Source organism: Zalophus californianus, chromosome 4 (assembly GCF_009762305.2).
Source record: "Zalophus californianus isolate mZalCal1 chromosome 4, mZalCal1.pri.v2, whole genome shotgun sequence".
Lineage (NCBI taxonomy): Eukaryota > Metazoa > Chordata > Mammalia > Carnivora > Otariidae > Zalophus > Zalophus californianus.
In genome coordinates, this window is record NC_045598.1 from 65,786,662 (window position 1) to 65,858,750 (window position 72,089).

Here is a 72,089-nt window from a genome sequence, read left to right on the forward strand (position 1 = left end):
TGTGTGTGTGTGTGTGTGAGAGAGAGAGAGAGAGAGAGAGAGAAAGAGAGAGAGAGGGAGTGAGGGAGGGAGAGAGAGGGAAAGAGAGAAGAGAGAGAGTTTTGATTCCTTTGTATCTCTTGATAGGTGGATAATGTTTGCCTAGGACAACTATCGTGGTATTACAAAACTGTCTCCTCAACCATGTCATATATTGCTAACTACTTGGTTCATTTTGTTTAGACAGAGTAATAATTAGTTTAAACACAAATCTGAGCCCCTGTGTTGTTTTTTTCTCCTCTGTTTCATGATAGTATGAGCATGACTGTAAGAATGACAGCTCATTATTTCATGTGAAATAAAGCCTTCTCATATCTTTAAACACCAACCATCATCACCATAAAAATGAAAACTAACTACACTAAAAGCAACTCAGTGAACAAAGGGCAGACATCTCTGATGCACAGTTTAGAAAAAGAAACCAATTTGGAATCCGAAAAACCTGAAGTTGGCTCGATGTTTCCCCATTTATTGAATGGCGGAAGCTCTTCAATTCTAAGAAGGGAGAAAAGGAACCGTGGGTATTCAATGAGGCAAAGTTATTAAAACCCATGGCTCATACCATATACATGCAAAAATATGAGTTCTTTACAATTTCATTTGAAAAGACTTTTGAAAGTCTCCTACGTGCCAGACACAAAGCCTAGCAGTGTGGGTAGGACAGGTGAGGATGTGGTCCACTAGGAGCGACTGGTCCCTGCAGAGCCTGGCCCCGGAGGGCACCACCAGCTGCTAGGCAATAGTAGCAACTGTGCCTACTTTTGGTCAGAGGCCTCTTTCTCTTTAAGTGAAGACTTTTCTCAAGGCTCTGTTCTCTACCCTCTTCTCTCTCACATTTCTTCCTTCTGTGGCAAAATTGTTTATTCTCATCTCAATTCTCTGGAGCTCATTTCCAAACAAAAATTGGAGTTTTCTCCAACTCTCAAAACCAACTCCATGAGATTATGGATCTTGTAATTGGAGATACAGAAATAGGAACTTCTTCTCTGCCCAGAGTGTTTCCTTCTGACATCGAGGTTTTTGTTAAGGACTGTAGCATTCATGCCACTCTCCCAGTTAGACAGTTATAAGAAGGGAGAGAAGTACGGTGCAGGGTTTAAGAGTAAGCTTTATGGGGGAAGTCTGCTCAGGTCTAACCCAGCTGTCATTGGAATAATAAAGTAACTTAATACCTTAATCCCATGTTGCTGTGGTACAGATGAAATTTTACAGTTAATGATACTGTATTGTATATCTGAAAGTTGCTGAGAGAGTGGACCTTGAAAGTTCTCATCGCACACAAAAAATTATGACTATTTATGGTGATGGATGTTATTGTGATGATCGTTTTGTAATACCTACAAATATTGAATCATTATGCTCTATGCATGTAATTATATGATGGTACCGGCCAGTTATATCTCAATAAAAATAAATACATTTTATAATATATGTATAGTTCTTTGGATTGTGCATGGCATGTAGTTAACACTGTAAAGATAGTTTATGTTGCAGTAAACACTTTTATTTGCTGTTCTAGAAGTATACACTCAGTATTTGCACCAGGATGGAATTAGGTTTCTGTCTCCTATATTTCTGCTTGTCTGATCACCTAATAATCATGAAACTCTAATCATCATTCTCAAAAATCCAACAATCTGCTGCAACTATATCTAACAGATAAGGATTTTTCTTCTTTACCCTCAACATATTTAATAATTCCTGTGTTTTTGGGACATCCAGGTGGTTCAGTCAGTTAAGCATCTGCCTTGGCTCAGGTCATGATCTCAGGTTCCTGGGATCGAGTCCCGCATTGGGCTCCTTCTCAGTGGGGAGCTTGCTTCTCCCTCTCCCTGCCTGTCACCCTGCTTGTGCTCTCTCTCTCTCTGATAGATAGATAGATAAATAAATAAATAAATAAATAAATAAATAAATAATCTTAAAAAAATAATTCCTGTGTTTTCTGCTTCATGGTAATACTGTTTGTATACTAATCTTATCCCTTTTAATTAGTAATATCTTAAGGTCAAGAAACTGTTTCTTACCCGTTTTTGAACCATCAAATTATTTTTTTTGAATCCTCAAAACAAAAGCTTATTCATTGCAGGGACTGGATTGTAAAACTACTTTGAATTGAGTGAAAAATATTCCTCTACAAGACATTAGAATTGAATCATATGTTACTAAATTTTAAATTGGATGTCCTGCAATTTCCTTTAGTTGTAGCTGCATAATTTATATGAGAAAAAACACTATTTGGGATTTTACTATGTTATTTTGATTGAATACCACTTACTTGAGAATGTGTAGTAAATGGACACAATAAGTTATGGAGTAAGGTTCTGGGGCACCCATGTGGAGTAGTTGATGAATTACTTAACCCATCAATTTTACAGCCCTTTTCCCCCCTGAATAAAAGTACTAATGACACTGGTTACTTGAATTTATTGATTAAGGAATTTAAGTGCATGTTTAGGAGAGAGATCCTAAGATGACTGATGTTCTTTGCTTGGTGTGACCTTTATAATGTTAAGTTTTTTTTTTTTTTAAAGTTAATACAGGATTGTTAGGATAGGGGAACATTGCAATGTATGCTCTGCACTCAGTGTAATATTAGGAAGGATGACAGAGTAACCCAGAGAAGAAGATGGAGAAATGAACCAAAATCTGGCAGAGATACAATTTCTCTGGGGTTGTGACATGGGGAATGAGCACCAACAAAGCTTTTGCTAACACTTCCACTTGGGTTTGTATATCATAAGAGATACCTGACGTTCCTTCTCAGCTTCCAAACACAGTTTCTTATCCTATGGTGGAATCATGTAGTGTTCTCTGCCTGGAGCCACTATCAAGTTATCCATTTATTATTTCACTAATTCCTTTCCCCAATATATTTTAAGCACCCACATCTTTCATACATAACAGCAGGTACTGGGGGTAGAATGATTAATGAGATAGGGTCCCTGCCCTCACAGATTCAGAAACAGGATTAATTTTAATTAATTAATTAATTAAAGACAAGATTAATTTCAATACTCTGAGATAGTCTCCCTCCTAGTTCCAAAGTAATTATACTTTCCATTCAGCCCAAAATGTGAAAAGTGGTGAGTCTTGCTTTATGAGTAAGCTTCCTGGTTCTGTAGATGTTATGTTGGCCTTTAGCTCTAAACTTCACAACAATTGTGTTTTGTTAGATTTGGGGAACTGTCCTATATCATCTCATTTTCCATTAACAGTTTTTAAACCCAATAGTTTTTGAAAACCAATAATATCTTGTCAGCATTCAAGAATCATCTCAAAAACTCAACTTAGTAACAAGAGCACTGAGTAGTATGTTTTTCTTCTATTTGAGTGTATCTCAGGATCTGCCCGTAGAAATGAGATCTTGGTGTGAGCACTGGCAAATTTTGAAAGCATGTTTAGCCTCAACTTTTGTGGAGATGTTCCTCCTCTGACAAGAGGTAGCTGTTTGGGCACAGGAACTGATTATTCTTGAAGTGGCTCTTAATAGCTTCCTAGCTATTTTGCTAAATTTTTTCAAAAGCTATACAAATTTAGCTTTCTTGGAATAGGGGTGGAAGAAACATTCCAATAGTAGGATTTCCTGAAAGCACAGTGGAAGGTATCCTGATACTCTAATGAACACTTGGTAGCCACAGATCTGGTCCCGCAAATCTTTTGTACTAATGATTCAATCTGCATCTTCACTTCCTCAATAACATCCACTAATGCAGAAGATGAAACAGAGAAATGACACTTCAACAGAATGGAAGAAACAGAAAAAAAAGTATAGTTGCTGAGCTGTTTAAAGGGAAGTCAAAAAAACACCTTGTCTTATTTACCACACTGCTAAAACAGTTGGAAAAAAACCATAATTTATCCCAAATAGTCATGTCTGGTAACTGAGCAGTGTAGTGTAAATAGCATCAAATTTAAAGTGGAACAGAATTAAGCTCAAATTCCTGCCCCCACCCCCCCGCCCACAGCACTACTTTTGTGGGACATAACTTACAGACCTTCACTTTCCTCAGCAGTAAAGTTGGAAAATATAATACTTACTTGTTAGAAGTCTTAAATAAGTACGTACTATACTTAGTACATAAGTACTAAATAAGTATGTACTATACTGATCATAACATCAGATGCACTTGATAAACAATGTAGTCCTCACTCTCCCGATAAAGGAAAAAGAAAAAAATATAAACCAACTATAAAGAAAATTTTGCAAAATACTTTTTTTCCTATTAAGATAAATAAAACTGTTGTTTGTGGAGAAATAGCTTTTAAAAACCATGCCAAATAATTAAATAGGGAAAACAGTCTTATTCATTTCTAACTGTTCAAGAGTGGATTTCTGAGCAGCAAAGTGGCTTTTATTCTATTTTTGTCCCTACTGGGATAAGCATGCTTTCAAATGTATCCTATTGATCAGGAATTGTCTTGACTCCCATGAGTAATCTTTTCCCAGCTATGTCTATATAAGTAAACAACACAAAGACTTACGAAATTCCTTCAGTTATTAGACCATATCCAAGAGTTCCCTGGCTTCTATTTTGAACTAATATGCATCAGTGGTGGATACAGAAGGAACATCCAGGTTAAATATAGCTGTCTCTTAAAGAGCTGACCTGAAGAATTGAACACATTGTGGTTAATGGTGACCCTCCCTGCACTTTGCTATTGGGTGTGGATTTCAGTGAAACTTCATATCCAGTAAGACCTCCCTGGGGAAATCAGTTCTGGACACTGGAACTCTGCCTTCAGCTAGATGGGGCCATCTTTACAGATACACTCCATCAAGAGTCTCCCAACGGTAACCCCCATTTGATAAAGTTGAAGAGATATGTCCTCAGATCACCCCGTCTAGAGAGCAAAATAAGAAAATAATAGTAGATATTTGTTATATTGGGAAAAAGTACACGTGTGCCTCATGTCATGAATTCTTGACAAGAAGTCTTTTAAAAAGGCTTCACTAGATATATAGAAATATATGTCTATTCACATTTGTCATGTTAGAATTGTTTCTGAAATTGCATCATTTATTTCTGGGTTCAAGAATCACTATCGGCATCTTCATGACAGTAAATGTTTATATGGCCCTTACTATATGACAGACACTGAATATACAAAGGCCTTTACATCTATTAACTCATTTTAATTCTCTCTCCAACCCTAATGAAGGGAGTATGATCAGTTTCATCATTTATGAAGGAAGAGTTGGCTGAGACCCAGAAGAGGAGCCAACTGAGGTCATTCAACTGGTGTGGTGTCACCCAGATCTTTAATTGTTCTTCTACCTCAAACAATCTTTTCAAAAAGTTACTTGATTCTAAGAAGATGAAAACAAAAAGGCTAAGTAAAGCATTCTTCCAATTTAGCAGGAAAATATTTTACCTGGGAAGTTCCTTCTGTAGTCATTCAACCATTTTGTGTGTGTGTGTGTGTCTCTCTCTCTCTCTCTCTCTATATATATATATATATATATATATATATACACATATATATATATATATATACACATATATATATATATATATACACATATATATATATATATATATATACACATATATATATATAAACCAGGTAGCTGAGTTTTTTTTGGGGGGTGGGGGTAGAATTTAGGAAAAGGGTATAATTGTCACCTTCCTGGTTAGAGGCAGTTGGCAGATTGGTTGCCAACATTTTAAATCCTCCCCAAATTACTTAAAAATAAAGAAAGCATCACCCAGTTATCCCACTCCCCCACCCACCTTCCTTTCCACAAGTCTCAGTTTGTTTTGTGGAGTCTCATCTGGTTTGAATTTAGATAAAAAAAATAAAGAAACCACTGTTTTGAATATTAGGACATGGCAGCATCTGTAGACACGGTGGCTTCTTTCTATTCCGCACACAACGATTGAGTTCATTTTCCATAGGTATATGAAAGAATTGATCACAGAGATGGGAACTGACTAACCCAGAAGTGCTGTAAGAAAATACACTGTCCACTAATAGAAAGTATGTCTGCAGTCCTTGAAGGATGTGATGACAGACTGCAAGTATTTCTGTGGACAAAGCAGCACCTGTCTATTCTATGTTAATAATAAAGGGGGTTATGGACAGGGTATTTTGGCTTCGAGTACACTTTAAGAGGTAAGGAGAGAATATACATTGGAAGGAGAATAGATGCAAATGTTCTCAGAGAATACTGATTAAGGGAAAATGACTCCCAGTGTGACAAAGCAGGTATGGGAGAATTTTATTTTATTTTATTTTTTATTTTTATTTTTTAAAGATTTTATTTATTTATTTGAGAGAGAGACAGAGGGACAGAGAGCGGGGGAGGGTGGGATAGAGGGAGAGGGAGAAGCAGACTCCCTGCCAAGCTTGGAGCCCATGACTCTGAGCTCAGTCCCAGGACCCTGAGATCATGCCATGAACCAAAGTCAGCCGCTTAACCAACTGAGCCACCCAGGCCTCCTCTAGAGAATTTTAGACTGTATCAACAAAAGGTTAACATTCTCTCCAACTCTTCCTACCAGGACACAGATCCAAATACATGTTTTATGTTGTAATTTTGAATTAGACGAAGGTGACAGCTATGTTCTAGCCATGGTCTACAATACTAAAATGACTTGTCTCTATTATTGTCATTCTCATGTTACCTTTTAAAAATATTCTTGCAAATATCTAAAAATTATACATATCATTTAATTTTTTTTTCATTTTTAAATACTTATTTCTCCTGAAGATTTTAGGCATTCTGATCTCCTGCTCCATATGCCATTCTGAGACTCCCTATACCAGAGCCAATTTTTGGTTTTACTTTATTTCATTTGATAGGAATATTTTTATGCATTTTTATGTTGGAAATTGTAGTTCATATTCACTTCCATTAACTATTTTCAGAGAATTAATTTAGGGTTTGTTCCTAGGTGGGACTTTCAATTGGTCTTTGCAGTTAATTTGAGTTATTTTTTTTTTCTTGCAGAATTTGGATTTCCCTTTAAAAAGATAAAATGCAGTAACAATCAAAATGGTGCGGGGGGGAGAGAATGAAGAGTTTCACTAAAAGGTCTGCTCCAATTTGTTCATATACTTCAGGACAGTATTTAAAATGTTGTGTTTCCAGGCTTATTTCATATTTTTGAGGAATTGTTTTTTTACAATAGTTAAAAGATTAATTCACTTTATTTTCCTATTGTATGTGCATATTTTATAACCAATTTTTTTTGTCACTTTACATCTTTATGCTCTCCGACAAAATGCATGCTGTGGAGGACAATCTCTGTTGGGGCTGCATGCCACACCATCCCACATTAAATATCACTGCAATGAAAGGTGAATGTTTACAAATGCATGCCAATTTAATGATGCAAGGCATGTTTTATAGACTCTAAGTGTTTTCTGTTCTGGTTTTCATATAAAAATTATATAAATGAAAGAAATAATTTTTGAACACTTGGCTTACAATTTTGACCTTTATATATATAAATGTTCCTTTTTTTTTTCTTTCAGTGGTTGGAGAATAATTTCTCCAAATGCAGAGCCTTACTGTAGTAAAAAAAATATGCTTAGAATACAGCATGATTATTATATAGTTTGATTTCCATGATAAATATGCAGCCAACAGTAATTCTGTATAATGAAAACAATCTTGGAGATTTTTTAAAGGGTGATTTCCATACAAACTCAATGCAGTATTTAATTCAAGGAGCTGTGGGCCAGGGTAAGTTGGATCACGTATGATAGAGAATCATAGAATGTTGACCAGTTAGAATGGTAATAATGGTAAAAGGTGAAAGAATTGGATCTAGAAGAGAGAGTGGCCATAACAATAGTATCAGGATAAGTAAATTCAAACTTGGTTTGAATTTATATACAATTCTTATATACAATTCATTTTTTTTAAGTTTATTTATTTAAGTAATCTCTACACCCAACATGGGGCTCGAACTCACGACTCTGAGATCCAGAGCCTCACATTCTACTGACTGAGCCAGCCAGGCACCCCTACAATTCATTTTTTAATTCATTTATTTAACAATCATTATTGAACCCCTGCTTGGTTTTAAGCACCATGCTAGGAGACAAAGTGCTAACTAGAACAAACCCATTATCTGCCCTCATAGAACTTATAACCTGGACTACTATAATTTCTGAGCCATGATATTTCTGGACTAGCTAAATACCTATAAATTTACTGTGCTAGAGTGCATCAGGGAAATAAAAATGTTCCTTAGACAATTTAATTAAAGCTGGAAAAGTGGAGAGCCAAGATTTATGAGCAGAAACACAATGTGCCAGTGCATATTCTGGAAGTCTCCATAAGTCTAAAATCAGTCATCCCCAGGACCAGCAAGCTCAGACTTAACTTCCAGGGACCTATGCTTTAGGGGCTTCTGGTATTATCTTAGATCAACAGTCGTAATTTTTTTTTTAAGATTTTATTTATTTATTCATGAGAGACAGAGAGAGAGAGAGAGGCAGAGGGAGAAGCAGGCTCCCAAGGAGCAGGGAGCCCGAAGCAGGACTCGATCCCAGGACCCTGGGATCATGACCTGAGCTGAAGGCAGACGCTTAACCATCTGAGTCACCCAGGCGCCCAACAGTCGTAATTTGAGGAGGCAGCTGAAACAGAAGAAGGGAGTAATTACATCATCGGACATTAAAAAAAAAAAAAAGAAAAGAAAATAACAATAAAACTCTAAAACTTGTAGACAAACAACTAGTTCATAACTACTCATTTCACTCCTTTCCCCATGTGCAACAGAAAGAGGACAACACAAGTAGTGAAGCACGTGGGCTCTACCACCAGACTGCCAGGTTTTCAGCCCTGCTCTACCACTTTCCAGCCGTGTGATTTTAGGCTATGCCTCAGTTTCTTCATTTATAAAATGGTGCCGGCCGCACCTTCCTCATAGGGTTGTGAGAATAAAACGCATGAGTATCTATACCCCTGCTTAGAACAGTGCCTGGCACAGTGGTCCATAGCTTTTGTTATTGAAGTCACACAGTTAATGGGGGTAAGTTTATCTCTAGGTTCATATTTTCTGATTATCCATAAACCCCTCCTGTGGCTAGCTGCTCTCTGAAAAAAATGGAAAAAACAGAGGAACCGTGATTGTCCTAGGCAAGACGTTTGGGTCCAGTGATAGCAAGCACTCACCTCTCTGAAGTCAAAGGAAGTAGAATGTGAGTTTAGATGCGCTTCTCTCCACCGTACTTGAGGCTCTTGGACTAAGAGCAAGAGAAAAACGGGGAGGTTCGGAGATTCTCTTTTACAGTGATTTCACTTTGTTGTTCCCGTTGTTTAGAACGATGCTTTGGTCTTAGTAGCAAACAGAAATATAGTGTGATTTACTTAGAGTAGTGGTTCTTAACCGGACGTACCATCCCTTGGAGGTCGTACGGGACATGCGGTAGGGCATTTTGCTCTTATGGCAAGTGGAAGGATACCTCTTATCATTTAGTAGGCAATTGCCAGGGATGCCGGAAGCTCTGGAGGTGTACAGAAAAGTCCTGCACAAGGACTGGTCGAATGGTCCTGTCTGACTTTCTTTAATGCTCCACTGAGTCTTCAAGGAAGGGAAAGACCTGTTCATTAATAAGCAAGCCTAAGAAAATCAAGTATTTTTGTGAATCGTTTTGGTACACGCAGATTTTTTTTCATCTTGCAACTACTGTTTAAATTGAGGAAAGATGGTACTTGGTTATGTTAAAAACTTTACCAAGAATGGTTCGCCATTTCTCACAATCACATCACCAATGGCGTTGTGTTTCTCTGGTTTTTGAAGCAACGGTACAACAAAAATGAATCAATTTGCATTTTTTAAAAGATCTTATTTATTTGAGAGAGAGAGAAACAGCATGAGAGGGGAGAGGGTCAGAGGGAGAAGCAGGCTCCCCGCTGAGCTGGGAGCCCGATGTGGGGCTTGATCCCAGCACTCCAGGATCATGACCTGAGCCGAAGGCAGTTGCTTAACCAACTGAGACACCCAGGCGCTTTTTTGCATTTTTATCGGTAGCATTCACAGTGATACCTATAGGAGTGAGCATTTACGTATTTCATTATGACTGCTTGCACAGTCATGTCTAAAATGTACAGATTGAATGTATGATATTTTGTTATAAATTAATTTACTTTTCTCCATTAATGATTTATGTTTTTGAATTGTGTATTGATAGATGATAATAACTCTGAATTTCATATTGGGAGAGTAAAAGTGGCACTATAAAAATATTTGTTATGTAAGAGAGGTATTGAATTGGTTGGGTCAAGAACCAATGGCCTGTAATCTTGTACCCAAAAGGATAGTTCGGGATACTGAAAGTTTCTAAGAATAGTTCTTTCTGTAACATATTTTTTTTTCTGCAACATTGTATGTTCCAGACTTTTCTTGTCTCTAATTTTCATTTGTGTGTGTGTGTGTGTGTGTGTGTGTGCATTTCTAATTATAGAAAATCAGCGAGGAAGTTAAAGATTTCACTAATTTAATTTATTGTATTCACAACTTGTTTTGTTTTTTCTCTTTAAAAATAAACTGATAAAAATACCAAAATACTAGAATATTTCATTGATTGATATCTTCTTACTTTTTTAGATAATTTGAGAATACTATTAGACACTTACATTTGTGACTAGCTCCAGCAGGCAATGATGATGCCGGGAAAACCAGAAACCTGATTATTAACCAGAAATATGATCACTCAGGTCATCCAGTATCCATTTATAAGTTTGCTTTACAAAAACAATACTCCATCAGAAAACCACCATCCTTTAACTCTCTGATTATATTGTCATGTTTTTATAAACTACTCAGCAAAAATTCCAAATTTAAATCTTTGCAGTGATTCAAAAAACTCTACACGTGAATTTCTATTTTCAATTCCTATAATAGTTTTATAGACGAAAACAAAGGCAATAAAGCCAGCCATAGGATGTTGTGAAGCAATCATTACAGAACTATGGAAAATTGATTATATAGAACACCAAAACTTTTTAGAATTGACTTTATAAGAAAAATCTTATTAAAAAAAACACTATTGACAGAAAGGGAAATATGAAAACAATAGAAATATACATGACAACTAGTGAAATAGAAAATGGAATATAAATGTCATATTAAAATGTGAACTAATAAAACGCAATATTACTTGTTTATATTACTATGAGTATCTTAATGGAGAGAAAAATCTTGAAATGGCAAGGAGATGAACTGGATGCCTCAGATTCGTTTTCTGTGATTATTAGTGAATAATTATATTCCATCTCAGAACCATATCTTTCCCTGTACTTGCATGTGTGCTGTGCCCTTTCTCTGGTAAGGTATTACCCAGCAACACCATGTGTTCATCCAGACTCAAGAATAACAGACTTCAAAGCCATAGACCTTAGGCTGGCAAACCACAAAATCTAGCAAAAACCCAAACTGCTTGAAGAACCGGTCCTGAAGTCAAGAGAGAGCTCCTTTCTGTTCAGACACCTTCGATCTATGCCCCCAGAGTATTTTATTTGTCCTTCTGTCAATCTTTGTGTAATGTTCCTGACCATTTCTTAATCAATAATTGTTACCTTTACTGTCTCTCCATCATCATTCAAACCTCTGTCTAGAACTCAGCCCCAAGAAAAAAAAATCCTGCAAGAGGGCAACCACATGGATGGATCTGGAGGACATGATGCTAAGTGAAACAATCCGGTCACAAAAGGACAAACACAGAATGATTCCACATCTATGCAGTATCTGAAATAGTCAAACTCATAGAAGCAACAAATTGAAAGTGCTTGCCAGGTGCTGGGGTAAGGGCAAAGTATGGAGTTACTAATCTACAGGTATACAATTTCAGTTATGCAACATAAGTAAATTCTAAAGATTTGCTATTCAACATGTTTTTATAGACAACAATACTGTATCATACACTGAAAAATCTGTTAAAAGGGTAAATAGCATGTTAAGTGCTGTTACTACAATAAAAAATAGAATTCCATAAACCCCTTACATTTCAACAGAAGCTCATTAAATACAGAAATTCAAGCCTGTTCTTTTAGTCAACCTTAGAGAAAAATATCCACAGAAAATCCTGCTGATAAATAACTTCTGTAATGCAAAGTGAATAAAGTATCATCATCAACAATAATATAATATATATTAAATATATTAAAGAGAAATATATATGTATATGTTATATATTAAAGAGAAAGCAAGCTTTCACTCTTGGAATACTTTATAATCTAGTTGCTCCTGATGGTGTTTTTACATGACTAAAGTAAAATGATTCAAGCCATAATTCAAATATTACATTTGAAACTGTTTCTGGTAAATATTTTTGTTCTATAATAGCATATATGATAGAGAAAATTCCAAGTCAGGTAGGCTTAGTTTGTTTACTTGGAAAATATTTAAAAATGCTTTGGAGATTAAACCCATAATTTACTAGATTATGTTGTTGTAGTATCTCTATTGTATTGATTGTGGTAATAATGGATCCTAGGACAAGATATTCATGGGAAAGTTTTTTCCATCTCCCCATGTAAATGCTCACCACCCCCTCTGCCCCCTGCCTGCTTTCCATCAACTCTAGCCATCCTGAGTGCCATCTTCATCTACCCAGCGAATGTATCTAAATTTCATCCTCATGATAGAATCAGAAGAATTTGTGAGAAATTAAAAATTAAACATAAAAAAAAAAAGTGGATGCAGAAATACTGAAGTAAAGAGGATGTGGAATATTTCCAAAGCAGGTCTCTCTTCCGGATGCTCTCTGCAGCCTGAATTTAAGGTCAGCTTCCCAGGGGGACTCAAATGCTCCTAACCATGTTTGAGCAATCGATGGTGACCAAATAGCTGCTGTGTTTGCCCACATTTTCTCCTGCACTGGGACCCAACTGCTCTCTCCTTAGGTCAGAAGGAAAGCTCTGATTGATCTCATTGGGAGCTTTGCCAGGGAAAGGATAATAGTATTGGGTTCCCGACATCAAACTAATTTTTTACAGAATAGCCAAGAGTCAGATTACCATCTTCAGCAGCATCGTGGAGACTAGAGAGAGAATAAAAACAAAGTGGGTACATATTTGAGAAGAATGATATTCTGGGCAATTAATAAATTGCTGTAAAAAGGTAATCCTACTGTGCATTGCCCAAAAATAAATGTGTTAAGAAAATGAAAAGTTATGAGAATCAAATAATACCTGAACTATTTTATATTTTAAAAATCATGAAGTTTTTTGAGACCATTTTATCTAGAAAAGCAAGGATGCGGATGTGTGGATGTGTGTGTGTGTCCAGGACATGGTTAGAAACTTCTATTTTTCATGTTTGAAGTGTGGATCCATGAACATCTCCATCCTTCATCTCTACCAGGAAAGTGTCCCCCATTCCCACTGCTGGTACACATTATTTGATAGGGTTGGGTCTACCGTGATGTTTTTCCCCCATGATGCCGCATACTATTCTCTTGCTTTCATGATGTGGTGAGAGAAGTAATGGGGAAGGAGGCTGCTGGGCCTCATGATTTCAATGACATTTATTTGGCCCCCGATAAATGTAACTATTACTGGCTGTTCAGATTTTCACTTGTTCAGAAATTAATATGAAAGAGTCTAGAAATAACTTTTCATTCTTCTAAGAATCAATGTTCCAGACTACATGAGGTTCTTTACATTTTGTCCTTGCAGATACATGCTCATATGATTTTATGTAAATACGACACTTAGAGCAAATTATATACATGCTTGGAACTTTGAAAAAGGAGTGTTTTGTTTTGTTTTCTGTTTCACCTCTTTTTTTCTTCTCTCCTTTTTTGTATCACCTCTGACCCACTACCACAACTCATGTTCACAAGTTCATGTTCCTCCAGGCTTATAAAATAACAACAAAAAATAAAGGTCTATCTAACATCTCTATCATCTATCACTATCTATCTGTCTATCTATCTATCATCTATCTATCTATCTATCTATCATCTATCTATCTAATATCTATCTTTGTAGTAATCATCTATGTGCAGTCATGTAGAGAATTTATCTTTGTCATTATTTTACAGACTTAGGATCTCATAAAGACTCTTCAGAATCTTACTCTCTTCACTCAGTGCCAGTGTGAAAACTGCCATTTCAGACAACACCACGGGGTGAGGAGGAGTATAAAGGCACAGTAGCCCCGCAGAGGAAAGCACTCATCTACTCTTTTCCACTGGTGTCCTTGGCAGGAGACGCGGGGTCATCTGAGACTACTCTAATTAGGAAATTTGGCTCCAAGGTATCTACTACTCACAGTGCTGTTTTGGGGATAGAGCTCACTGTCTCATTTAAAAGTACAGAAACCTGTTCATCTTGTTTTGAGTATACGTTCCTGCAAATGCCCAGGTCCTGGTGGTTGGGCTGGACCTCATCTCTTGGCAGAGCCCCCATCCTCTCTTCCTGGGCTTGCACACTAAACTGGACACCGGCAGACCTCTTTTGTAATAACCACTTTGGAGGAAGAGGTTTAATTAACATAATGCAGCCTGGCAGTAGTCGATAGCATATGGAAAGCTGAAAATTCCCGCGAAGCCCGGCCTGTTCCATGTCCTCAGCCTCACTCATGCTCAGCGCAAGGGCAGGGAAGGATCCTTCTGTCTGCAGCTGCGGGGGGCCCTGTCTCACGACCGCTTTCAGTGCTGTGAGCACCATACTTCTGGCAATCTGGCCTCTCCCTGGGTTCTTCGCCCCCATCAGGTAATGGGTTTTCTTCTCTTTGATGCACTCTCAGCAGAATAATCCAATCCCTCAATTACCCTGAAGTTGGAAACACACATCACTGCTCTCCTTTCCTCTTTCATGTGTCTTTCTCAAGTGGAAAAACTGCAGTAACAACAAAAAGCTTATTGGAAGACACCAGGAAACCTTCTGCAGCTTTCAGTTACTAAACTTTTTGACTCCCTCCTAGGAATAGGGCCAACAAGGTCTCTACAGTGATTGCGTTTTACAACCAAATATATCATGTCCATTTCCTTTCCATTAAACGAATGTTTCGATCTCATACAAATAAGACGAAGACGGCATTATACGGGCTAAAAACAACCACCCTCCCAAATGTTTTCAGGCATCGGTAAAGGAAGACAATGCAAATTTAGTACGAGACACAGAGATGCTATAATAGAATGTCACTGAAAGATCAGAATTGATGGAGAAATTCGACCCATTTCCTTCAAAGAGAAGGCTGCATTTCAAGAGAAGTTAATAAAATCAGAAGACACTATTAAGATAACGAAAACACCCAAGCGTTGGTGGGAAAATGAATTGAATCTCTCAAGATTATAAAGCAGACTTTTATTGCTAATCCTAGCCCAGTGACTTTAGCACTGCTGCTCCAAGGACATGGGTGGCCCACAGTGAAAATGACAGTGCCCTGGTCCCCTTTCTTCCTTAGATTTAAAGGTCTTGGCTTATGAAGTCTTTCTTTGTTATCTTTAAAGCAAACTAGTTCCTTTTCACTACAGGTCAGAAATGCGCGTTCACAGCCTGATCTATTTTGCGCAAATGGAGGATAATTCTCATTTGAGCTATAGAGTACTCCAGTGCTTTCCAGGGGCTTACACTGGACCTGGGGATTACATGGTTCTGTTTTGTTGAAATGTGATAGCGCCATACCCACCCACCCAGGTGCGTTTGTACATAGTACACTATCTGGCAGACATCTCTATAAAGTCTAACAATAATCCCTGATGATTCCTTAAAATTCCTCTTTTTCCTTCCAAATATATTTTTTCTTTTCAATCTATAGATGTTTTTAATAATTGTATTTCCTTATTTATTTTCAACCTTACCTCCTAGTTAATCAAATTCTGAAAATTAAGTAAACAGGGTTGGAAATAGCAGACTGCATCTGACTTTATTAAATAATTTAATTAAAATTTTTAAAGATTGAGTATCTTTGTTGAAATGGACAAAAATGCTGAGAAAGACTAGATGATTTAAGAAGGGGGAGAATTAAAACCGCTCTCATGGTAGACTGCAAAATATAATCACACATTCTCCCCATTCCTGTCCACCCCTTTGAGTATGGGCTGGTGTTGGGCTTCTCCTCGGCGCATAGAATCCGGCCCGTGTGAGTCACGTGACCTAACATCCGGGCCCCAGGTCATTTCGTAGCTCCCACCGTTGCCGTTTCCAGGGCCGGCTTCTGGGCATGCAGCCTGTGCTGTCTCACAGCGGCCCCTACTCAGAGGGGCCCGCCCTTGGTTTAATGCTCTGCTGCTGTCATCTTTAAACTCTTAAAAATGTTTAAACCACAGGCCCCAAATTTTCACTTTCACTGGACCCCGCCAGTTCCGTAGCCAGCCTAGCCTTTTTGAAGCTCTGAGATGACTGTGATCTGAAGAAATCAATGGAGCCTCCTTGAAAGACCACCTGGGAAGAAAGACTCACCTGTTTCAGCGATCCCAGCGGAGCTCAGCTGCTGGTTGACTCAGAGTTGAATGCAGCTGCATGAGTGAGTCCAGGTTGGACCACAGAAATATTGTTCCGCCAACTCAGGCGGTTGTGAGCAATAAGAAATTAAGGTTGTATTAAGCCAGTAAATTTGGGGTGGTTTGTTGCATAACCGAATCTCAAATAGTCACTGTAGGAACATCTATAACTTTAGAAGAATAGATTTGAATTAAAATACGAAGACAGTTTTTCACCACATTAAACCGTTAGATTCTGTTTTGCTAACCAATATTAATGTATTACTTGTGAAATCAAACTAAACAATAAGTGGTTGCTTTAAGCTTTGTTTTTGAATGGAGAATACATAGACACTTAAAATCCATAGACTTCAACTTGTGGTCTGACTTAATGCTCGATTATTGGCAATGAGATTCAGACACATTATTATACTGAAATTTGCAGGTAACGCCTACTTGTAGTGGTGTTTACATAGATTTTTTTAAAAAAATATAAAGTTTATAGAAATAGGAGTTCAAATAGCACTAGGAAAAAATCTTTATACAATATTATTTAATAGCCAAATGAATGAGAGAAAATGGCATTGCTTTAAAATTGTCATAATTTAAAAAGAACAAAAAGCAAAAGTGAAATAGATGGGACATAGCTCTAAAACTGAGTTGAGACAGAATGTAGCAAGTTGACACAATTAAGCATGATTCAAGTAGTGTAAAATCTAAATATTTTTAAACCCTTTTTATCAAAAAGTGAACACATCCTCATTGTTTTTTACATGTTTTCTAAAGAAATTCTTGATAATTAATGTAAACTCTTTCCTCAGTTCTTCTGAGCCCTCAAGTCTTAAAAATGATACTACGATGATGGAAATAAGAACTGTTGCTACAATTAAAAATAAGGACAGTTAAATTAGGTCAGTCTTTGGTCTGTTAAAAAATAATTACGAGTCTGAATCCTTTCTAATAGTATTATCTTGAGACAAAGGAGGTAATCTATATGATTCATTAGTATAGGGCTGTCTAGACATTTTAGATTTTCTCATGTTTGAAAATCAAACTCAGTAGTGAATGAAATGGAGTGCAAATATTTTCAACATAAGTATTTTGGTATTAAGATAAGTCAACAATCTGCAACACAGGCATCGTCAGGAGCATGGGTCACAAAATTTTGTTTGAATATATTGCCTTTAATGTTCCTGAGCTTATTGAAATAATAGCTTCCTTCAGTACACATGAATCGCTTTGTAAAAATAACATATTTGTATCCACTTAGGAGAAGCAAGCCCCATGTAGAATTACTGAGATATTCTGAATAATAAAATAAATGTTTAATTTAATTTTATTTATAGGTCTTTATGATTATCCATCTAAGAGGCTTCTGTTGTGCACTTGAAATCTCAATAATGCCTTCTTAGTCCAGCACGTTAGCCAATCTCACATAGATACTTCTCTGTATTCTAATTCACACCTAAAGCAATGATCCCAGGCCAAGATGAAAAAGTGAAATGCTAAGGAGTCTGTTTTGATTCTTCTAAATTGTGAGCAAATAATGCAAATTATTTTTCAGGATTGATAGCACATTGAGTAAGTCTATACAAAATAGTTATATATTATTTAAAAATGTTTCTTAATGTTCCTGGTGGTTGAAGCCAATCTATGTTTATAAGAACTTTGCTAGTTTTGCAGAGTTGTGAAGTATGGAATATGTCAACATAAATAGTATTACATTTGGTGTTTGTTAGCTGAATACATGAGACAAATTCTGAAGCGTGAATAAAATATATGCTGGTGTAAGGACTTTTCATTGCTTTAGTAACTCAGAACAGTAGGATATAAAATTTGAAACCAAATTCCTATATCCAGCCAGTATTCAAAATGGTGTCCAATGGCCTAAAATAACATAATATTCGTATAGAGGAAAATGCTTTAATAAATTGTAGCATAGCCATAATGCAATACAACAGTGAAAATGTTTGAACTGGAGCAATAATGTTGAGTCTAAAGAGCCACTGCAGGTGATAAAGAATGTTACCATCACATAATATTTTTAAAAAATGAAAAACAATGCTATGTTTTGTTTACAGAAAAATACTTTCATAGTAGAATTATGAGAATGTTTAAGGATAATAAAAAATGAGGTTGTTATCTCTGGAGTCTAGAAAAGAAAAGGAATTTGATAGTAAGTTATACACAGAAGCTTCAAATGTATTTGGAATATTTATTTCTTATGTTGGTTGGTTAGATATTACAGCTCTTCATTTTATAATTGCTAGTACTTTTATGTTTGCCTGAAATATTTTGTAAAAGGTTTTAAAGGTAATGTATCAAACATCTACTGCCATAAAACACTAAAGAACAACCTTAAATCTCAATGTCTTAAAACAATAAGCATTTACTAAGTGTACAAACTCAGGGTATTATTCCTATTTGGCTCATCTAGGCAATTTTCAGGTCCTAGCTGGGCTCATTCAGGTGTTTGGGGATGAACTTGACGTTACTGGTATAGGCTGGTCTCAGTTTGTAAGACTAGGGGGACTCAGCTATCCTCCATGTATCTCTGGTCTTACTGAGCATGTCTTCAGGGTGATGGTAGCAGTTCAAGAGAGAAAACAGAAACCTGTAAGGCCTCTTGAGTTTTGGTCTCACAGTTCTGTTGGTCAAAATAGGTTATGTGGGTGAGCCAAGAGTCAGAGAGAAAGATCACCACATATTCATATGTCAAAGAGTGTAAGTCCAGAGAGATGAAGGATTTGAGCCATTATTCAAGGCCCCGGTCTGCTCTTAATGCCACAGTTATTCATATCTGTCCCTTATGCAAAATATACTTACCCCTCATCCGATCACACATAAGCTCCAACTCCAGGATCTTGTGACCTACATCAATTTGAATGTAGCTACTTTTAATCTGGTGTCTTATGAAACAAAGAAGACAAGTTTTCTGTTTCACACACACCCAGCATACAGGTGGTGAAGCAGCAGCAGGGTGATAACAATAAATGCTGCTCTTTGAAAAGACAAAGAATCTGAGGCTCTTTAGGGGTCACTCATCTCAAAATTCTGAAAGTGCACTGTGCAATGAGAGCCAGGCCCTCTATTTTGGGCTTGGAGAATGTTCTTAGGTCCAGTTCTGATACCTAAGAAAAGCTTTTCATTCTGTTATTCTCTACAGCCTTTAGCTCTACTCTCTGGGATATTTTTTTTTATTTTCCATGAGCTCCTTTGGTACATCTAAAGACAGTTGGGAAGTTTACTCTATGAAGATCATCCAAAGCTTGTTTTTGGTCATATACAATTAGGGTTCTAAAGATGTATCTGCATTTTGCAAAATCTCAGTCCAGTTTCTATCAGCTGGATTGTCCTTTTACCAATTCATCTCTCTGAAAAATGTTGAGTGGATTTTAAATAGTTAATCCAGTACACTTCATGATCCAAAGCCACATTCCCTATTCTTTCTGAGACGTGCATCTCTCTCTAGACCTGTTTATAGTGCTTGGGTTGTACAGGCTGTTATGGAACTAGGACATTCATTTCTTAGAAGCCCTTTTGCCAGGTGAAAGTGTTATTAACTGCTTAATCCTTTCTGAGGTCATAATAAAGGGACCCATGGCATTGATTTGGCTTAATCGCTTAGGCCATGTCTAGCATGAAAGGCTAGAGATGAGAAACAGTTTTATCTTCCAATTTAGCAAGTTCTGGCCCTTCTACCTTCCTTCTATTTGCATACTTCCAGTATCACTTTGAGCTCATCTCTTGGAGTACATTTTCATATATAGTTAATAAGAAACAACTACTGTTTTCAACTTTTTGACTGGAAATCTTTGTGTTCAAGATTAAATACTTATTAGTTACATTTTTAATATTGTAAGTTAAAGCAGCTAAGAAGTTTACTGCATGTTTTTGCAACTACATAACACACCACCATATTTTAGCTTTCCTTGGCAGCTCTCTTAGCATTTTTCCAACTCCCTTTTAAAGTCTCTTCATTGTACTTACAGGCTTCATCTGCCACTCTATCCCTAAACCGATGTCACATATTAAGATTTTTGCTGCAGCATCACCCTACTCCTAGTACAAATTCCTACATCAGTTTTTCTTACTACAATAATACTCAGTGGGCAACTGTTCCAAAAGTAAGTGACAGTAACAATCTTACTATTTAGCTGATGAGTCTGTGTGCTGGTGATTTAGATTTGACTCTGCTTGGAGTTCTTTAGGTTTCAGACTCACTCCCATGGCTGAGGGTGTGCTGACTGTTGGTTAATCTAGGTTGGCTATGGCTGGAGTGACTCAGGCAATTCAGCTATATTCCACATGTCACTTATCCTCTGACAAGCTAATCTGAGCATGTTCTCAAGGCAGTGACAGAAATACAAGTGTGCAAAGACTCATGAGACCCAGAAAGAACTGACACACTGTCATTTCTAATTGTATTGGCCAAGACCAAGTAACTATGAAGTAACTATGAAGTTACTTGGCAAGAGCAGGGAGTTGGCAAAGGTAAAATTCAGGGCTGTTTCCACATTCTATCACATATAACATAGTCTTATCATCAAAACTAATTTATGGATTTACCTTGACAGTACTTATATGAATTACTTTTGTAGTGGGGAAAGCTTTCCCAAATTTAATTTTAAACAAAACCATTACACTTACTCCTACATAACAGTTTATCTTTCCAAAGAATTATCTGTATTTCAGAACAGAATCATAGCTGAACACACTTGAAACATTTAGACAGGATTTTAAAAATGCATTTGTAGACTAGTTACTTTACAACTCAAAAAATTTCCCCATGAAAAGTAATGATATGAATCTTAAACACAACAGAATTATTTCTGCGAGAATTAACTGCCAGTTTCAAAACAACCTTCATGTAAAAGACACCCAAAAGTCCATATCAAAATGTACTTTTTCTGAAAATGGTTCTGTGTTGTAGAAATGTGTAGTACATTAAAAATGTCTGCAAGCTATTTACTACTCCTTTCATGAAGAGGTGGAGTGTAATTTTCATCACCTTAAATCTAGTTTGTAGTGACTTCTTGGACCAATTGAGTGAAATAAAAGTGACATTCTGGGATTTTTAGGGCTATGCCATTAGAAGCCTTTAATTTCTATCCAGATATATTTTTTAAAGATTTATTTATTTATTTCAGTGAGAGAGAGAGAAAAAAAAGAGCCTGTGTGCATCTGTGCTGCCTGCAAGCGAGGGGTGGGGGCAGAGGGAGAGGGAGAGAGGCAGACTCCCCACTGAGCATGGAGCCTGAGCTGGGGCTCAATCCAGGGCTTGATCAGGGGCTTCATCCCAAAACCCTGAGATCATAGCCTGAGCTGAAAGCAAGAGTCAGATGTTTAATCAACTGAGCCACCCTGGTGCCCCTCCATCCAGATCTTCTATAATGTACTCTCTCTGGAGCCCTAAGACACTATGTAAGAAGTCCTTCTATCCTAAGATTGCTAAGCTAGATAGACCACTTGTAGGCACTTTAGTAGACAGTTCCACAAGAAGCCAGACTTCCAAACATCCCTGTGAAGACCTCCGGTCATGTGGGTAACCGTATTTGACCATCTATACCACCTTTTGCCAGCTGAAGAGCACCAAGTAACTTCAGGCAATGTAAATGAAGAATTTTCTGAGTCCTGATCTAATTCCTGACCATGAAACCATGTGATATGATAGAATGACTATTGTTTTAATCTAATTTTTTTTTGGGGGGGGTGCAGTAATAGATAACCAGAACAGAATTTAGCAGCAGGAAGTAGGAAACTTTGAGCACAGGTGACAGTTAGAAGCTGGAAAAAAAATTGAAGAAATTTTTTGAAAGTTGGAAGAGCCTTGAAAAGACTATTAGTGAGGGATTGAAGGACCATAAGTAAAACATTTAGAGGTCAGAGCAAAAAACACACTTTTTATGTAGCAGAAAGAAATTTGGCAGCTCTGTTATCGACAGTAAGATGGAAAATAGAAAGGTCACCAAATGAACTCATTGATCTCGCTGGAGAGATTTCCAGGCAGAATATAGAAAGTGCCAACTGACTTCTTATAGGTCCTTAAGATAAAATATGAAAAGAGGAGCAAGCTATAGATAAAATATTTCAGTCTTCTAGCAGAATTTAGAGGAAACATAAAGGAGCTGGGACACGCTAGATCTGAAATTAAAACTGTCTCTCATTCTCTATTTCTCTTAGTAAAATATTCTCAAAGTAAAATGTGATCTTTGGATAAAGAAAAAAATTAAGAGTGAGGATGAAAACCTCTTTATAAATCATCACAAGATTTAAGGGTATGATTTGTAGACCCTTTTTTTTTTTTAGACAAAAGGATTTCTAGTAAACTTAAAGATGTGATTTCACAATGGTCTCCCAGGGCGGCCAGTGATGGAGAGCAGCGTGTCTCAAGGCAATGTGTGGGTATATTTTTTGAGTGAATTCCAATAAAGCTTGTAGAAAACCCACAGAATCTTTAAGAGAATTATACCACCAGCTTGGACTGAAAGAGACACTGATAGTACAATAAGAAAAGTGGCTTTAGGATTCCAAACTTCTACAAAAACAAAGCAGGATGAAAAGGCTACATAGTGTAAAATACTGGCCATTTTTTTTTAATGGAAAAGGAAGGGTGAATTCAAGGACATTATAAAGAACCCAGAGAGCAGAACCAAAGAATCACTTTCGAGTTCCATTAGGAGGTTCCTAATAGATGCATTGTCAACATGTGCCCAGTTGTATTTCAGAATTTCTATGAACCATGACTGCTGGTGGTTCTTGTTCTCTCTCTGCTCCCAAGAAATGGAGTGTTTATTGTAGTTATCCTATGCTACCTCATCAATGTTTGTTGGATGTATGTGTGAGAGGGTCAGATAACTTATCTCATTAGTTCACTAGGCTTTAGATTGAGTGGAGTCTATGAGGGGATGTACTAGGGAAAGCACACCCAGGGAGCCTCATCCACACCTGAAGCCATTTAGATGATAAGATCCTTGAGCCCTGAGCATTATACTATAATTTGGTAAGACTTTAGGATGTCTTCGGAGGACATGAGCATATTTTGGTATTTAAAGAAATGTACATAATTTGTAACCAGAGCTGGGACTGTGACAGATTAGACATGGCTACAAATTATTTGACACTTCTCTTGTGGGTGTGGTATGTATTTCCTTTGCATTGAATCTGGGCAGCTTCTGAGCAATAGATTATGGTGGAAGTGACACTGCATTGGTTTCAGTTCTGAGTCTTAAAGGACTGGCGTCTTCTACTCTCTGGCTCTTGGAATGCTCTCTCTGTGGAATGTCAAGTATTACATAAGAAGTCCAACTATTCTGCCATGAGAACACCCAAGTAAGCCATTGTAAGAGACCACATGAAAAAATATAGGTGACCATTTCCCAGTTTTTCAAAGCCTTCCAGCCAAGCACCAAATTGTGAATAAAGTTGTTTTAGGTAACTCTCTTCTCAGGTCCTGTCTGAATGTTATAGCATGATAGATATTGAATGAGAAACACACAACTGGGCCCAGGAAATCTATAGAATCATGAGAACTAATAATTATATTTTTAAGTCATTTTGTTTTGGAATAGATTTTATTTTATTTTATATTTTAAAAGATTTTATTTTTTTGTGAGAGAGAGAGAGAGCACATAAGCAGGAGGGAGGGGCAGAGGGAGAGGGAGAAGGAGAAGCAGATTCCCTGCTGGGCAGGGAGCCCAACGTCGGGCTTAATTCCAGAACCCTGAGATCATGATCTGAGCTGAAGGCAGATGCTTAACCAACTAAGTCACCCACGCACCCCTGTTTTGGGATAGATTTTAAGCAGAAGTATATGGCTGGAACAGAATTTAGATACATTCTAAGCTGGACTTGATTTAGATAATCAAAATCCTGGAATTTGAACTTGAGCTCAGTATTATAATGAGATGATAGTTTTGGGGGTTTTGAAAGGGCACTGAGTATATTTTGAAAATGGTAGAAATATAAATAATTGTAATGCCAGTCATCAGACTGTGGTAGACTAGACATGGTTGCAAATTCTTTGCTACTCTTCCTATTGAGAGATAGAGTCTAATTCCCTAGTAGAATGTAGCAAAAGTGACAATCTGCAATTTTCAAGGTTAGATTGTAAGAAGAATTTATCCTCCACCCATCTCTCATGGAATAGTTCCTTTAGCAGTCCAGAGCGATATGGGAAGTTTGACGATCCTGAGAATATATATGCGAGTGAGGTCATGGGTAGATGCTTTGGTGGACAGTCCCAGGTATGCCCAGTCTTCCAGTCATCTCTACAAAGGCTCCAGACAAGTGAGTGAAGCTATTGTGAACCCTCAAGATCAGCCCATCTGCCAGATGAATAGCATCCTGTAACTATATTCAACACTATGTGGAGAAGAAAAATCTTGCAATTGAGCCTTGTTCAGATTGTTGAATGATCAAAAATATAACAAAATTTGTTATATTTGTCAACCTTTAAATGTTGGAGTGATTTTTTAAGTAAGTAATAGGTGACTGATGCAGAATGTAAATCATACAGAAGAGTAAGTCAATTCAAACCAGAATTTATGTTTAAAGATGAAATAAGAAAGTGAAACTACCTCAGGGACATTCTAAATTTTCTTCAACAGATCTTTATAGATATCGCTGTGTTATTGAAGGAATAGAGGAAGATAGAATCACATCTTATTTAGTGAAGTTTCTCCTCTTTCGAAGAAAAGAAATATTGCATTATATTTCACAGCCATTTTGGCCTGAAGCTCTCAACTCTACAAGTTGTCTTTAACACAAATCAGCTGTACTTAATTCCCTAGGTATAGGCTCTCCATAGGCCCATGAATTACAATATTAGCACATTCAAAACTCTAATACACATTCTATTACATTAAATCTTCATGTCCAGTATAACCAAGAAAAGGAATATCCTACCCAAAGTCCTTCAGAATTAAACCATTTATACCTCTCTGAAATTAAAATCACCCTCTAAGTGATTTTGAACTCTTTGGGTTCTTTACTTTCTAACTCCTATATTTAGGAGTTACAAAATCCTACACAGAAAAGTAAACAGGAATATTACCTGCTTTCAGGATGGTATCACTTGTAAATTTCCCTAGAAGTCATTACTTGCTCCCTCTTCTGTGCTCTCTTTGGAGATGGCAACGCTTCAAATCTCTACCATCTTAGTACTTATTACATAGGACCACAATTGCTGGCTTCTGTGCTCTTCCTAAAATATATGTTACAGAAATGCATGAAACAATGCTTGCAACAAAAGGGGAGATCATTTTACATAAACTGTGTGAAACATATTTTTTTTCCTAATATCAACAAATCTTTAAAATTAGGAGAGAGCATCTTATTCATTTATATGTAGATTAGAATGCTACAATTTGGGCACATAGAAAGTCAGGGAAATGAGTTGAAAGCAGGAATTACTTAATCGGCGTTAAGAAGAAACAGAGAAGAGTAATGAGAAAAATAATAAGTAAAGAATTTTGAGTTTCTTGAGTTATTGAAAATGGAAGAAAGGGGACTAAGCAGGTGGTTGGAGAGAAGAGGAAGCTTCTTTGAGTTCCTGAATAGAATTGGTTGTTGATACCTCTGAGAGTGCTCCAGGGATCATAATAAGTTTTATTTGCAAGTAAGTCCTGCAGACATTCATTTTCCATCTTAAATCACCAAGCAACATGAGAATAGACAAATACATCTTTTCTGAATTGCTATTTTCAAGTCGACATTTGTGGCTGCCCTCATCCCCCCGCACCTTTTGAGGAAAATTCATTCTATTGCTAAACAAACTAAAACCAACTTCTAGACTCTACCCTGAAGAGAAGCGATGAATGGGTCATCCCCAGTCAGAATAGGGATATATCAAGTACTCAATGACATTATGGTTGAAACTCCTAATGGTGATTCAGAATGATGTTTCCTCTAATAGAATGTGCAAGAATAAATACATAATCAACTCGAGGCATTAAATATTCAAAGAAGAATCAAAACAATTCTTAATATAATTTCAGTCGTCAAGACTGGATTATGAAGAACAACTTCTGGAATATATATGAAGTTAAATTCGGGTCTCTGCCATCTGATTGCAGCTGTGCAGCTGGAATACTGCTGAGTTTAGTTAAATCATTTGTGTTAATTATTATTTCTTTGTAAGGCCTTCTGAATTTCAGCCCTATGTAGAAGCAATGTGATATTGTACAGTTCTACATTTTTATTTTGTTTGAAAACTAAGGCATGTGGATTCAGCTACTATATCTTCAAAGTCTGTGGCCCATGATATTTCATGCTAGAAAGGCTAACAGTGACTTCAAATTCAAAGTAGTTCTGCTCTGCATTCTGTATTAATCCTGGTTTTGAATGGAAAGCTAGTACAACCCCTTGGCTACAGTGTCCTGGGGAAGCTAACTGAATAATCAGTAGACATTAAGAGATGACCCATTAAGATCATGCTCACAGGTACTTTAGTGAACTCGGGAGAAATAGCTGTCCCTTTGAAGCAATCTGATTGCAAAATCAAAAAGAGCCATTTGGGAAACCCTCTATAAAACTGAAATTTCAAAACCACTATCTGGACATTGTTAGCTGCCATTTGGTGTTCCTAAATTCTGAGCGCAGACAAAGTTTTCTTCAATCTTTATCCAGATGTAAACTTATTCATGAAATCAATGTATCAGTGTGTTTATGGACTGAATACATCCGATCGCCATAGTAATATGTTCAGTTTCTGTTATGAAAATAAGAATGAATTGCATAGAAAACAAGTTATTCAACAGAATTTGATAGTTTAACATGTTAATTTCTTCTGGCAGCGGAAGTGTTGGGGGGAGTGTTATTCTACCTAATAACAGATTCTGGCATTTAGAAATTGTGGCGATTACCTAAAAGATCATGTTTCTTCTGCAGTGACTAGCTTTTACCACCCTTCATTATCTTTTACTCTTTCAGGGATCTTTTTTAGACGAGATCTAATTTAGGATTTTTATAAGTTAAAGCATCATATTAATGGTAGCTAAGGTGACAGAGTATCTTGATTTTTGCCAGTAGGAATATATATTTGCAGTAAAAATATTCTTGGGAAAGAAGGGACTATTATATGCTATAGAAAGAAAATTTGTTCTTACTTGGTTTCCTGGGTACTTGAAAGGAAAGGTAACTTGAAAAAGAGCCAAGATATCTTAATGAGTGAAGTATTCATTTAAAAGAACTGATTATTTTACAAATTTACTGAAATTGAGTTGAACTAGGGACATTTCCCCCTTCAATTTGTATAAGTCCAGACTCTAAGATATAACTTTTACATTTAATTATTAGATATTTCCTTTCTAATTATTTGTCATATGTAGTATATTTAAATATGCCATCTTGAGAATTCACCTTGATTTAAGCAAAGCCAGTATAAAACTCCGGACAATACTTTGGTAAGAGATTCATAATTTCCCTTAATAAAAAGCATTAGTCCATGACTTGATTAGACAAATTCAATTCGCATAAAACTTTCCAGGACACATCTATTGCGTAGAAGGAAGGTAAGCTTTATTTTATTAATGAATCTATTCTAAACCCTTGATCATAGTTTGGTATGTGATTTGTGTTTTTATTCAGATTTTAATTATTTGGAGAATCTAGCATTCCAGAAATATAATCTGCTGCTTTGACATTGTTACTAGTTTACTCTTCAATTGCACAGTTAGGTACTTGATTCTCTTTATTTTTTTATGGTCTATTATTATCTGACTCACCTGACTAGTCAATGAAGCCTGGTAATTTAAAATGAAAGTTCTTCCATTTCACAAGAGATAAAATAACATTCTGATAATTTACAATCATGGTCCAAACAAAAGAAAAATAGGAGATGTTTTCTCTGGATTCCAAAATAAACTGCATATATATGAACAGGAAGTAGAAATGCTCTAATTCGGTTTCAAAATTATAACATCAAGGTAGTTCTTAAGACAACCATATGCGTGCATAGTGGTTCTTAAATATTTGTTGAATAAGTGGATAACCAGCAGATTTTAATAAATAAATAAACTTCTGTTGTTTTATATTTTAACAGCCACAAGCAAGGATTATTGTTTGTTGTTGGTTTGGGTTCTCCATGAAGCAGACACCAAGATGTAATTAAAAGTAAAATAAATTCTGGGGTGGGGGGTTGGTGGGGGTGGGAATGGCTATTAAAGATATAGGAGAGGTACAAAAGGAGTAGGCAGAGAGGGCCTGTAATGGGGGTGTGATATCTGTGAAGGAATGAGGGCAAAGAAAAAGATTGGATAGGAAGAGCCCCAAACTACAAGGAGCTCTGAGGAAATCTTGACCAGCCTGTTGGGGAGTCCCAGAACAATGATTTCTCATTAGCGTTTAACTGCATTAGCAGGAATGCCTTAGCTCTGGTTCCGCCACCATGTTCAATTTATGGGAGTGACCAGCAAGAATGTGCCTCACCCTGAACATTGTGGTAGATCCCAAAGGTATGGCAGATGGAGGCGGTCCTCTGACAGTATTCCTCATAATGGGTTCTCCCTTCAAGGGAGACTGAACACTCCTATGACAGCCACAGTTTGTGTCCTCCAAAATATTTAATTATTCAATATAGGGTTTTTGATCTATTGAGTTTCCTGAATTTATGTCCATTTTGTTCTCTGATATCTTAAAGACAGTATCTATCTGTTATACTCTCTGTTCATTCTCTTTTCACCCATGGGGCAAACCCAACATTCAATCACACACTCTTAATTCTGCTGTTCATGGATTATACTAGTTGTAACAATGGTAACAATGGTCTCAACAAAAATAAGGGCTAGAAGGCAAGGAGGAATACATATGGGTGAAGAAAATGGCAGATTCAGACCAGAAAATGTGTCAGAGGGGAAAATAACAAGCCTTACTTTTGTGATACTGGTAGAAAAGCAAATGATGATGAAAGTTCTTTAAAAACACAATAAGTAGAGTAAAGGCCAGAGAGAGAGGATGTGTTTGTTAGTGAGCAGTGTTTTTATAGAAGGTGCTCCAGTAAGGGGATTGAAGTGAAAGAAAGAAAAGCACAGTCGTGCGTGGAGGAGTCGTCCGGGCATAGGCGCTAGGCAATCAAAGCTCTTGAACTAAGCACATGTTTAGTCTAGTCAGAGAAAAGTGAAGAAGCTTCTGTAAGTTGGATGGAATGAGCAATGGGGGTAGTGGTAAGAGAAGAGCTAAATGGGGCAGCTGTTGTCAGGGTAAGCAGGGAGATTCTCCTGTAAGGTCTTGAATTTTATTCTTAGTCAAAGGGCAAACATCACAATTTCCCACAGAAGAACAACATGCTCTGATTTAATGTTTTAAAAGGATCACTCTGGCTGCTATGTGGTAAATGGGCTGGAGATATTAAGGATAGAGCATCATAAACATCAGGGAGGGTCACTATATAAGAACAGAATGTCCAATTCACCAAGAAAATATAAAAATTCTAAACATATATGTAATTAATACAAAGGCTTTGCAAAATATGAAACAAAAGTCCCAGGAGAAATTAGAAAGATTTGTATAATTATAGGGAATTTCAGTACAATTTTTTTTTTTTTTTTTTTTAATTTCAAAGAAACAGACAAGGGCGCCTGGGTGGCTCAGTCAGTTAAGCGTCTGCCTTGGGCTCAGGTCATGATCCTGGGGTCCTGCCTCATGTTGGGCTGCCTGCTCAGTGAGGAGTCTGTTTCTCCCTCTGCCCCTCCTCCCACTTGTTCTCTCAATCTCTCTCTCTCCCTCTCAAATAAATAAAACCTTAAAATAAAAAAACAGACAAAAAATCAGGACAACAAAATTTATCTGAGGGAGATAAAAAAAAAATTCTGCATCTAACAACTAGAAAATTTTTATCGGACCTACATGGAACATTTACAAATACCGATCATGTAAATAGCCCAAAAAGCAGACCTCAGAAAACTTTGAGGTAATATAGGTATGGGATAGGTATATGCAGATCATATTGTCTGATTACAAAATGATTAAGTTAGAAGTACATAGCAAGAGATATATGAAAATTTCCTGAATACTTAGAAATTACACACCAATATTTAAATAAATCATAATTGAAGAAGAAGTCCTAATGGGAATTTAAAATTACCCAGAAGTAAATAATAAAAAAACACACTACATATCAAAATTTAGACCGAGGTAGGCAAAGCTTTTTAAAATCAAAACAAAAATATATGGCTGTTAAAAAAAAAATTACATTTTACAATGTTAAAATTATTTTATAATATGCTGGTTCATGTCTTTTTCATGCATTTTTTAGTTGGTTCTTAAACCTCAAATCCACAAAGTTCTTTGTATGTTACTAGTATTAATAATTATTTAAAAGATTTTATTTATTTATTTATTTATTTATTTATTTATTTATTTATCTATCTATTTATTTATTTAGAAACAAGAGGGAGGGAGAACATCTCCAGCAGACTCTGCGCTGAGCATGGAGCCCCACATGAGTCTGGATCCCAGGACCCTGAGATCCTGACCTGAGCAGAAACCAAGGGTTGGGGGCTTAACCTACTGAACCACCCAGATGCCCCTGATAGTAGCAATTTGTTTTTACTCGTAGGCATTTTAAGTATTTCCTAGTTTTAACTTGTCAGTTTTACTTTCTCTAGTATTTCTATATCTAGAAAAAAAAGAAATAATTTTATTTTCTAAATAAATAAATAAAATCTTTAAAAAAATTATTAATACCAGTAGCATATGAAGAACTTTGTGGATTTGAGGTTTAAGAACCAATTAAAAACTGCGTGAAAAAGACATGAGCCAGCATGTTATAAAAAATATGTGATTATGAAAAAATATATCAAAATCACAGTGAAATACTAGCTTATATTTATTCTACTCAAAAATTTTCTAAAAATCTGACAATACTAGGTGATGGAGATATGGATCGACTAACTTCCGTATTTTAGTGGGAATGTCAATTAATACACCCCCTTTGGAAAAGTAGACACTGTCTTGTAAAATTGTACTTTTTTTACACCCTACAACCCTAGGTTTGTTTTGGGTCAAATTACCTCGACAGGAGGAGGCAGGGGTTCTGGAGCAATGCTTTGTTAATCCTGTGCACCTAGGAGAAGTTTATAAGGGAGTTGGGATGGAGAATAGGGAAAGCTGGGGAACCGAGCAAGGATGTAATAGAGGTGATCTCTCTGCAGTCTTTCTTGCCTAAACGCAAAGTAGCTGGTATTTGTACACTTTCATTGACTCCCAGCTACCTCAGGTGCGGAAGGGGTTGGGGAAGGGGCACAATCCAGGCAACTCAGCTGATGCTGCACCTATTTTCCAAGAGCAATTCTCCAGGGCAGGTTGCAGTTCTAAGCTTTTGGCCACAACCAGTAAAAGGAATCCCTGAAAATCTGGGTAAGTCAGTCATAGCATCTCCCACAACCTGAGAGAAACTTTCCACATGTACAAGATTGTTCATACATGCATTGCTCACAGTGGCCAAAAACCAGAAGCAATCTCTGGGTTTACTGATATGAGAGCAGATATACCAACTGTGGGATAGTCACATAATGGAATATTATGCAGTTGTCAGAATGAATTAACCGCAGCCTCATACAACAATCTGGATAAATTTCAGCAACATAAATATCAAATAAAAATAAATTTGCATATACTGAAAAACCCTTTATCAAGTTAATAAATAATTAAAATATAGAATAATGCATATTGATGAGTTTAAAAAATATGTAAAACTATAGAAAGGAAGTGATGAACAACAGCTCTTGATGGTTGTTACTTGGGCTTAAGAGTGGCTAGAGGTTGGGATGGAGGATGGGGATATCTAAAATCTCCACTGAGTGCCAGTTTTTATACTGAATGGTAAATTCATGAGCTTATTACACTATCAAAACCAACAAATGAGTAAAATGTAAGTAAATTTCAAAAAGTCTCTGTATGAGTGAGAGTGTAATGAATCAATAAATAGGATTATTAAAATTCTGGGCGCCTATAAGATTAAAGAAATAAGATTTTCTAATTATAAAATAGAGTTTCTGTTTAAGAGATGAGTTAAGGATAGTCTTAAAATTTTGTTTTGAGCCACTGGAAGAATGATGTCTTTTACTTAGGTGGGAATATTAGAAGGAAAGCAAATTTGGAAGCAGGTGGATGGCGGGAATCGAGATACTGGTTTTCCATAGGTGAAGTCGAAAATGCTTATTCAAAACCCAAATAAATATATCAGGTAGGCAGTTGAATTTTGAGACTGTAGTTAGAGGGACAGTTCTGGACTAACAGTACTATTATAAGTTGCTACTACATATGTAAAGCAATACAGCTGAAGAAGATCACTCAGGTGGTGAATGTAGAGGAAGTGTTAAGATCTGAGAACTAATGCTTGAAACACTGCAACTATTTTTTTTTAAAAGATTTTATTTATTTATTTGAGAGAGAGAATGAGAGACAGAGAGCATGAGAGGGAGGAGGGTGAGAAGGAGAAGCAGACTCTCTGCTGAGCAGGGAGCCCGATGCGGGACTCGATCCCGGGACTCCAGGATCATGACCTGAGCCGAAGGCAGTCGCTTAACCAACTGAGCCACCCAGGCGCCCGAAACACTGCAACTATTAAAGGTCGAGAAAAAGAGGATCAAGTATACTGAGGTAGGAAGAGGTTTAAGACAGAATGATCTTCCAGGAGTCAGGTGAAGAAAGCAGGTAATTCGTTGTGTCAAATGCTGCTGAAAGGTATAGTAAGGTAAGGACAAAGTACTGATCATTGGATCGTCAATGTGGAAGTCATTGGTGTCCTCAATAGGTGGTTTTGGTGGAGTAGTGGTGTAGATGCAAAGAAGATGGGAAAGAGAGAAGTTGGGGGTGGGGGGACAACAACCATAGAAACATCTCATTTAATGTGTGTCTAGTGGAAACAAGATTAAGTTGGTCCTCTGGCCCATTTTCTTTCCTTGATAGAGTCAGTTTCAGCATTAGAAGTAATTGCACATATACAGATTTTAAAATCTAGAAAGCACCCTAGAGATGAATTAATGCAATTCCATCATTTTGCCCATGAAATACTTGAGACCCAGAAAAATAACACTAGTTGCATGAGAACATAAAGCTTATGAGTTAATGAGAGAGCCAGACTGAAATCAAAATTTTCTAAATCTTAATTCAAGGTTATTTATATCTTACTGAAAAAGTCAGCTAGGTTATAATTTTAATTTTTTTCATGCAAGCGGGAATAAAATGTATTTGATTTAGCTACCAACATAATAGAAAGCTTGGCTGTTGGACTTTATATAAGATGTATTCAACTACTTCATTTCCAGGTTGTACCAAGTGCCACCACTTTAACCCAACCAAGTCCTGCTCATCATTCTGGTTGCAGCCTACATGTCAGGAAGGTAAAGTCTCTGCCCCCAAATTATGTAGCACAAAGCCAGATATAATACAATTTGTTATTATTCATACTTTTGAATTATGCATGAATTTACTTCTTCTATTTGCAGGAATAATGGAGACGTTATAAGTATATGAGAGCAAATCACTCCTAGCATCTTTGAGGACCAGGAAGAGCCCTTTTCTCCTACTAGTATTTTTTTCTTCAGTTATAAAAATGCAAATATAAGTTGAAAAACTTAGAATTGTCTTGTTTATTACTTAAACATTTAACCTGACAACCGATTCAGTCCTTGTCAAGGGGCTTTTGCAGCGAACAATATGATATTCCAAACAATTACAGATAAGATATGTACATTTTGTGAAAATATTAATTTATATGTACATTCAGGTCAGGATACATATCCACTTATGAGGAATTATAAGATAATTTCTCAGTCACGTCAACTGAAGGTAAAGGGAAAAGCTTCTTTGAAGAAATAATGTGTCACGCTCTTTGGGTGTTTTCATTCAGAAGAAATATAATACCCTAGCAATATTAAAATCCCCTAGAGTGTGTGATATGGCTAATGTCATCTTTTTCCCTTTCTCTCTCTCTCTGACTCTGTTGGAAGTCATCCAATGAGAAAAGTAAGGATTTGTTCCTTTCAGTGCAAGAAAGAGACAACTAAAGCTTATCCGTTACTGGAATTGGAAGTTAATGCAGTGCTCCTTAATAATACTCAGGGCTAGAAATCAGTACAGGTCCTAGAGTAGACTTCCCTTTGAAGAATGAATATACTGATTTCATTGGCATAAAATGTACAAAAAGGTAGTTATTTGCTAATTCTCTTCATCCTCTTTTTTGGTATCAAATTGAGGCTTTAGCATGTATTTTGAAAATCTTTGTCTTTAATATTTTTTCGTTAGCTCTAGATGTTTAGTGTATTTCAAAGAAAGTTTAATATGCTTGGATTCATTTAGACTGAATTCTGTTTTTTTTTTTTAAGATTTTATGTATTTATTTGAGAGAGAGAGAGAGCATAAGCAGGAGGCAGAGGGAGAGGGAGAAGCAGACCTCCAGCTGAGCAAGGAGCCTGATGGGGGGAGAGGGGTTGCTGCATTCCAGGATCCTGAGGTCATGACCTGAGCCAAAGGCAGACCTTTAACTGACTGAGCCATCCAGGCACCCTTATACTGAATTCTTAAAACTGTTAAGTTTTGATATTTAAGAAGACTGAAGAGACCTATTAAAGCCTTCACCTAGTGAAAAAAAAAAAAGATTGTATTTTACTGAAGAAAATATTCATTAGAATCTTTAAAATTTAAGTGGTCTTAATATAAAAAATAAATCCATAAATTAAAATGTATATTTTATTACAGAAATTTTAATCCCTTTTCAAGATGACCGAGCAATCAAGGGAAAAAGATGGAGGGAATTAGTAATTTGGGGGCAGCTATATGCACCTTGGTGCTGGGTGCCTTTTGCATATGTCCTATTTAATTCTCACCTTAAAATTTGACAATAATATTATTGAACACATTTATCAGGTGGGGGGACCAAAGTTTAGAAAATCTAAGTAATTTGCCCAAGAATAACCCCAAAAAACTAATTTGCCCACCAAAGATCTCTGAATCTAAATTTCAACCTTGCTACTATAGAGCTATACCAATGAATGAATTAATGAATAAGTAAATACATTACCAAAAAAAGTTCCCATAATCACATTTAGTATAGATCTTATTGTTTTTGTATTATTATCTAATTAATTCTGTCTTCCCCACTGGAATGTAAGCTCTTTGAGAACTTGTAACTTACCTATTTTTGTGTTTCCATAGGATTTGGTCTAGAGAAAGGAATCTATCTATCTATCTATCTATCTATCTATCTATCTATCTATCTATTATCTATCTATCTATCAGTCATCTATCCATCCATCCATCCATCCATCCATCCATCCATCCATCTACAGGAATGATTGACCAATAATCAATGTTTACTCTTTTGCCCTCTGATGTGGAACTGAATCAAGCTTCAAATACTATCTGTTTTTCTTTCAAAGTGTTACAAATTTGAACTTTCTGGCTTGGCTGGCTAATCTATCAGTTATTTCAAAGGTAGCATTAAACACTACATTTTCTATTAATGTACATATAAATCATTGAAAATAAAACTCTGTGTGTGTATATTGTATGAGCACCCATAGTGTTTTTACATCTCAATTTTTAACTATATTCCACACTACCACATAGTCTTATTCTAGTTTATATGTTATAAAATATTCCACTAAATGGATGGTCATGCTTTATTTAAATATTCTCTTATTACTAGGTAAAGATGTTGCAATATAACTATTTCCTGTAAGTCTTTTCTTCAGGATATATTCCTAGAAATCAATACCTGAGTCCAAAGACTGTGAACAATTTGTAAATTGTTTAGTTTGTAAATAATTAAATAATTTGTAAATTATTTAGTACCTTAATGTTAAGGATTTATTATTTTAAATATTTAAGTATTAATGTTTAAGGATTTATTATTTTAATATTTAAGTATTTAACGTTAATGTTTAAGTATTTGTTATTTTAAATTAATATGGTATAAGACCTTCACATCCTTTTTTACTCATTTTATTTCTTTTAGAACATAAACTTTTGAACAAAGATAAACAGTAAATTTGTTACCTCATTTTACATGACTAAACCTCTTTTGTTATAGAAAGGATTTGAATAAGTTCAGTAATAGTGTCTCCCCAAGAATATAGATTGAAGCAAATTATTTGATATCCAACATATTATCAGAATTCATGTACCTATAATCAGAAATTCTGATGAATGGCTAATTTAATTTATCTTTGAAAGCCTTCTGTGAAATAACACATTGCAATTGATTCCAACATGTAAATTACTATTCTTTGGGGGGAACAAAAGAATCTTTAGGTTTTAGAAATGACAGTATTCTTTTCAGAAAAAAGGAGATATTTGTAATGTTTTTCAAATATAACACATTGCCATTGTTAATTGATAATTTTTTATTAATCCTAAGCTAGAACCTACATAATTAATTCATTAGTGAGTATCTCTGTATCACCAGGGATCTAAGTTTAATATTTGTAGTGAAGCAATATTGAAACAAGGGAGGAAAGAACCTGAGATAGGACATAGAAGAACTAATATATGATCCTGGCAATGCCACTAATCAGCCATAAAGTATTAGATTTTCTTGCCTAAACTCCAACTTTGATTGTCATGGATTAGTGAGACACAGGGGACAGAAGATAATGCTCAGCACCTAATCACAACAGGATGTCTATTAGGAAAACATCAGTATAAATGATTTATCCTAAAGAGCTACACTTGCCATCCTCAGTATACCAGTGACTAAGAATTATCTATCTCCTTAGGACCATCTCACCCAAAAGATGAACTATTACTTGAGTCTTGGTATTGAGCAACAGAAGTATCTGAAAAGTTGTAACAGTAAGGAGGACCTCATAGATTTGTAGCCTATATTTAGAGTATCTGAAATACCCAGAACATATCTGAAGAGACTGGGCAATTATACTAAAGAGAGTGAGCAGTTACGCTAAGGTGATCTCAAAATGGTAGTGCCTTGAGTCACCTCCCAGGAGAAAGTGGAAATCCTCTATAGGGGAACTCACATTTACAATGTGCCTCATGGAAAATGTGCAACTTGCAATCAGAACTTAGTAAGTACATCTAAGAACAAGGTCAATTTATTCATTAATTTGTTCAATAAGTAGTTATTGAACATGTGCTATATATCAGGCATTCAGCAGTGAAGAAAATAGTTGAAAATCCTTATTGTTATGGTGTTTACATTCAAGTGGGGAGAAAGAACAAGAGAACAAAATAAACAAGACCAAACCGAGGGAGACAAAACATAAGAGACTTAATCATAGCAAACAAACTGATGGTTGCCGGAGGGGAGGGGGGTGGAGAGAAGGGGTAACTGGGTGATAGACATTAAGGAGGGCATGTGATGTAATGAGAACTGGGTACTATATAAGACTAACGAATCGCAGACCTGTACCTCTGAAACCAGTAATATAGTATATGTTAATTAAGTGAACTTAAATTAAAAAAATGTTAAAATAAATAAATAAATACTAAATAAATAAAAACAGACATGAGAAAAAAAACAAGAATTAGTTCACAAAATACATATACAAATAATTTTTTAGGAACATTCCATTTCTTTCTATAGCAGGGTGAATTTTACTCTATGTAAAAGCTTCAATAAACTTTTCTTAAAAAAATAGAGAACTAAAAATATAGAGAGAGAACTAAAAATGCTCTCTGATGGTTATATTATAAAACATATAAAGGATCAGAGTAGAGATAGACAAAGAGAAAGATCCCAGGCCAACAGGACAGACATTGACTTCATTCATTCATCATTCAACAAATTATTTCTTAGTACATTGTATGTGTCAGGTACTTGTTTTAGGCATTAGGAATACTGCAGTAAATAAGATAAGTAAGGTCGTAGTTCTCATGGAGGGGAAAGGCAATAAACAAAGAAAAAAATCATTCTGGAGAGGAATATTTAATGTTGTAGAGATATGTTCATACCTTATCAAACTAAAAATGATATTTATAGGAAGCAAATCACTATAAAATAAATATATATATTATTTTATTATTAATGTATATTTAGAGATCTATTATATAACATAGAATATTGTATATAAACACACACACATACATATACCTAAGACTAAGAGGCTATTTACTATAATATAATTAATATTTATTTCTAGGTAGTGAAATTATGAGTTGCTTATTTATTTCTTGTGGTTTTTTTCTATACTTTCCAAATTCTCAATGATAAGTATACATTCCTTTTACCATCAGACAGATGTCTAGAGGGATATATACCAAACATTACTAATAGTTAACTCTTGGTAGCAGAATATGGGGTGATTTTGACTTTTCTCACTGAACTTTTCTGTATTATGTAAATTGTAATGGATTTCTGTTTTTCAAAAAGAGTAAAGCTACTTAAAAAAAAATAAAACATGTTAGATGGTAGTGAGTGTTAAGGAGAATACATATTGCTGGTTTTACAGATGGAGGATGGCTCCAGGAGCCAAGGAATTCAGCCAACCTCTATATCTATCTATCTACATCTACATCTACATTTACACCCACATCTATATAAATGTAGAATAAAACCACAATGGGATGACATTCCCAGCAAACTGGCCAAGACAAACCACACAGTACTGGTAAGGATAAAGTATAACAGAAATGATTGCTCATTGTATTAGTTTTATTTTGCTGCTATAACAGATTCTCACAAACTTAAAAGGACATAAATTTATTATTTTACAATTTTGTGGGTTATAAGTCCAACAGGGTCTCACTGGCCTAAAATGTAGTTGTTGGCAGGGCTGCTTTCCCCTCTGGAGGCTGTAAGGAAGAATCTGTTTCCTTGCCTTTTCCACCTTCTAAAGGGTAAATTCCTTGGCTCATGGCTGCACGTTGTCGTCCTTCGTCAAAACCAGCAAAAGTAGGTTAAATCCTTCCCATGTTGAATCAACTCTTCTGTCTCCCTCTTCTACTTTCAAGGGCCCTTTTTTGTTGAGTCCGCTGTAGGGATAACCCAGAATAATCTCCCAGTCTCAAGGTTCTTATTCATACATTTGCAAATTCTTTTTGTCATGTAAGGTAACACATTTACAAGTTCCAGTGATTAGGACATGGATATCTCTGGGGTGTGAGGAGCAGTATTATGCCAACCACTGAGGAGAACATTAATTAACAGAATTATGAAAAAACAATTTGCATTACCTAGAGGAGTTCAACAGGCACATGTTCTAAGACTTAGACATTTTACTTCTAGGTACATACCCTAAGAAATTCTTTCACATATTCATAGGGAGACATGTACAGAATGTTTTTAGCAGAATTGTTTTAATAGCCCCAAAGTAGAAAAAATCCAAATGCTCATCAATGGTAGAATGGATAAATATATTGTGAAATATTATAAAACAATATTATACAGTAGTATAAATAAATGATTTAACAACTATAGGCATCAACATTAATGAATCTCCCAAATATGATATTGAGGTGAAGAAACAAGTCATAGAATACATAAGGCATGATACTATTTATATAAAATTCAAAACATTCAAAATTAAACAATATATTCTTTGTGGATGTATAATTATTATGTTATAAATAACGAGAGAATTTTCAACCTGAGATGGGCCCCCATACACAAGTGTTTTCTTCATTTTTCTTTTTGTTGTTTGTGTGTTTTATTTTTATTTTATTTTTATTATTTTTAAGTATTTTATTTATTTATTTGAGAGAGAGAGAGATCATGAGCAGGGGTAAGGGTAGAGGGAGAAGCAGACTCCCTGCTGAGCAGGGTGCCCCATGCGGGACTCAATCCCAGGAGTTTGGGATCATGACCTGAGCCGAAGGCAGACCCTTAACTGACCGAGCCACCCAGGCATCCTTTGTGCTTGATGTTAAATCTTTCTGTAAATTGTGTTTTTCTTTACTTTTTTTTAGGATGCAAGGTGTCTTTTATAATAATCTTAAAAAAAGATTTGTTGGGATGATCTTAGCTTTATTATATATAGGCCTATGTCTTTGGTCCAGTTATTTCATTGAGTTTCAAGATTAATCATTTATATAATGGAGATAATTATATTTACCAATGTAAAAACAAAATTAAATAATTCATGTAAATGTCTGATAAACAACCCATAATATGAAATAATCCCTTCCTTAGGGTTGATATAGTCAGTAATTATAGAAGAAAAATTTTATATATCTGCACATCAATGAACTGAGGTCATTAAACAGTTAAGACATAAAAATAGATGAGCTGCCATGATGGCAGAGCAAGGGATGCTTAATTTTGAGCAAACAAAAAGAATGGTCAGGTTATAAAAATTTTAAAAATTGTTATGCTCAACATTTTTGTGCATTTTTAACAATGGGTCACAGGTCTCTCTTAGTCTGGGTTCCCTTTCTTCTAAGACCTCACAAATATTCTCTATTTTACTTCCCAAATATTCTGAGTCTCATTATTAAATTCCATTATCCAAAATAATCCAAATATTTCTTCAATTAATTCAACAAGTATTTATTGAGTGAACCATTGTTTCAGATACAAGGGATACAACAGTGAACAGGCCATACAAAGTCTTTGTTCTGATGGAGTTTAGAGTCATTCCTGTGGAAGGGGACGGAACATTAACCCATCATTATCGATTCATTCATCTGTCCATATGCCTCTCTGTGCATCCATCCGTCCATCCATCCATCCATCCATCCATCCATCTATCCATCCATCCTTCCATGTGTACAATGAATTTAGTTACATGTGACCATGATGGTGGAGAATGAACTGGATAATGAGATGAAAAGTAAGAATAGTGGGTCAAGGGTTGGATAATGACAACAGGGCACGGAAGAAGGTTTTTCTGAAGAGCTGAAGAATGATGAATTGACTGCAGGGAGGCAAGATAGGATTAGGAAACCATGTCAGAAGGTGTGCTACTCTTCTTTACCCTGTGTCCACCCCTTCCCACCTGATGTGTTCTTTGGGAGACTGACAAAGACTGTATCAGGAGGCACGTTGCCCTCTGACATCCAGTGTTCAGCCAATAGGGAGTACTAGCAGGAAATCAGCGTAAAGTGGGAGACTGACATGTAGGGGATTTGTAATTTCCTGATCAGTCTTTGTGAGCTGGCTTTATCCTACTATAAAAAGTCGAAAGTCCCATCAGCTGGCCCTAACTAGCCCGCTTTCCCTCTCTCCTTACTCTTTCAGGCCTGGAGTGATAAAATCTCCCACTGTCCCTATCACTGTCACTATCCCATTCGTTGCTACTTTCCTAGACCCTCCCCAAGCCTTTGCAAATCGTCTTCTCAATTAGCTTGAGGATGCCATCTCTTTCCTGCTGAGGTCCTGACTGATGCAGAGGCCGCTGAAGTAGACCCTGGGAGCAAAGCAGGAGAGAGGGGACTAGAAGTGGGTATGGTGGAAAGAGGTCACATCCCGTATATAGTTTGGAGATACAACCAGCTTGATGATAAACTGAATGTTATATCTTAAGGGAAAAAAGGAGAAAGACTCCCATGTTGGTTGTCATCAAGTGTGTAGATAGTGGGACCATTAAAAGAGAGAAAGAGCGATGGAGAAGAAGCAGTGGAGAGCTGGTGAGGGGGAGAATGGAAAGCAGGTTTTCCTTCTTGAAAATGTTACATTTGGGATTCTTTGGCTTTCTCCTTTCTACTCTTGTCTTCAGAGAGTGGAAGTTTAAAGGAGATGGAAAATAGTGGAAGGGGGCCATGCTCATGGGGATGGACACTGGACCATGACATCAAGGTCAGTATTTCTTTTAAGCCAGGTATGGAGTTCAAAGGAGAGGTCTTTTCTGTAGATATAAATGTGGTCATTGTCAGCATACAGATGCTATTTAAAGCCAAAGGATTTGATAAGATCCTTTATGAAGGATGCATGTGTCTATTCCTTAAAACTTGCAAGTTCTTAATAAACACATCTACATTCTTGGTCCACTGCCACTTAAAAAACTCTTCTGTACTCTATATAGTTTAGGGATTTCGGAACTATGGGCCTCTATAAACAGTGACTAAGTTCCAAATTATTTCTATTTTTCTATATCTTTGCTTTCTTTCCTGAAATAATTATAAACAGCCTTTCTTCCTACTCACTTGCTTACCTTAGCTCTCAAATTTTATAGGAGTTACTATATTTTATCTCACTCTTCTTTGTATATTTTTCAACTTCTCTCCTTCTCTCTGTTACTCTTAAAACTTTTTTTTCTTTCAGTCAGCAAATATCCTCGGTCACAGCATAATGCACAATGCTTCTTTAGCTGCCTTCTCTCCCTGAATTCAAATTTGCAGTTTTAATTTTTTCTTCTATTTTTATGTTTTATTCTGTTAAGTTTTTGTTTTCTGAACTAACAAATTGCATCATAATGGATAGGTTGGCTCTAGAATTCCCTTAATTAATTCTCTGCCTAGAAAAAAAGCAGTATTTATTTTCCTTCAGAAAAGCCCATCATTCTGAAAGGATAATAATTATTTTTTACCTGGAATACTACCAGGAACTAAAACAAAACAAAACAAACACTCTCCCTAAGGTAGCTCCTATTTTTTTTTAAAATAGTTACTCCTTATTCTATTTCGTCTATGAGATAAGCTGGGAAATGATCAATTTTGAGGCTTTTCAGGAATGGAATTGTATCTTTTTTTTCTTCCACTGACTTTTATGGGTTAAATTTAGAGATTCCTTGGTAATTGTGGATCCACTGGGGTGACCAACTGTCCAGGACTTTTTCCCAGGACTTTTCCCAGTTTTCACACCGCAAGTTCTGTGTCCAGTGAAATTCCCTGGCTCCTGGCAAACCAGGATGGTTAGTCACCCTATAATAGGTCAGACTGTCTGAATCACTTGAAAGCACACAGATCCAATGCAGAAAGACAGAACTTTCTTTTAGGTAACTGGAATGATTTCATAGTAACAATTATGTATGTCCCTGATAGATTTTTGATTTATGAGGATGTGGTTCTTAGAAAATAAACTCTTAGATTAATGACGTCTTTTTCTCATGTTTTCATTCTGTTAGAAGAGTGTAATGTATTTCTTTTCTGGCCTACAATTGTATGTATGATTTACATGGGTCAATATAAAATGATATACATGGGTCAATTAAAAAATGTATGATTTACGTGGGTCAATATAGTATAGTGTTTGGGGTACATAACCAAGCAAAAACAAAACAGAGCTAAATTTTAATTGCCCAAGCTTGGCAAGGGAATGGGTAGGTTTTAACCCATTCCCTACCTACTGTCCCCTTCCTCTTAATTCAAAGTGGGGAGAACATTTTTTTAGGAGAAAAGTGTCAGAATTTGCCCCTTTTTCTTAAGATAAGACATATTTATCTATGAATAAAGCTACAATATACATGACTTGGTGGAATTTTTCATTAAACCCCCTGGTTGTTTTCTCTACATTGTTCAAATAATCAGAATTCTGAGTCAGAACTGAGGTTTGGCTTCTTAGTTTAGTCCACATTAAAATGACATGCTTGTGCTAAATTCTAAATCCCTGTCTTCTCTTTTAAGTTATCCATTAGAATATTTTCTGATTAATAAGTATACTCAGAGAATATCAGGTATCCAAAGACAAAATACGGTCATGAGGGCCAGGTTGTCTTTGAAGAAACTGGATTAAAAAAAAAAACAAACAGCAAAAGAGACCTTTGTTTGTTCTTTTGCACAGCCCACTGATATAATGATGCATGACTATTGGAGTCTATAGACGTTGTTTTCTCCTTTTAAAATTCTCTCTCCCCCTCACGAATCAATTTACTGCTTGGCAAATAAACACATAATGTATAAAGCCAACTTACAGATTGATAAAATTGAAAGGAGAGCATGAGTTTATTGGCAAGGGACCACATTTCCCCTCCATGACAGCTCTGGTGGTGGAGAGCTGTTTACAATGTTTGGTATATGATCCATTACGTCTGCTACATTGTGAAAGAATGAAGATATGGTTAAATGGGACCAAAAAAAAAGCTCAGGAATCCAAATCCTCCTGCATCTTTTCCCCATTCGCGTTTGATTCTTTTTCACAGTCTTGTCAAAATTGGGAATTGATTTGTTCTGATAAGAGTAATTTCAGTATATAAAGCCACTGCAATTATTTTACCAAAGTGCTATTAAGGTTCATATTTGTTAACAGTTTTCATTATGATATTTATATGAATGATGGAAATAATTGGTTGCACTTCAACATCAAAATAACATTTCACATACTTATACACATTTTAAGGGTCTCTTTTGTGAGTTCTTTTGTTGTGCCTGTAGACTTGGAGGGCTTCTCTGTGAAGTAAAGGCCAGATAGATGTTGGCTTAATGTGAACAAGTCTCCTGACAACAGTAGATTTCTAATATAGAATTTTAATATAGAATGTTGCCTTATGAAGTTATAGATTTCCTATAAAAGTAAATGTTTGAGCAAATGCAGGAAGATCCTCTGATGGGAGTACCATTATGAAATTTCCACATTGCTTCCAGGACCAAACTAGGTGTCCTCAAAAGTCCTTTTCAAATCTAACATGCTAACTTCTCAATAAGGATTCCATAATAGATATTTACCACAGTTGTATATGACATATAGTCAACCTGACACCAACACAACTTTAAAATTTGAAAATGATTTTGGCTGTTTCTGTGGAGGTAGATGTGAGGATGTTAACCTCTCTTAAATGTAGTGAGTGATGTGCTTTTTCTTGAACATTGTCTTTTCCCTTGTACTGTATGGTTCTAATATATATATATATATAATATATATATATATATATATTATATATATTTAAAGAAAACCTGTCTGGAGCTTTTTTTTTTAATAATTCATGCTCTTTTTCATTACAAAACCAAAAAGTCAACTTAAAAACTTAGTAAAATTTTTATGAAAGCTGGAACCTATAATAACTTTGGATTTTTAAAGAGTGAAGACAACAACATTGCTTCCTTACATACCTCTTTTCAATAAAAACCAATTTAAAAATTTACATTTTTCAAGGAGGGATGATTCCCACGAACAAAACATAAGTATGCATCACACTGTGCCAGGGTGGACGCCTGTCACTCAAATCACTGTCATGCCACGAGCCACCCTGATACAATCAGAAAGGAAAATAGAGTTAGTTAGATGGGTTTACAGAAGGATGTCTGCATGAGTGGCAGTTGTTTGTGCTATAACCACATTATGTGCACTCAATTTTTATTATAGAACAATTGCTTCTAATAACTTTTATGTTCATGATCAATGTGTCATAAATTCACCTGAATTTCAAAAATGACCTAAGAAATCTAAAGAATTGCTCTTCAGTTGTTTTCTCCCAATATATTCAATAATGACAATAAAAAAAAAAGTAACTGATTTGAGCAGGTATTGAACGGTGGATCCGACAATCTGTGAGATCTCAAATATGTGGCTCAGTCTACCTGGTTCATGGAAGACCTGCCATTATGTCCAAAATGATTATCAATCATCGGCTGCACAATATTGTCTGCTATAAGTGGGTAGTGTGATTAATAGCAGCAATTCAAGCATGATCTGGAAAGCTGTGATCTTTATTGACTAAGTGAACTGGTGACTCTCTCTTTTCATGTTGTTTGTACTCAATTTGTGCTGCTTTCAGTTATTGGTATAGTCTATTACTATTTCGGTTATGATATCATTCCACATTATATCCAATCAATAGTAAATGTCACGTGAAGCAAGAAACATGTTCATTTTTCCTGTAGAAATATCTTAGCCTATTTTTGTCATCTTAAGTTTCATTCAGCAATAAACTGATAGAAATAATCTAGACTTGATGATCAATTTATTTACATATGTAACAGGCTTTTACCTTCATATTTATAAATATTTCTTACATCCTTACCACAGACTCTAGGTTTTCTTCACTGCTGATTCCTTTATGTTAATACTGATAGTGACCACATTTTCGGTGGAATGAAAGCAGAAAACAGACAAAATATTATTTTGGAAGAGTGTACATTTGTTGACCGTCTTGGAAATCAGCTTCTACCTCATTTTTGTCCTGAGCATATATTGTTTAATCTTTAAATATGAGCTGTATATTTACATATAAGCATGCATACATATTGCATTGGTTTCTACTAGAAACAAATCTGATTTAAATTTGAATTGAATTAAATGTCTTTCTGTATTTAGTCTGAAATGCCAGCGGTAATTAGCCAAAAGAAATACAGTGTAGTAGGTAAGAACATGGGCAGGTGGAGCCAGACTGTTTAGGTTTAAATTTGGTTAAATCATTTATTAGCTATATAATATTAAGCTTCATCATCTAAAATTAGTTGTTGGGAAATAAGATGTATTAATTAAAGTTCTAACTGTTCTTAGAACAGTTTCTGTTTCATAAAAATTACTCAATTACTGTTAAGCTCTTATTATTAGTTGCTATCCTAGTGAAGGTATCAAAACTAGGCACCTGGTTATATGTGTTTGGGCTCGTTAACATACGAAAGGCATTTAGAGTTGAGACTGGAGGAGTCTGGCTAGTGAAGAGAAGTGGGCTAAGAGAAGTAAGCCTAAGAGAAGTAAGCCAAGACTACGTGTAAGTGTTCAGACAGTATTTAGAGGTTTAGCCAGAACGTGAGACTAAGAACTGCTGACAAGATTGGAGGAAACGAGGAGAGTATTCTGAAAATCCAGTGCAAAAAATATTTCAAAAAGGAAAGAGTGATCAACTCTTTCCACTGTGAAGAGGAGGTGATGGTAGGATTAAGACTTGTCCATTAGTGTTGGCAACAGGGTCACCTTGAAACAGCAGTTTTGTAATGTGCTGGAGTGAGAAAGAAGCAAGGACACAGAAAAGCGATGGTACTGAGCACAGACAACAAATTCTAGGAGCAGAGAAATGTGTCAGTAGGTAAAGGGGACCAACAAAGTATAAGAATTTTTTTTTTCAATTTGGAATTTGTTATAGAGTATTTACTCACTAATAGAAATGATTCAGTAGATATTGAAGTTGATGATGCAAGAGATGAGGGGATTGGTTGCAGGAGCAAAATCCTTCAAAACATGCAAAGGACTGAGTTATAATGTTCTAATTAACCATCCAGTGTAATTTGTTGTTGTTGTTTATTGTCTTCTTGGCTCCTCAAATAAGAGGCTATGAAGGCATTTTTTTCATTTGTTCCACCTACAAGAGGGCTAGGAAACAGGCATATAATAAATATTTGTTAAACAAACAGGCGCAAATAAATGAATGAAAACATAAATAAACAAAAATAAACAAATGAAGCAGTAGTGTGGCCTTAGATGGGAGGACAGACAATTTCTTCATTGTCACAGGAGGGAAGAAAAGCATATAGGAGCAGATGGATGTAGGTTAGTGGAGTTGTCGATCATAACACACAGGTGTTCCTATCAGTCTACTTCTATCATATTACTGAAATATAATATGCAAAATTTACTTCAAGGGGGAATAATGAGAGATAAATTTAGGGAAATCTTTCAGAGAATAACCAAAAAAGACAATGAGACAGTAGGAGAAGACCATATTTTTTGAAATGATTAGAGATTTGATTTAGAAGGTCAAAAATCTGACTAATGATTTTCAGAAAGAAAATAGAGAAAAGAGATGGAAGAAAATTATCAAATAAGTATTACAATATATGTGTTAAAACAATGATTATTAAAATACATATTTGTCATTAAATTTGCATAATCAAAAGGAGTAAATGAAGAGCTCAAAGCTTGTAGAGAGAAGAAAAATAAGACCGTTATTATACAAAGTTCACACATAGTCAAGAGGCTCTCAGTAGTAATGGTAGTCAGAAGACAAAAAGAGTAATGATTAAAAAATTCTGAGGAAATCTTGGTTTTATCATAGAATTCAATACTGGGAAAAATTATGAATCCAATGTGAAGATACAAAAAATACACAATCAGATATGCAACTTCTCAAAAAATTACCATCTTTGCACACATGATCAGGAATTTACTAAATTGAGAAAGTTAAATAAGAAAGGACAGGAACATGAGATCAAAGAAACTGGAAATCCAGCCCAAAAGATAGGCAAAAGATGGTCAAGAAAAAAAGGTCCAGGACAAGAGCTATGTGTAGACCATAAGAATAACCAATTCATATTGGAGCAGAAGATATAAGTATTCAGGAGCAAGAGTTCTGCAAATAAATCTAAGTGATAAATTCTAGAAAGTATCTGAACATTTGAGAAATTGCACTTAATATCTACTGGAAATTATAGATGAATATAGATGAATACAAGGCAATTTTTAGTAATAGGAGAAACTACAAATCATACAGGAAAGAAAAAATAAATATGTCACTTGATTTAGCAGGGCATTATTTTTGTACATTCAAAATAGTATGAATATTAAGTAAATAGTAGGAAGACTATGTTAGAATGATAGGTGGAAAAAAAATCCAGAATGGGATTATTGGTGTAAAAGGACTAAATTTGTATCTACCGTAAAAAAAAAGTCATTAGATAATATTTAAAATGCAGAGTCAAGGGCACCTGGGTGGCTCAGTCGATTAAGCAGTCAGTCGGCTTTCGATTTTGGTTCAGGTCATGATCTCATGGGTGGTGAGATCAAGCCCCACCACGGGTTCCACACTCAGCTGGGAGTCTGCTTGGGATACTCTGCCTCTCTTTCTCTCTCTCCCCTCTCCTGGATCATGCTCTCTCCCTCTCTCTCTCTCAAATAAATAAATCTTAAAAAAATAAAATAAAATACAGAATCAATCAGTGGCAATATATGAAAATCATAAACAAATTTTAAGATAAATACAAGAACAAGTAGAAGGGAATACTTTCCTTCGGGGAAAACAGAAGGGCAGAGCTGCTCTTTTACATGAATCCTTAACACTTGTATTATTTCAATAAAATAACTTGTGTATAGAGTTAATTTGAATGCATGCACACATGTGTATAACCACCCCACTGGCTATTCATGGAGACTTCAAAATAAGGTCCGGACATACTCTGTATATAGTCATATTTAAACTTATTTAAAATGTGCAATTGATTAGTAATGCAGACCTAGGCTTGTCTCTACATACATAAAACTATACAACAGTACTCACCTAGAAAACAGGCATGCACACACACACACACACTCACATCATGCTCAGTTAAATGACAATTAAGATTCAACTGCCTGTGTTCAAACCCAGTTATCCTAATAACTGATCAGTGGTTGGCAAATGTAAATGAATAGAGAATTATAAGCAATTTTGATGGCTATTTTAAGTTTCAGATGCTTATATCTTTTGTATTTACTGTAAGAAGGAGGAACAGTGGTTAAACAGAGATTTTTAAAATTGAAATGAAATGTATAACTCTATTGTACAAGTGGATGACTTTTGACAAATAGAGTGATGCATTCAGTACACTAATTATGAGATAAAAATTTTCATCACCCCAGAGTATTCTCTCATGCCTCGTTCCAGACATTTCTCACCCTCCCAAAGACAAACACTATTCTGATTTCTATATACATAGTTATACCTGATTTTGATTGTCGTATGAAAGGACTTGTATAGTACATCTGGTTTTGTGTCTAATTTCATTTACTCAAATAATGAGGTTCAGATTCATTTATGTTTGTTGAGTATAGCAGATATAGACTATTCTGCTCTGAGTCCGCCAACAAGAAAGAACTCACTGCCCAACTGCAAGAATTGTGGTCAGCTGATAACCTCTACCCAAAGCTCCTTCATGATCCACCTCAGCTTTGAGTCTGGGTTACAGTTTCTTTGCGGGCTGCTCTCATACAATGGCACGTCAAGGCAGAAGTAGGTGAGATCATGCTGTTACTGAGGTGGCCTCCAGCCAATGGCAGTAAAGTCTTGGTGTAAGACATTTACACCCTATGCAGAGCCCCTCTTATGGGAAGTCTTTGCTCACAAGCTTCCCACTGAGCTGGCAGAGAACTTCAGGACTGGAAAGGCATGAAAAGTTCTGATCAATCAAGTTTTCTCTTCCCTCTTTCTTCAGGTGTTACTCTCCAATAATTTTGTGCAGTCCTACCTCCTCAGTAGTTGCTTCCCAACGGACCTAGCCTGTGATCATGGATGTGTTGTTCATGTGATTTTGTTGATGACTAGTGTTCCATTGTTAGAGCACCTCAGAATTTCTTTATCCATTCTCTTGGACTTTGGAGTTCTTTGTGGGTTTTGGTTATTATGAATAAAGCTGCTCTAAACATTCTAGTTCATGTCTTTGTTTATGGACTGATATTTGGAATGATCTGACCACAGGGGAGGTATATAGTTAACTTCATAAGAAATGGACAATTTTCTAAAGTAGTTGAATCATTTTACATTCCCAGCAATATGGGAAAGTCCAAATTGCACCATATTTTTGTCAATATTTGTTATCGAGAATCTAAATTTTAGCTATTCTAGCAGGCATAAAATGATACTTTGTGATTTTGGTTTGCCTTTCTCCAGTGATGCTAACGTTTTCATGTGGTTATTAATCATTTCTTTATATTCTTCTGTTAAGTATCTGCTCAAACCTTTTGTCTCTATATTCGATTGGGTTGCCTTTGTTTTTGCTTATATTTTGGTACTGACTTGTAAGCATTTTTTTGTTGTTGTTTTTTTCTTTTTAAATTTTTTTTATTATGTAAGCATTTGTAAACTTTCTTTCTGAAAATCATTTGCAGCGGGGGCACCTGGATGTCTCAGTCAGTTAGGCATCCAACTCTTGATATGGCTCAGGTCATGATCTCAGGCTCTGAGATCAAACCCCCTGACAGACTCCTTGCACTGGGCATGGAGACTGCTTGGGATTCTCTCTCTCTCTCTCTCTCTCTCCCTCCGCTTCTCCCCTGCCCTCCCTCTCATGCTCTCTTTCTCTCTCGAAATACAAACAAACAAAAAACAAAAAAAACAGGAGGAAAAAAAAATTCTTTGCAAGTATAGGTAAGGTAAATAGTGTCTCCCGGAATGTAGCTTGCCTATTCATTTTCTGTTACTGGGGTTTTGGTTGATGTTTTTTAAAAAAATTGATGAAAATATTTTATCATTGCTTTATTTCATGATTATTGCTTTTGGTGTTCCCTTTAAGAAATTTTGCAGACCCACCAGCTGCAAAGATGTTCTCCTGTATTTCCTTCTAAAAGAAGTTTTATGGTTTTAACATTTACCTTTAATTTTATGATCCATCTCAAACTGATTTTTGATTTTGTATATTTTGGTATATTTTTTCCTTCTATCTACTTGTTCCAGTAACATTTGTTGAAAAGATTTTTCTTTCTTTAATAACTTGTTCTGGAGTCTTTGCCAAAAATCGATTGTGTTGTTCTATTTCCAGACTCAGAATACTGTTCCTCTGACATATTTGCCTATCCTTAAGCTCACGTCAAACTGGTATATTATTGTAACATTAGAGTGAGTCTTGAAATCAGTGTTCATCTTCCAACTACATTTTTCTTTTTAAATATATTATGGCTATTCTTGGTCATTTGCATGTCCATATGAATTTTAGAATCAATTTCTCAGTTCCTACAAAGAAATGGATATTGATCAGGATTGCATTAAAAGTATGGACTAAATTGGGAAGAATTGACATCTTAATCATTTCCAATTCATGAGTATGGCATATCTTTCCATTTATTTAGGTCTTTAATTTCTCTAAAGAGCATTTTATAATCTTAACTATAGATATCTGCTCTGTCTCTTGTTAAATCATTTAACGTAATTGTAATATTTTATGATTTTGATATTATTGTAAATGGTATTCCTTAAATTACATTTTCTAAATTTATGCTGGAAGTAATGGAAATATAATTGTTTTTGGAATATTGCCTTGCTAAATCCACTTTTTATTTCTGGCAGCTTGATTGCAAATTTCTTACAATTTTATATGAAAAATAGTATCATGTTATCCGTGAATAAAGAGTTTATTTCTAGTGTATTGTTGAATAGAAGTGTGGCAGTGGGCATCCTTGCCTGTCTCTAATCTTAGAAGAAAACATTCAATATTTCAATATTAGATATATAATTACGGTGTTAGCTTAAGTTTATTCAAGAATGCTTTTCAGATAGAGGACATTTTTAGTTCACTGAGAGCTTTTCAAAATAAAAAAATGAAATGCTTAATTTTGTCAAGTCATTGTCATTTCTTTTTAATAAGACATTTGTAGAGATATAACCCCCATATAATAAAATTCATGCTGTTGACATTTATAATTCTGTAGTATTTAGTATATCCACAGTGTTGTGCAATCACCTTCACTAATTTCAGATCACTTCCTCACCCTGAATTGAAATCCCATACCCATTAGAAATCAGTCCCCAGACTTTTTGCCCCAGTGAAGATGTTCAGTGACATGTAAACAGAGGACACTGGGTATCATTCTTGTTTCTGCTATAAAGGGGAAAGAATCCAGTCTTCACTGTCAAGTGGATTGTTAGTGTGGGTTTTTTGGTAGATGTCCTTTAACAGGTTGACACAGGTCCTTTTGATAGCAAGTTTGTTAAGGATGTTTATCCTGAAAGGTGTCAGATTTTGTTAGATGCTTTTTCTGCATCTATTGAAGTGATCATGTGGTTTTTGTTCTTTCTATCAACATGGTGTATTACATTGATCAATTTTCAGATGTTAAGCCAATTTGCATTTCTGCAATAAATCGCACTTTTTCATGGTCTATATTCCTTTTTATATGTTGCTGGTTTTGCTTTGCAATAATTTGTTGAGGATTTTTATGCAATAATCATAGGGGATATTATAGTTTCCTTTCCTGATGATGTCTTCGTCTGATTTGGGTATCATGGCAATACTGATTGACCTCATAGAAGGAATTGGGAAGGCTTCCCTCCTCTTTCATTTTTTGGAAGATTTTATAAAAAATGGTATTAAGTCTCCTTTAAATGTTTAGCAGAATTTACCAATGAAGTCATCTGCACTTGAACTTTTCTTTGTGGGAAGTCTCAAAATTACTAATTCAATCTCTTTACCTTTTATTGGTTTATAGAAATTTTCAAAAGATCATTTTAAGGCGAGGACTCATGTGAGAGTAGTTTATTGTAAGGAGACCCCAAAAGTCACTCTTCAGGGCTGAGGAAGGGAGAAGAGGGTATGTTAATGAGTTGGTCACCACTGTGGGCTATTGAGCCTCAGTTCCTCCAGGAATTGAGGGAAATGGAATAGAAAAGTCCTCAGCATTATCACATCCAGGGCATGAGGATGATGAAGCATTTATTTATCCTGAAACTCTAATGTATCATTGGCTGAGGGTTGCTCATAGGGGCACTAACTTTTGGATGCTTCTAGCAGAAGGGCTCTGCCAAAGTCCTCAGGCAGGGTGGACATCATTTGCAAGTCTGGAAAGGTGAGCACCTAGAGGATATGAGTCATGTACCAAGAGTGTCTGGCATATGTTTCAAAGCATAGTGTCTGTTACTATAACTCTATTACACTCTGCTTTTCATTATAGATTCTTATCTACAAGTCTGTCACCACCAAATTGTATGCTTCTTTAGAATTTTATGTGTTAAACATTTCTCACATGTAACACTTCCTTTCCATTTTTAAGGCTACTGTCCTAGATAAGGCTCACAATGATCTTTTTTTTTTAAGATTTTTTATTTATTTATTTGAGAGAGAGAATGAGATAGAAAGCATGAGAGGGGAGAGGGTCAGAGGGAGAAGCAGACTCCCTGCTGAGCAGGGAGCCCGATGCGGGCCTCGATCCCGGGACTCCAGGATCATGACCTGAGCCGAAGGCAGTCGCTTAACCAACTGAGGGCTCACAAAAATCTTGACTGGATGGTTACATTAGCCTACCAACTTTTTATCTCCCCTTCTTTTCTCAGATTCAAGGGATGATTAAGAGACTCAACTTCTTTTATCTATCTGTCTGTCTATCATCTATCTATCATAAGCATACAGTGCTATGTTAGTTTCAGGTGTCTAATGACTCAACAATTCTATACATTTGTCAGTGCTCATCAAGATTAAACGTACTCTTAATCCCCTTTATCTGTTTCACCCATTCCCCCACCATCCTCCCTTTTGGCAACCATCAGTTTGTTCTCTGTGTTTAAGAGACTCAACTTCTTGGTTAGAAGAGTAGCAAAGAATTTTGCAGTCATGTCTTTTTTTTAAAGCTTTTATTTATTTATTTGACAAAGAGACAGCAAGAGAGGGAACACAAGCAGGGGAAGTGGCAGAGGGAGAAGCAGGCTTCCCGTGGAGCAGGGAGTTCCATGTGGGCTCCATCCCAGGAACCTGGGATCATGACCTGAGCTGAAGGCAGATGCTTAGCGACTGAGCCACCCAGGCACCCCACTGGCCCATTTCTTGATAGAACCAAAGAGCTGCTGGTTTTGAGTAAGGCCCAGAACAGTAGAGAGATCTGCAGCAGGTCCAGGCATGATCCAGCAGATCCAATGGGGTTTACAGTGGCGGTGGCAGACAGGGATGCCCTTAGGGGCCCTTGGGAGTCCTTGTAGGTGAGTTGTAGCACAGGACCTTTGGAGTTTGGAGCAAAGCCCTGCTCTCCCTGCAGATAAACATTTCTTGACCTGTTACTATGCTCTGTAGCCCCAAGAGAATTTGATAACAGATCTAATTTTAAATGAAACACAAGTTAAATATTTTTTTTGTATTGTAGACCTGAGTATTTCTGTTATGAAGAAATAGAGGAAAACAAATCTGATGAGTATGTTATTAGAGTTCTTTAATTGTCAGAAATTTTATAAATTATAATAACCATGAATTAAATCTTAAGTCAGAGTTATTTTCATATGGCCCTCCAAAACGATTTATGTGAATTGTAGTATATATTATAGAAAAAGCTATGTGACATTGGTGATGAATAATTTTTGATCTGAGAATAGAATCTGTGATTTGAAAATGGTTGAATCATTATGAAATGAGAGCAAGTCAAAATCCATCTGGATATGGATGGGAAATATCTTATTTGTTCTTTGAGAGACAGGAACTGGGCAATATTTTCTCATACTAGGAAACTTCTTTCCTTCTACATTTAAATATTATCCTCCATCCAAGGTTTTCTTTTTATTTTCTATGCTTTTAATAGGGAGGACATTTTCTAGAGTAGAAATATAAAATCAGATATTACTTGGAGTATATTCTTGGTCAAACAACCTGGCAGTCTTTGGTAGTGAAATATAATCTGTTCAAGGTCAATGAACTCTGTCAAGAAGGGTTTTGGTGATTTTTGTGTGAGACGCTAAATATTTCATTGAAAAAGTAGTTTCCCTTAGGGAATGATTACCTATTAACACTCACCTCAGTTTCCCCTTTGAAATGTAAGGTATAGAGGATACACTTCGAACAAATACTGCAGACTTACTTTATTCTTACTTTTGATTATCAGCTATGTGGTGAGACTATAAAATTTCTCTTAGTTATTACTATTTGCGCAATGTTTATTTCACAAGTAGGAAGAAGAAAAGAAACAACAAATGTACATTTTAATTCTTCATAATTGCTTTTCAATGATTATGTGGTTACTACTTCAAGAAAGCTTTATAAATGAGATAATTACAGAAATATTTGATATAAGGCAATTTTTCTTAATATTATTTGAATGTCTTTGCATGTTAAAATAATCAAATAAAAAATGCCTCAGACTTTTTCTGAAATTTAAAAAGCGTTAGGTAGCAACAATAATGAAATCTTTCTTTTCCTTTTGTCTCCCCACCTCCCCCCAACCGCCCGACTCCAAGAAACCAGAATACTGTGTAGAGAGAGAAGCTGTTGAGCAGATCTATGAGTGAGCTTTGTATACTTTCCTTTTTTGTAACATGTTGCCACTTCTGCTATGTTATCTTCTATTAGCTATATTCAGTGAGCTTTGGTTACAAAAATGTGGGTGATAACAAGAAAGAATTTCAATAGTTAAAATGTTTAAATATATACCTCAGTTTGCATGCTGCCTGTTCTCTCTTGACTATGTTTTCCCACTGCTGCCTAAGTGGGAGTCAAACAAGTTCTAAAGTTATTATTATGTATGCATTGATGTATACATGAAGCTATTAACACAGAAATCTTTGACAGGGCAAACTTGTAATGACTTCCCTGAAGCTGTTATCTTGAACTGTCTCTAAATTTTCCTTTCCTCTTTGTTGGACAGATCTTTCTAGGAAAAGGGCATAACATATATAGAGTCAGAAAACATTTAGATTTTGCCTTTTTGTAGGTTCATAGCAGCCAAACTATTTCATTTAAAAAGTGTGAAAAAAATAATGCTTCTGGGCTAAGAATATATGCCAAGTTTACACCAGTATCACATTTTTTATGGCTGATTTATAAACCTCTCAAAAAGGATGGAAATGCTGACACATTAATAACTCTGGCAGAATAAGTCCTGCACACTTCGGGAAAAAAAAATAAAGAAAAGAAATAAAATGGGCAATTCCAGTCTAAAGAATGGAAATTTCTTAAAAAGGATGGGAGATATTTTATGTTTTGCACAAAGAATCTCACTTTTTATACTTGTTTTGGTAAGAAATAAGTAATTATAGATTATTTTATCTTAACAACAAGTATTTACTATCATTTTACCTATCCATTTAAAATAATCCAATATTAGAATGGTATTCAAAAAGATAAGTGATAGTTTTAATGCCATTAAACATGTTTTTTTCTTTTGAAATAATATGTTAAATTTGAATACTATAAACCTTAAATTATAATGAAGGAAGGCAAAAGTCTTAAATATAACCATGGTAATCCCTCCATTTTTATTTTTTATTTTATTTTTTTTTAAAGATTTTATTTATTTATTTGAGAGAGAGAATGAGATAGAGAGACAGCATGAGAGGGGAGAGGGTCAGAGGGAGAAGCAGACTCCCTGCCGAGCAGGGAGCCCGATGCGGGACCCGATCCCGGGGCTCCAGGATCATGACCTGAGCCGAAGGCAGTCGCTTAACCAACTGAGCCACCCAGGCGCCCAATCCCTCCATTTTTAAATTAATTTAGTAAAATATCAAATATATTTTGAGTTTCCTCAGCCACCTTGAGATTTCATGAAGGTGAATGAGAGATAATTCTTAGGAGGACATAATATTTGTAAAGACCATGTTTTGAGTTTCATTCTCTCCTTCATCCCCGTGGCAAGAGAATTTCTTGCCCTCTTTCATCAAGCTTAGAGTGGAGATATTCTATGGAGGTCCGCAAAGAACTTACATGTGACCCTCTGCCATTAAAAGGCAAGGACAAATGATGGTCTAACTCCCACCTACAAACATCTAGGATTAATGTGGCTTGACTCACAGCCTTGGTGGTTGATCTGATTGGAGCACTGTTCTATGGGGTAACTTACAAGCCCAGACTTGGGTGAAGTAAAGATGAATGAGTTATTGTCAATTAGATGAGGACCATTAGGAATAGACCATGTGCATGGTCTTCATAGGTCTTGTCTCATTGGGCTGCCTAGAGTGGAGGCTCCAGTAAGAAGAAATTGGCAGTTAAACACCTAAGGGCTGAGGAATGAGTACTAAGCCATCACCTTTGTCGTTTACCTGGGACAAGAACACTGCTGGAGAGAAAAGTCAGCGGATACCTTTTGCAGGGTCCACGAAAAGGCAAGTCCGATCAAGTCAAACCACATGGGCTTACCGGTGTTTTGAGTGATTTTTGAAGGCTAATACTCTAAAACTGCAATTAGTGAAAATTAAAATTATCAACTTGGAGAACGGTCAGGACACTTTGCATTGAGAGGCCTCATACGGCTTTATTGTCAGAGAATTCTACCTTTGAGTCTGGTGGTACCAAGGATTAGAATGAATAATCTCAGACAAATTAATTAACCTCTTCAAACTACAGCTTCCTCATCCATTTTGTAAAGGGGCTAACAATGCTACCTAACGCCCAGAGTCAGAGTGAGGATTAAGTGAGACAATGAATGCAAAACATTTAATCCAGTGTCTTGCAAGTAGTAAATTCCCAGTAAATCTTAATGACATTATTATCATTATATTGCTTGTCATGCAGAGCAAAACACCTGGGACCATCAGGGGGGCTGTGTGAGAAGGCAAAAATTGCGGAGGAGCCTTCCTCATTTACAGCTGGGAGGCACAGATGAACCCTTGACGTTTCAAGAAGCCTTGTAAGCCAAGGCCATTTAAACACTGAACTTCCGATGTTTTGAAAGATCTAAAATGCACTTTTTTCATTAAAATTCTCAAGCTTCCTGCAAATTGCCAACTAGGAAGAAAACAAACAAACTGCCATTTCTTGGAATGCCAGCAATAAATGGAAATTCCACAAAAATATCTGTGTCCCCACTGGGAGTATGGCACCAAAAACAACATCCGCTGTTTATTCTCGGGACAATTTGTACCTTGCTAGAAAATGACACAGGGACTCCCTCACTCTCTTCTGTATTATTTAACTTGGAGGGCTCTAAAGTTCATCACCTCTCCATCTGAACTCTGTTCCTGTCCGTGTCACAAACGGTGTCATCAGCAGGAAGCTCACAAATGTCTGTAATTAAGAAACAACTTTACTCCCAGGTGCATGTGCAGTCTGTCTATAAGAAAAGATGTTTTTCACCATGTGAACACTCAGGCTGTAGCACAAAATTTGGAACAATTAAATGAAAAATGTGTGTCTTGTTTTTGTGAAGGCCTGTCAGTGGCTTGCAGGGAGTCTGCATGATTGTGGTTGTGGACACATGGCTTTGAATCCCCGGTCTATAATTTACTGAGCATTCACGCTCCTTTCATATATAAATATTTGGCTTGGCAAATCTGATTTCTTTTACCACCAATCCCCGTGATTCATTTTCTGCAACTATGTGGCATGGGCCCCCTGCGGAAAGCCTGATATCTCCTCCTGCTGTTCTGTCCACCTGTTTAGAATTTACATCCAAAATTCATCTAAAACATACCATTTTCCCCCTGGAGAATAGCGAGTTAATATATTTACAAATTCCAGATGAACTAGATATGTTCTGAGGGCTTTGCAATTTCATATTTTGGAAACTACACTTTTGATGGAGCTGGCAATGTCTACTTTCCAGAGGAAAATCAAAACAGAACCCCCTCCTAAAATAAAGCCCAAATGAAACAACACACCAAAAAGAATTCCTCCTATGCACGTTTCATGAAACATTATCTCCCCTTTTCACCATGGTGTTCAACATGCCAGAACCAGACACAAATGATTATATGCATTTTAGATTAGATTTTTCATAATAAAAACAGACAGAATTAATTTTCATGGGAATTAGGCAATTTTTTCTGAAGTTCTGGGCTACCTGGCTCCTCAGGCAACTCTCCATATATCAGAGCTCAGAGCTCAACTTCCTTCTTCCTTCATCCTAGTAAATTGCATTAGCATAGATTACTTTGGAGTGAACCTTGTATGGACTTCTTTAATCAACGCCAGGAGACTCTTGGTGCTTGTAAGCTTATTCATAAGTTTCTCTGTTCTGTTTCTTGAAATAGTTTTGATCAAGGGACTCAAGTAGGGGGCAAGATGGCAGAGCTTCTTTAATTTAATATGCTCCTGCTAGAAAGCTCCAGCTTCTGGAGAGAATTCTGAGAAACAGATGTCTGCCTTCTAAAGTGAAAAACATGCATCTGTTTCTTAAATGTCAAAACAATAACAGTAAAGTTCCAGCAGACACACGTTAAGGTTTGAGTGGGTGTCCTACCACTGTAGAGCTGGGCCTTATTTTTACACAGCTGAGAAATTCCCCAAGAAAGCACATATATTATCTTACCTGTGCATGCATGCAGTATGGGGAGAAGGCCAGAAAAAGGAAACTGAGAATGAATGATGTGGGCAGGCAGAGATTACAATTTATGGAAGAGGAATTGGCTTGGATAATAGAAGTTTGTGATGCAATTATGACTATCTCTTTAAATAGCCCCCTTCCACCCCCACCCCACCCCCCTGTTTCTTTCCATCACTCTATTTTAGACTTACCTGAATTCATTTAGTCACAGTTCCCCTATCTCTCCATCAATACATCGTTTGGTTTCTGTTACCTGTGTATCAGTTTGTTTTCTTCTGAATGCCTGCATTTACGGAATGTGGTCAGGAACTGATAGGGTCCAGAATAAACTGGGTTGATTATTTCTTCCTGTGCAGTACACAAACTGGCAGGAAGGAAATCCCACCTTTTTTCCTCTTCAAAGATAGTGTGTTCACTGTTATATAAGAGAGGACAGATAAAAAGGAGGTTAGCTAGAGTGTCAATATTTCCTATATGGAATGATAAACATTTTAATGTAATTAAGCGTTAGGATTAATTTGTTAATCCTTGTATTTTCCCTTGTTCATTCAAGAGATGTATCTCTAATTAAATTTCCCTTTGGCCACACTAATGAAAAGAATATCATCTAGAACTCTAGCCATAGTCAGCATGTGTGGGCAGTAGCGATAAGGCTGGGTAATTGCAGGATTAATAATTGGCTTTTTATTGAGGCTGAAAGCTATGCACTGTATAGAAACTGACCGAATTACTTGAAATCACATCTATAGACTCTTTGCTTTGTGCTGTTTGCTTTGTACTGCTTCTTCTAATAACTCCCTTTTCCCTTTTTTGTGTTTCTCTGATTTGTGCAAGCAGGGTAACAATCATGCTACAGCTATTCAATTGTTTCCAGGTCATTCTCTTACTACTGGTTTTACATAACCCTCATGAGCAAGAAGTGCAATTTAAACTGCTGCAGCAGTTCTTTGATTAAGAATACCGACTTTTAATATCCCCAACTCCGTTCCCTTATTTATAGTGCAGACCCCGGAGTCATTGCTAATGTGGGTAGGTAGACAGGCATCCTTTTCAAATCTTGCAGGGATGAGAAATAATCTTACAACCATGCTCAGAGCTTGTTAGCAGGCTGCTAATATATACAGTAATACAATTTTGTATCTTTTCCTTGATGGAACTGAGATGGGGTTTGGGGTGGGTAGTGTCCCGAGGAAACATCATCTATCTACTCTCTTCCCCTTCTTAAATATGGAAACAAAACCTTTATGGCTTGGTACAAATTCTTTCTTAGAAAACCCTACTGATCCAGTCATCAGTCAGGTCACTTCATAGTAATCAGAGTGTGCTGGAAAGAACCCTGATGCAGGGCAGTGGACTTCACTTCTTTGCATGACAAAGGCTTCTACACTCTGTGTAACAAGGTCTATTCCCTTGACTTCAGTATTCATTATCCAGTTATCTGAAGACTGAAAATGGGTAATATGGTTAGGATGGAGGCAAAATCCCCAGAGACTCCCAAGCCCTACAAAGTACTTTCTTTTTTTAAAAAAGAGAAAGACTGGTGTGTGGTAATTTCTATAGGAAAACCTGATTATGAAAGATGATAAAGTGGACCGTGTCTATGAGAATTAATTATCAGCTCTAACCAACTGAGTCAACTCTTCACCTGGTTAGTTGTAACCACTGCCCGTTCTTGTTCTTCTGGTGATTCAAGTCAGAAAGCTTTTAGGACCTACGATTCTCTGCAGGCTCTGCTTTTGTTAATATTTGTAGAGCCCTAAAATACTGAATGGCTTCTATGAGAGTTTAGGTATATTATTATTCTTATTTTGGGCAGCTTAATCATTTAATATTCCTTTGCTATCTTCACATATTAATATTTATTAGCATTATCTACTTAGAGCTTTATTTCATACTTGGGGGATACATTTCCTAACATCATTTACATAGTTAGTGCTCATGATTTCCAATGCATTTAGCAAAAGAGATTAATCTCTGTAAGTAAAATGTAAACTAAGTACAGTTAAAAATGAGGTGCCGAAATTCAAGGGCAAGTGAAGTGCATGCGGTTCTTTCAAACCACAGATTAACAAAGTATGTTTTTACGCATCATACTTTGACTACAGTTTGACTTTTAAAAATCCTGTTTGGATCCTTCATGTGAGTGCAACACAAAAGTTTCTTTTGTTTTTATAATCTTTGCTCATGGTTTACCCTGATGAAAAGAAATGGTCTTCAAAAATTATTTTCTGCGAATTTCCGTAAAGAATGTGATTTATCCTGCACTATGTGTCCATTAACTATTACTGTTTTCAATCTGTCAGCTCTTCAACAATCTTTTCCTTAAATTTGTATGCAAAGCTTGTAAAAACATCTTATTGATTCTTTTATTATTCAACATGTTAATTTAATATTTTTTTGAAAGCTAATAATATCTAAATGCTGAAGGAAAATGGAACTGTTTACAATTCAGTGAGACAGAAATATATCAAATTTAAAAATTTTTCAGAGTGTAGGAGATCATTTATTAATATAAATGTTTAAAGATGATCCATGTAGGGAGAAAGAAAAGGACACTTTGCAATCATAGTTCTCTTTGTGAAGTCAGGAAGTAACTTAAAAAACACTAAGTTATTAAAGGAGAGAATTAAAAAACCAAGGTGGACCTCTGCATTATAGATGCCAAGGAGGATTATATCCAGAGCTATGTGTTATCCTAAGACAAGAGTAGGAAGTCTGCTTTCTTAGAGCCTTTAATTCTATGAGCAGAATTGTTAGATCTAACTGTAGGCTGATGAGGAGATTATAAATGTACACAGGCATGCACACACACACATTTGTGAGTGATGGTGGGGGTGGTGTTGGAATTGATGTACTTCATTACTTTTTAACTCATCTCATGACAAGAACAATTGCCAGTTCTGAAATAGTCAAAGGGGCTAGAGGCAGTTACGGAAGTGATGCTTGGCATGGTCATCTGATTATTTAGAATTTGCATGATATAAAAATATCAGACTTTTTTTTAGGTGTGCCATATGTCTAAAACTGAAACACATAAATACACACACATGCACGTGCATGCACACACACACACACCCCACCAGATAAATAAACAAACATAACCAAACAACGGCAAAACAACAAACATAAACATAAGCCAGCCAATGGCTCAACATAATTTTTATTTGACTAGAATTTGGTTAATGGTGTTAAAAGCATTAAAGTCATGATGTCTATTATTGTACTGGCCCTTTTGCTTGGCATAGAGAAAAACTGTTCCACAAATTATGCAGTATTACCAGTAATTTCCATCATCTATGCCTTGAGTAGTGTAATCCACAGCCATTGCTGGGGGAAAAATTCTAAGTCAAGGGCTGTCTGTGGGTCAATGATATGAACAGCATTGTTAAAAAATGCTGAACAGAGAAAGGGACTAATAAAACAATAGTGCCCAGAAGGATTTTTATGGGTCATCTTCCCAGAATAAATAAATCAAATATAAATTAGAAGAACAGAAAAGATAGATTTCACCAGGACTTTAGAGGAGAGGCTTGAAGGAAATACTCGGTTAATTGGCTCAGAAGAATGTTGTTATGTTTGGAGTTGGAGTAAGTTGTAGGGGGGTAGTCAATAACTAAAGATACTATTAAAGATGGAGGCGGATGAGTGCTTCCGTAGAGAGCAATCTAATTCCAGCCTTAAAAAAGTGGTTTCAGTTTTATGTTGGAGGTGATCCTGAATAGTGCAGACTCCTAAAGAAACAGTATCAAAGCAAAGGTAAAATAAGTTCTGTACACTTCTGGGTAGCATACCATAAAAGAGATATATTGTAGAAAATTTTACAGACAGCAAAATATTAATTTTAACTTATGCTAGTTATTCTATACTTTTTATGGAGAGGGAGATCATTGAAGAATACAATTATTAAGGAGGTTATTATAGGTCCAGAGATGATGTCATTGGAGCGTTAAGTTGTGACTTCTGGCAGACCAGAAAACATAGATTATTGCAAGAATCTTTTAACCTCTTTGAGCATCCATTTCTGGTAAAATCAGGAGACTAAAAATAATTTCTAAGAGTTTTTTAGATTTAAAATTTTATGATAGATAAGCTAGTAATATTGCAAATAATGGATCTGTGCATATTTCTCCATTTTGGGTTACTTTTGTGGAGAGTTAGGGATGGTTTCAGTATTTTGGGACTCCTTGGGTCTAAAGAAGTTGGTAGCTCCACTGACTGTGGGGAAGGTGTGGACTTCTTCAATTCATTTCAGTAGGCTTATTCTTTTCTTTGGTTTTGTTTTGTGTGTGTGTGTGTGTTTATTGAATTGTTTGTTTTACTATCCATATTTCTTTTGAGAATGAAACTTTTGGTTCCCAAATAGCATATTCATATCAGAAGGGAAAGAAATGTGGTGAAATTTGACAGAATTATAAAAGCCAACTCATTTTGCTTTCGATGTTCCTGTGGTATTACAATTTTTTTCCTTTTTTTTTTAGAGAGAGAGATAAAGAGAGGAGGGGGAGGGGCAAAGGGAGAGGGAGAGAGAGAATCCTAAGCAGGTCTCCACACTGGGTGTGAAGCCTGACACGGGGCTCAATCTCACTACTCTGAGATCGTGACCTGAGCTGAAATCAAGAGTCAGATGCTTAATTGACTGATTAATCCAGGCGTCCCCCTGTGGTACTACATTTTTACGAATGAAATGGGAAGTAGTAGATCTTGTTGATATGATATTAAGGCATTTAAAATAGACCTGATGGAACTTAACTTGAATCCTTCTTATAGGTTCTGAAGGGAAATTGCAGTAAGACTTTTTGTCACAATAACCAACTAACTAGAAAGCCTGAGGCAAAGGAAATCTACAGCCAACTGAAGTAGGTTAAGTTCTTAAGTATGAAACTGTTATAGGAATAACATTCCTTATAGAGGTTGGCTAATACTGTTTCAAAACAGTATTTGTTTGTATGATGTTTCTTTAACATCAATGGCAAAGTTTATCTTAATGAAGTCGGTAGGCATTTTATTTTCCATTGATAACACCTATGCTGACCTAACTCTTTTGTATATCTGTAGCATCTCAAAGAAACAGAGATATTGAATTAATAGTCACTGTTTTGGATATTGGCTCGATGCCCTGGCAAACAGGAATGTGTGTGTGTGTGCGTGTGTGCAGGCACATGCACATACACAGTTTTCTCTGTGCTCCCCCTCATTTTACCTTAGAACAAAACTAGTCCCCTCTGATTCAGAATAATTGTTACCTGGAAGTCTTGCCCCACACATGTATTATAAAGACACAGAGAGAACCCAAATCTAGTATATATCAATCATATGCACTCTCAAATCTTGCATATATTTTCTTGTGCCTGCTTTGTTTTTCTGCTATATTTATTAGCATATGGACCATGCATTAAATTTATGGCAACCTTCACTTCAGGAGCATTTTTCTGTCTTTATCTCTATCTTCGTTCTTCCTTGCTTTCAATACCCATCATCCCTTCTAGCTTAGTTTGGTGTATAATCCTCTCCGTGTGCTTTCTTTACCAGTTAGCACCTGTATTATAATTATGGGCTTAATTTTCTGGCTCCACGCTAGAATAAAATGCCCTTAGAGTTGACTTATACAAGGGGATTTTACTTGCAATTAACAGAAGCAATACAAACTGGATTGAGGAAAATAGAGGAATCTAACGTAAAGATTGAGAAATGTTTAATGGAACCCAAGGGCTGGAGTACAGCAAGTTTTCATCAAGAAAAACAGGCGTAAGGGTCTGAAACTCTAACCAAGGTCAACTGAGGTTTTTCTTACTCTTGTCTTTGTTTCTTGGTCTTCATTTCCCTCAGTATTTTCTCTCTTTGTAAACCATCCTCATGACAGAATACAATATGGCTAACCTGGAGCTCAAGAGTCTACACATTATAGTTCCAGCTCCATGGAGTAAGCCTCTGAACTCCCTTCCCAAATTTGCTGGGGAGAAAATTTGATGATTCCAGCTTGGACTGAGAACTCACCACTACTCTAATCAGCCAAACTCAGGGAGCAGGGCTCAAAACATACACATGACTGCTGAGTGCCCACCATTACAGTAAAAGTTGGACAGGATCTCTTTATTAGAGTCCAGAGACAATATTGTATTGTTGAACCTCCAGCTGGCACAACCTTGGCACATACCTTTCAAATGTTTTTGAATAAATGAATTGGGAGAAAAATCAACCCTCTCTTATATTCACTAGTATTTGTATTCCTGAATAAGGATTTCTCAGGTTTTAATTTCTTTGCCATAACCAGAAAGGGCAATTGGCTTGCCAGCACCATGATGGCATTCTAACAAAGTTGTTTAAAATTTTTTGCTGGATTAACAATTTTCTGGAGTCACATTAAAAAAAATAACATTTTTTAATAGAGGAGAAATATGTGATTATTGCCATATGCTCATTTTAGGATGGGGATAAATGTGTTATTACCTCTTTCTATCTAGATAGAGGAATGGTCCAATTTCTCCTCTCAGACTTGCAGCCTCTTTTGCATTCTGTTTTTTCAGATATGTTTACCTGAAAATGTAAGTGACATTCCAGTGTTTTCTACTTTGAAGTTTCAGCTGTGCTTGAAAGGTCTGTGGCTGCCATTTCAGTGGTTTGGGCAATTTTTTGTTTTTTGTTTTTTTTCTGATAAGGAGCAACAACATTATTGCCATAGACATCCATCAATATTACCAACATTTTCTTAGAAATTCACTCTTTAGTTTAGAAATCCTTACATTTTTATCAGGCAGTGCTTGCAACTAATATATGGTTACATCAAATTTATAAATTTAGAATAATAATACTAGAGAGAGCGATCTCTAATGATATTAGAGATCTAATAATACGAGGGTTTCTAAGAAAACTATTAAGTATCTGGGAACTATGTAAAGATAAAGAATAATTAGAAATAATATTGCAAACAGTCACAGTATAAGCATATTATATTAAATTTGGGCACCAATCTAGATGACTAGGTTGTAATTATTTTTAAATACTCGTTACAATTCTAAGCTTTACAAGATTTGCATAAATAAATTCTGTGAATTTGAGGCAATTCCTGTGGCTAAGACTGATGACTTCAAAATTGCTAAGTTTTATTTACTAATACCAGCAAAGTTGCATATTCCTAATATTAAAGGGCAGTCTACCTCTTCCCAAAATTTTTCATCTGAAGCTTAATATCATAGGAATGTATTTAAAGGTCACATTAGCTTGTATTCCCTTGGCTTCCACCCTTTGAATCATGTAGGAAATTAGGGCAGAGTTGATTTCCTGTAGCTTATGAACAGTCAAAATACACAGCCTGTGCAGATGGTGTTAGCTTGCTATTTAAAAAATCCGCTACTCACTTAGACTGAGTAATCAACTCAGGAACCACACCCAGATCCCAGCACCCACTGTAGAAAGACACATTCAAGGACATGAACAATCCATCTATTGTTTTACAGAAGCACTTTTTTTAAGTCCTAAGAGTAAGGCATCATAATTAACAAGGGCAGTGGAAAGTATGTTTCAGCATTAACCAGGGAATTAAGGTTCTTAATTCTCACTAAAAAAAGAAATGGCCAGATTTCTCCCCACATATATATCCACATATAAAAAGGAAAAGAGAAGTTTGAGGTAATTATAACTTTCATGTATTCTCCAATACCAAACTTTGTTTTATCCTCTGAGGAAAATCAGGTGTCAGTCTTTGTATTTCTATTCAAGTTGCCTGAAATATTTAGAATTTTGAGTTATCTCAGCTCTTCTTGGTGGAGCTTTAGAAATCAAAGAGACGATACAACTGGACAAAGCAACAACTTTACAAATCTTATATTACTGGGTGAAAAATGAATTCTGATCTGCTCCTGTTTTTGACTGGGTGCCCCTGTCATGCCTACACTAGGGACTGGCTAAAGACAAAACAGAAGGGATAGTAAGTACAGAAGCTCTAAAGTAGGAGTAGGCAAGATCATGGCATAGATAAAAACGAAGGCATGAAGGAGCTTGATGGCCATGGTGAGACACCGGTACTTTATCAGCAGTGGGCAGTACGGGAGGTATTAGAGCAGGCGAGAGATACAATCTAATGTTCATGTGATGAAATGATCTTTGGGTGAAGTCAAGAAATTGAAGGTGGTGGGAAGTGGGAGTAATAAAGTTGAAAAAAGATGGATGGTGATTTAGACTAGGGTAGTAGCAATAGAAAAAGAGAGAAGCAAATAGATTGAAAATATACTTTGGAGGCAAAGTGAATATGACCTCTATTATTAAGTCAGACCATGAGGTAAGTGGTTACTACTCTTTATCTTTATATAATAGATAATTAATATTAGCATATATTTAATAAAAACTTTTTTAATGACTAACTACATTTGGGATAAAATTTAAAAAATTCCTTATCAGATCTCACTAAGTCTCTGAACCTAAGTCAAGTTCATTGGGCTCACCTTTTGGCAGTATCTTTTCATTCTTCTAAATCTAGCTATACTGGAATTTTCATAATTACTGAATCTATTCTATTACCCTCAGCATCTTTGCACATGATGTATTTCTGAGTGGAACATCTTCCCTTCTCTTCAGCTAAGTAACTCATTCTTCTACTGATTTTATTCTAAAAACCTTAAATGTCATTTCTTACCAAAACTTCCCTGAGATTGCCTTTTTTTTTTAAGATTTTATTTATTTATTTGACAGAGAGAGAGAGAGAACGAGAGAGGGAACACAAGCAGGGGGAGTGGGAGAGGGAGAAGCAGGCTTCCCGCCGAGCAGGGAGCCAAGATTGCCTTTTTTTTAAAAGATTTTATTTATTTATTTTGACAGAGAGAGAGAGAGAGACAGCTAGAGAGGGAACACAAAGCAGAGAGAGTGGGAGATGGAGGAGCAGGGAGCTTGATGCGGGGCCCAACCCCAGGACCCTGGGATCATGACCTGAGTCAAGGGCAGATGCTTAATGACTGAGCCACCGCGGTGCCCTGAGATTGCTTTTTATATCTTTAAACCACACCTTGTATTTCCTCATGGTCCTTATCATTCATGACTTCTCCAGGAGTCCATACTATATATAGATATATATAGATAGATATTTGTCATTTTTGCTTCCTTAGTTCCTAGCCTAGTACCTAGAATTAGTGGGAATTCAATAAATATTTTGGCTAAATAATTGTCCATATCTTTCTTTTCATGAATCACAATATACATTAGTCTATTAAAGACTAAAGGACTAGAGTTGTCATGTATTTACACACATACACACACACACACATGAATACACACACACACACCCCTATATATATATGAGACACACACACACACACACACACACAATTATCTTTGTTTAAACTAACATCTCTTGGTGTTTTGTGTTCATGGAGTTCTTTTTCTTACATTGACTATTATTTTGTAATGGGAAAGTAAAACATACTTGGAGAAATGCCATGTTAGATTGTGAGTTTTGTGGGAAATCTTATTTTTTACACAGTTTTAACCAGTTAATATTAAAGGATGTTATTTCAATTTTCTATGGGCCTGGAGAGATTATTTTTAACCTCTTTATGCCATAGTTTCCTCTGGCAAAATGAGGATAATATCAATAATTCTTTCATTAAACTGTGAGTGTAAGTGAGCTCACACATATATGAACAGAGTTTAGAATGAGGCCTTGCATATAAGAAGTGCTCATTAGACATGAAGTATTTTTATAATAAGTAATTTGCTACAATCTAATTGTATCTTTGGGGGGATGAGATCTTAAATTATAAATAAACCTATAATCCAGTTTCCCTTGAAATGTGTTTTCTAAAAAACAGTTTCATACCAAAACATAGAAAACCTTGAATACTGTTTAAGTTCCAATTCTCTTTCTTTTCTTCTAAAATATTTTCATCAAACAATTTTTTATTTGCTTCAATTTCTGTAGAACCCAAGACACATACATACCAATGTGCTAAAATACATGTTTTTGGTTACCTACATTACAGTTATATAAATTATGATGAGACTAATATAATATTTGATGTAGGAAAACATCAGAAAATTTTTTTTTAAAGATTTTATTTATTTATTCATGAGAGACAGAGGAGGAGAGAGAGAGAGGGAGAGAGAGAGAGAGAAGCAGAGGGAGAAGCAGGCTCCCAAGGAGCAGGGAGCCCGATGCGGGACTCGATCCCAGGACCCTGGGATCATGACCTGAGCCGAAGGCAGACGCTTAACCATCTGAGCCACCCAGGCGCCCAACATCAGAAAATTTATCTGTAAAAAAAGAACCGACTAGTATGGATTTTAATAACATAAAGCTGCTGAGGTTTTCATAAAATGAACTTGGAAGTTTTACTTATTCATTTACTTTGGTAGCACTTAGCCTAGTTTAATTAAGCATTACAATTACCATCTATTTTCTAAGTTTGCAGTGATTCATAAATTAATAACGTTAATGATAGCAAGGGAAAAGTAATAAAGAAAACATATTCACATTTATTAAATGCCTATATTGTGTTGTATAAAATACAGCCTCTATTCTGCTTTGATTACTATTTGTTCCCACAACCTCCTTGAGGTTTGTTTTCATTTTTCTAATGCCTACTTTCTTGTAGCTCAACGTGTTTATTTCTTATCTGTTTTGTCACTTATTTCTCTTGCTAAGTCTCCATCCTGCCTCAAAACTTTGCAATTCCAGTGGGGTACGGTTGAAAATACGGGATTGCAGCTCTTGTCTGAAAAGGCAGGATAATTTAAATTCCTAAATCATCCAATTATCTCTGGAAAGCAAATAAACCAATTCTCTTCTCCTTTTGGACACAGGATTATATAATAAACATTGAAGGCCTTTCTTTTTTATGCTTATTTCTACAATTTTCACAACAGAACATGCCCTAATTAATGCACCTTTCTTTAGTCTTATCACATTAACCCATCACAACTGAAAATGCATTCAATCCTTTTCCAGTGAGAGACAACCCAACCACTACAATAAATCCTCCGAGAATCGAACAATTTTTGTGTTTCTTTCATTTTGAAGTGAATGTTTTGCTCAGAGGAAATTTTGTTTTGATTCTGTTGATCCATAGATGGGGATACTAGCAGAGATCTGACGTGTAAAGAAAGCTTTATTAGTTTTATAGGCTGCCATAATAAAGTACCACTAACTGGGTGGCTTCAAACAGCAGAAATTTATTCTCACATTTCTGGGGGCTAGAAGTCTGGGATCAAGATGTTGGCAGGGCCATGCTCTCTGAAGTTTCTAGAGAAGAATCCCGTTCATGTCTTTCTCTTAACTTCTGGTGGTTGCCAGCAAAACTTGGCGCTCCTTGGCTGTAGACAGATCACTCAGTCTCTGTCTCCATTCTCCTATGGCGTTCTCTCTTTGGGTCTGTGTTCCCACAAAGGAAAACCATTCCTCCGTCTGTCTCCTCTATTCTTAACATTATACTCACAGCACTCCTGGGCCACCCAGCCTGCATGTCCATGCATGCGTGCCTATGTGTTGGAGGGGAGTCCCAAACCAAACAAGTCTCAGATTCTTTGGATACCAGCTGGGTGTCCTATAATTTAACTGAATTCTAACACTATCTACTTGGAGTTAGCATCAAATCTCACAGGTTAAGGGCTCAGTCCCACAGACCGCCCTTTCCCCTTCCCCACTTCAGATACTAATCGTAAATCTAGGTTGTTGTCTGTACTTCTGTGTGGCTATGAATCATAGGTTCCTGTGACCCTCTCCACAGGTTCAATTAATATACTAGACCAGCTCACAGAATTGAGGAAAACTGTTAACTTGCTCAATTACTGGTTTATTATATAAAAGGAAGTAACTCAGGAACAACCAGATGGAAGAGGTGCACAGGGCTAGGTACATGGGAAAGGGACTTAGAGCTTCCATGCCCTCTCTGACCTCCCCACTCTCCCAGCACCCTCACCAACCCAGAAGTTCTCCAAACCCTGTTCTTTTGGGATTTTTATGGCAGCTTCATTCCTTAGGCACGATTGATTAAATCATTGGTCAACCTCCAGTCCCTCTCCCCAACTCTAGGGGTGGATTTAAAAACGT

At 36.1% G+C, this 72,089-nt stretch overlaps 1 long non-coding RNA gene across 1 annotated transcript; it reads left to right on the plus strand.

The window, feature by feature from the left end:
- Positions 1–16,156: 16,156 nt before the first annotated feature.
- Positions 16,157–34,009, plus strand: LOC113916969. The gene is made up of 3 exons (XR_003518081.1): positions 16,157–16,472; positions 33,699–33,773; positions 33,879–34,009. It is a non-coding gene; the product is annotated as an uncharacterized LOC113916969 (long non-coding RNA).
- The last annotated feature ends 38,080 nt before the right edge of the window (positions 34,010–72,089 follow it).